Genomic DNA, 72,089 nt, shown 5'->3' with positions numbered 1-72,089 from the left:
GGGAGGGGGAGAGAGAGAGAGAGAGAGAGAGAGAGAGAGAGAGAGAGAGAGAGAGAGAGAGAGAGAGAGAGAGAGGAGAGAGATGTGCATCAAGTAGGCTATTTTGGCATACACACGACATAAAACGAGAGAGAGAGAGATGAGTAAGATAATAGGCCACTTGGTGCACATACAACATGGGGTAGCATGGGTCTGTTCCATGTAAGAAAACACAAGCGGGGAAAAGACATAAATTCGGTGATCATGTACACACAAATGTCGGATAGGGTATGACAGCACATGCAACAAGATGGAGACTCAGGGTTGCGTCGAGCACGGGGACCTCTCCTTTCCTGTCCTCTATTCCTATGCACGCTGCGTACCTTTAGTATTTTGTAGTTTATCTTATGGGTTGTCTGACCCTTTTATTCTCCTCCCTTTGATCGGTAGACGCACACTTCAATCATACAATGACGCTCTCTTCAAGTGACCCAAACATGAAATGCATACACATTCATATCGTATAGTCGTAGTATACACGCACAATCATGTCATACAGTTTTCCACGTTTCCAATGATGATCTGTAATTTTTCGCACTATCTCGCAACATTTGTCTATGGTTTCCCTGATATTGAACTTGGTGCGGTCCGTGTCCACTCCACTTTTCAGTCGGAACTTCGTCGTGACCTATAGAGGGGAAAATAAGAGGGGAGGGGAGGTGCAGTAGTAAAAATACCTTAGCGCGTGTAGACACGAAAAAGTTCTACCTACCATGTACCAGGCTAGCCGCAGGAGTGTGTGATACCACGGACTTATTATTCTCTAGGTCGATGCGAAGATGTTCTAGTTCATTCATTTCCTGAATTCGGGTTCCCTGGTCGTACATGTATTTCTCAATTGGTCGTATATTGTGGTGCAAGATATCATACCTTGCGTTCGGTATATACCTTATAGTTGATCATTGATTTGACAACTCTTTGAAAAGGACAGGCATGGTGGGTACAAATTCCGTAAAACAAAAATGTGTTAGGCAAATCGAGTTTGTATTATCGGCATGCTTTCGCTTAGGAGTAACAATCATTTGTTCAAAAAGGAAAAAACTTTCAACAACCTAGATGATTAGTCATGACACTGATTTCGTAATTCCTTTTTTTTTTTTTTTTTTAAGAAGCCCTTTATTTAAAACAATGTCAGTATGGAAATACGGGCCTACAGCCGCCATAGATCGGCCACGGTGTGAGAGGCGTCGAGCAACATGAGCAACACTAGATTAATATAAAAAATTTGGTTCCCCCCTTTCCCCCACCATCATGTGTGAAAGTATCGCATACATATATATATGTCTTTTTAACACAAATGTCACGTGGCTGGAACGCCACAAGGAGTTATAGGCCACTCCTACATCAGCGCCATCTTGGGGCGGGGTCGGGCCAGTGCACAGTCTAAGTCTTTCCATGAATTTAGCAGTTGAACCAGAATTCCTTTCGGTGGTTCGAGAACCTTCGTTAGCGTCAAGCTTTGCGTCAGCATGGCGTCACTGCAACCTTGTAGCAATGCCATGGTTCGTTCTTAGGGCGGGGGCAGCAGGCGGGTTCTTCCGCCGACGCTTTACTTTCTTACTGCACCAAGCGGAGGCAAGGCGGCTGCCGCCCGGGGAAAAAAGAGCAATGGCGGTGGTTTTGTCCTTACCGGAAGTCCGCAGGAGTCGAATGTCAAATGACTCCAACCAATTCTGCAAGGCTGAGGGGAGCGTTCTGTCAAGGGTGGGGCCCATGCCCTAGCAAACAAGCTTTTGAGTCCAGAATTGTCTCACGGTGGGCCAGGCCTGGAACCGGAGGGGTCGGCCGCCGGAGTTCAAGGGCAGCAGTAGCAGCAGCTCCTCGGTACAGTCACCGGAGAGGAGCCAGCAGCAGTAACAGTAGCAGATCGGGTGGTGCTGCCACCGGAGTGGCATCAGTTGCAGCGACAACAGCAATCCGGAGGACATCATCATCGGAGTGGGCCCCTACTTACTTGGCTGCGGGGGCCCACTCCCCGCGTCGGGTGCTAGCGGTAGTCCTGGTGAACCCTGTCCTTGGGTGGTTGCCTGGCGGCCGCGTGCAGGGGTGCCGGCTCAGCCGAACGGCGAATGAAGTGGCAGGGCGCAACTCAGCTGGCCGACGTGTGAAAGGCGTGGTTTGGGGTGCCCTCATCTGATGGCGAGCCTCCACCTGGGGAGGTGGGGGAGGTCCGTTCGCGTCGCCTCCCCCCGCCAGGGCACCCTCCGTTATTGAAGGAAGAAGTGACTGGGAAGACCCGCACAGCGTGCCAGGGTGAAATTCAGCAGGCCGATGAAAAAGATGGCTGGGTGCAGCTCAGCTGGCCGGAGAGTTAAAGGCGGTTGGGATGCCTGGCAAGCCTCCACCTGGGGAGGTGGGGGAGGTCCGTTCGCGTCGCCTCCCCCCGCCAGGGCAGCAGCCATAATTGAAGAAAGAAAGAAAACGGGAAGGTCCGCACAGCGTGGCGGGCTTCGCCTTGGTATTTGCCAGAACTTCGGCGCTTCGTATAGCCTCCGGCCTATTCGCACAATCGCTCGCCACTGATGTCAATGGATTTTTGCATGGTTTTTATAGCCCAAAGTCAACTAAGAGGGACCGCCCAAAACAGGCCAATGTTGCAATTTCGAGGAAGGAGAGGCGAGGACGGTGTCACGTGGACGTTAAGGCTTTGGGATGGAGGTTGCAGCAGACTGTTATGTAAATAGTTGCTTTTTAAAACGTGTTTTATCCTGTTCATTTTGCCGGAATGTTGTTATACTTGTAATTTATTAAAAAATGTTTGACCATACTATTTCGCTGGAGCGTTGTACGTATCAGTGATCTGGTTAGCGTATTCGGAAAAAAATGGCATTTGCTCGATTGCACGTGATCCTAATCAAGTGTGGTGACGTTGATGGTGGGTGTCAACAAACTTCCGGTTGTGTCTATTGGGGTCCCTATTTTTGTTCAGTTCCAAATGGACCGGGCACTGGGATTTCCAGTGTCCGAACCCTCTACAGAATGCACATTGATTTCCATCTAAGTCTCTCCGTCCGTTGTAGGGTGTAGATGCATGGTCTCTAGGGGGTTTTTGTCCTGGTTCTCGCTGTTTACCTATGGTATCGAGTTGTACCCAGGTATATCCGAACGGCTCAGCGTGGTCAACTTTCCGGATTTGTTTCCACACATCAGCCGGCAGACATAGCCCAAAGAACAAGTCGATATCTGCTAACGTCATTATCGTTGAGCCTAAGGCTGTACCTAATTCAGTGTAGAAGGCAGTCGGGTTCTTTCTCAAGTCGGGTAGGGTCTTTCTAAAGGTCAAAATATCTTGCCGGTCCCACGGCTGGTAGACCCAGTTATATACAACCCTTCCCTTCGCATCTTGGTGGTTGATGTCGTCGTGTGTTCCCTGACCCCGTGGGGGGACCCAGTAGGGGGCAGCTTCTTTAATGGGCATCATGGCCTCGGCCCTTCCTCCCTGGGGCTTAGTTGCCATGGGGGTTTCCGTTGTGGTTGTCTGTCCATGTTCTTTAAGGTGTCGGTAGACCTCGAGTGTACGAGTGAAGAGGTTCGTTACATCGCCCTCTCTTTCTTCCCCAATGTCTACCTTCCTATATAGGGCCGCTAGGCCTTCGGGACCTTTATCGTGGTACCTATTCTCATATGTATTCAGGGTGCGATAACAGAGCCGTACGACGAAGTGTCGTCTGCGGCTGTCGGCATACGATTTATACACGTCCGTTATATACTCCTCACTTTCTTTTCGCTCCACCAGCGTCCCTACTATCTTGTCAATTCCTGCTCGTTCATCTTTAGTTAACCGATTCATTCTGGTGGACTCTTTCTTTCCTATCTCATGGTCGTCTAGCGTTGTAGTCGACGTTAGGTTTAGTACAAGAGGTTCAGCCGGCGCGGAGGCCGTGAGGGCCGAGGCCCCTGTACTGCTTTCGTTCGTGTTCGGGGGTTGTGGGTGTTGCACTACTGATTGGGAGGGTGCATACGGAGGGGGCATGTAAATGGTCGGGGGACCTAACAGTAATTCGTCATTCGTTTGCTGCCTGGAGGACAACACAGGGTAGAGCAAAGAAGGGGACCTAACAGCGTACTGGCCTGAGGTTTCGGGCTCCTGGCTTAGCTTAGTTTCCCTTCTCTCTTTTATGTCTTCTTCTAACTTTTTAGCGGCAAGGTGAGCTGCCTTTCGTAATTCCTTTTCTGCTTTTACTTCTTCCCTCTTTTTCCGTTGCGTCGCTTCTTTACGCCACATGCCAATACTGTCAAGCATAGTAGGCGTCGTCTTATTGCTACGCAGAGCTACTTCTAGCGCTTCTATCTTGCGATCGTCGAAGGATCCCATCAGTGGCCACTGACTTTCGGGCTCCTTCTTGGTATATTTATGCCACAGCTTGCTATAAGCCACGGCGACTAGTCCATATTTAGTGAACATGTCCTTATTAGGGGTGCCTTCCAGTGGAGCCGGGTGGTTCACCTCTAATAAGCGGTCCGGGCAGAACCAACTACCAATCAGTGGGGAGAAGATAGGCATGACGGGTTTCAACGGGGACAAAAGTCAGCACTACCTATCTTTTCACTGCTTGCAAAGACTAGACAGAATATCTCTATTCCTCGTTATTTGTAAGCAGAGAATACCTCCAAAGAACCAATATCGAACAACTAGTGTTCGGACAATCAATCAATCAATCAATGGGGAGATAAAGATAGGCACGACGGGTTTCAATGGGGACAAAAGTCTGCGTTACCTACCCTTCACTATTTGCAAAGACTAGACAGAATATTCCTATTCTACGTTATTTGCAAACAGAGAATATCTCAAAAAGCACTATTCTTCAAAACAATCAATGTTCGGACAATCAATCAATGGGGAGATAAAGATAGGCACGACGGGTTTCAACGGGGACAAAAGTCTGCGTTACCTACCCTTCACTATCTGCAAAGGGAGAGAGAGAGAGAGTATTTCTACTCCTCCCCGTTTGTAGACAGCGAATATCTCAAAAGAGAACAATCAATGAGCACAATCAATGAGCAATACTAGTATTCAATCAATCAATCAATTATTTCGCACTTTTGTCGTGTTTCACGACCTTACCCGGACCGCATGGACAGTTTCTCGTCTTCCGCCTCCAGCGCCCGATCGTCCTCTATTCTCCGTATTTGCCGCGGCACTCCTGATGGTTCCCAGTCAGGACCGTAGATCACTCGAGAGAGGTCTGCTCGGAACCAGTGAAGTTCGGATGATCGGCTGCCAGACGAGGGTCTATTGGGCAGGAGCTCTCCCGATCGTTGCAGTCGTTCACTCTGTCGTCGGGACCTCTCCCACTGGATCCACGTGTCGCTGATGGGCCCCACGTTTGGGACGCCAATTGTTAAATGGTAGCGGCAGTTTCAGTCGATATCTTCCAAGTATTTTGCCCGGCGATAATCGCCTCTCATACCACTCGATAATTTACCAATAAAAGAGGCAGGCGCCGGAGACTGGAAGGCAGGAAACAAGGTTTTATTCCGTCGGAGCAGAACACATCAGATCAGACAGCAAGGTATCGTCACGAGGTGCTCTAACTGCATCTCTGAGACCTGGTCTCTTATACACTGGTTTATTGCTTTATTACACATAGTACATTCTTGTGATTCCCTTGATGTGCGGGGAAATATCCCCTGAAGCCCCGGTTCAGATCCGATCCCACACATAGATACAGTAGAAGTTCCCACCCTACCCGCAGTGGGAGATGGCTATCGCGCAGCAGGGAATTCCGCTAATTCCCGGGGGTGTGTGCAACTGGCCGGGTCTCAGGGGGTAGGGGCTTTGATTCTACTGTAATCCCTTTGATGTGGGGTGTTTCCTTTACAGTAGGGGCAATAAACTGCATCCGCAGGGCTAGGTGATGGCCTGGGACCAGTTCGGTCAATGGGGCGCAGAGGAAGGGGGTTATCAAAGGAGAGGCATGACCATGTATGGGTTTGTCGGTCGGAAGTGGTTCCGTAGCAGGGTCGCGCAGAAGGAGAGGGTTTATGGCCTGTATGAGAGAGCGGGGGTGGCCAGCGCGCGGGGGATGCTCGCAGCGCCAAGGGGACCGCGCTGGCGATTGACAATGAGTGGGGTGTCTAAAATGGCGGCCGTGCATTCGTTGCGCGTGGTGCTGGGGAGGGGCAAGATGGCGCAGATAATGTTCAGTTTGCGAGCTAAATTTCCACAACGGGTTAGGGGTCCAGTGGGCTGGGGTATGGCTAGCGCACAGGATCACAGGCAACTCCGCTCACGAGGATGGCGTCGGCCTCGTGGCGGGTTGAGAGGCACCGCCCTGGCAGGGACATTGGGCATTCCGGAAGAGGACCATGCCCAGGGCTACGTGCTTTTTATTCACACACCTACGCAGGCCTGGCGTACGCCGGGCCATCCCACTCTGCTCACGCTTAAGGGGGGGAAGTAATAGGCAACATTTCTGCGTACTCCCCCACTGGCTGGGGTGACAAGGTTGCGTCCACTGTCCACTACACTCCATACACCAACGGTGTATATCGCCATGGATATGGGTGTGTTCTGCATACTGGGGTCTGTCCAGCACATCGCCGCCACTCTTGGCATTGTGTACTTTCGCAATCATTGTTCTACTGCCTCCTTCACACATGCCTGGTTGCCACCTCTCCACACATTCGGCTATTGTGTGGCTGAGGTGCCATGCCGTTGATGGCTCATGTTCACTGCTTGCCCAGGTTAACATTGTAAGAAGTTCTATCGTGTCTGGTGGGTGGGCATGTTGTTTTAAATGTTGTATGGGATTTTGTGACGTGTGCATTGCCAGAGTTGTGAGTTGTATGGTTGTGGAGTTGAGGTGTGTGGGGTGTTCATTTAGTACTTGACAATGTGTAGTGCATTCCCATTGGTGCCATCCTTTAAGCGCTTGTTGATAATGGACTGTCGGAGGATGAGGGAATCATGCACACTGGCTGAGTATTTTGCGACAACGTTGGTGGAGATTCCAGGGTGTTCGGATGTTGCCTGGACATTGATGTGAGACATGTGCTTTCTGTTGGGGTGAATGTGAGCTGTGTCGGCAGGGGGCACAAGTAGGACATGTGTGCTGTGGATTTTATTTATTTATTTATAAAGTTTTATACAGCGCAAACAAGATCCCGTGGGATAACAGAGCGCTTTACAATAGGACATAAATGCAATAACGAGCATCAATTGGGAAGAAGAAAATAATACAATAGACAGGTGTAAGCGAACAACGAAGGGGGATAATAATATGCAGTAATGCAATATCGAACTCCAATTGGGAAAAAGAAGATAATACAATAATCAGATGTAAGCGAACAACAAAGGGGGTTTATAATATGCAGTAATGGGGCGGCGTATCAAATGAAAGTAAAATGGTAATAGAAACAAAGTCAACAATCAAGTGGGCCTAGTCCTCTTAAGGTAAGAATTTACTCATTAGGAATCTTTTGGCTTCCAATTTGAACGCTGTCGTCGAGGAGAGTCTGCGTACTACCGGTGGAAGAGAGTTCCATATCTTTGGGGCAGCTCCGGAGAAGGCACAGTGACAAGTTCTATTTTTGCTAAGGATGAGTGGTTTCAAGAGGAAAGTAATGGTGCTTCTAGATGCTCTACCCCCACAGGATAGTTCAAGATTTTGTGCCAGGTACCTGGGAGTATTGAAGTGAAGTGCTTTGTGCACCAGAACTGCAATTTTTAACTGAATTCGTGTTTCATAGGGTAGCCAATTGAGAGATTTTAGTACTTGGGATATGTGCTCATTTCTTTTGGAGCCAGTGACCAGTCTAGCCGTGGTGTTCAGTGAGGTCCTTAGGGGAGCCAAGGCGTTTTTGGGAAGGCCACAGAGGGTAGCACTGCCATAGTCTAGTCTTGGCAGGACAAGCGCTTGGACCACCTGCTTGAAATCATTTTGTGGTAGGAAAGGTTTGATATTTCTTAGAGTCCTCATCAAGTGGTTGGCTCCCTTACATACTTTGTTGACATGACTTTTCATATTCAGGTGCTTGTCCACGGTGACTCTGAGAGATTTGGCTGAGTCTATGATGATCGGAGTGCAGTTGAAAGCGGTGAGGTGAGGCAGCCAGAGATTTAGGTTGAGGAATTCCATTTTGGAGGTGTTGAGCAGGAGATAGTTCTTGGTTAACCAATTTTGCGTGGACATTAGGATAGTGTTGAGTGAGATGATGTTTTACGGGGATGAGATTTTTAAATAGAGTTGTGTATCATCAGCATACATGTGGAAGAGAATGTTTGTGGAATTTAGCGAGTTAGCAAGAAGTTCCAAGAAAAGGTTGAAGAGGATAGGAGAAAGGGCGGACCCTTGGGGGACCCCCATAATTACTGGCGAGGGCTGGGAAAAAGAGTGATTTGCCTTGACTCTTTGTGATCTGTGATGAAGGAAGGATGAGAACCATTGCAGCACCAGATCCCAAAAAAACATTCTGTTTTGCAGGATTGACAGGAGGTTGTCATGATTGACCATGTCCAATGCTGAGGAAAGGTCAAGGAGGATCAGGAGACAGGAATTGTTTTGGTCAAGCATTTTCAGAATATCATCCATAGCGTGTGTGAGGGCCGATTCGGTGCTATGCCCCTTCCGAAAACCGGATTGATGCTGGTTTAAGAGTTGGTAATTCTCTATGTGAGCACAGAGTTAGGATAGTACACATTTTTCTAGGAGTTTCGCTAGAGTGGGGATGTTGGAAATGGGGAAGAAGTGGTTGAGATCAGATTTGTCTGTGTTGTTTTTTTTGGATAGGTGATACCTGGGCTGCTTTTATGCAATCAGGGAGCATGCCCTGTAATAAGGAGGCGTTAACAATCCTTGTCCAGGTGGGGATGAGTGCATTCTTAATCTCTTTGAAGATGGCCGGAGGCAGCGGGTCACCGAAGTGGCTGGAAGGATTGATTGTCTGAAGAATTATGTGGATGTCTTTTTCACTGAATATGGTAAATGTGCCCCATGACGCATTATTCTTGGTGTTCTTGAAGGTCAAGTTGTATTTTTCAAAGTAATTGAGGGGTGAGGCGGCACTAGTGGGGGTAATAGAGTCTTCTTGGAGGCGAGGTCAGTGGAGATGAGTCTTGACTTCTCCGTGAAGAAAGCATCAAATTCTTCGCAGGAGGGTGGGTTGCCACCTGGGTCTAAGAGGTTTGGACCTGCGACTCATTGCTGTTTGACCAATTCGAAAAGTTTCTTGGGGCGGTTTGCCGCTTGGTCTAGTTGTAGTCTGAAATAGACAGCCTTAGCTCTCTTGATTTGTTTATTGTAGAGGGTCCTGGCATCTCTAAGGAGTATTAGCTGGTCCGGTGAGGGTTTGGATCGCCAGGAGCGTTCGGCTGCCCTAAGGTTGCTGCGTTCCGAATTTTGGTTTTCATTATACAATGGTTTGGAAATTTTTGAAGAGGCATTTTTGAGTTGGAGTGGTGCAATGTCATCCATGATGTTGGTGATGGTTGAATTGTAGGCATCAGTGAGTGATTGCACCTCGACCAAGTCAGCTTGGGAGGAGAGGGCAGATCTACAGTGGGCAACTAGATTGTCATGGTTTATTGATCCGAGGAGCCCTATCCACATCTTTGATTTCAGTGGTTGAGCCTTCTTCATCACCACCTCCCTGTTTATGTAAAAGAGGATGCTGTGGTGGTCAGACCAATCACACGGGGTTATCGAGTCTAAGGTGAGTCTGTTCTTTTGAGATGATGATGTCAAGAGTTGCTCCTTTAATGTGAGTTGGTTGGTCACAGTATTGGGTCAATTCTTGATCATTTAGAAATGATTTAAGGCAAGATACCGCTGGGTCATTGGGGTTAGACCAGGTCAGGTTGAAATAACCAAGGAAGATTTGTGAAACGGCTGAGTCGTCATTGCTAGAGATGTTTTCCATTAATTGCTCAATGAAAGGGAGTTTGTCTCCCGGGGGGTGGTAAAAGGTGTGTAATTTGCAAATCGGTAGGTTGTTACTTGAGATGCCAAGGCAAAGGTATTCACAGGAGGAAGGGGAAGAGGAGTTCAAGTGAGAAAGCGAGAGTGTATTTCGGTGATTACAGGCTAGGCCCCCACTCAACTTAAGAGCTCTGTCTAGCCTGATTATATCATGTGTGGGAGGAACTAAGAGGTCTAAGCTAGGAGTGGAAGTGGGATTAAGCCATGTTTCGGTGAGGATGATAATATCTAAGTCATTGGATTGCCCCCAACACGTGCGTGCATCCAGCTATGGTGTATGGTCCTTGTTTGGTCTCCAGCGGACCCAGCACATTGTGGTGGACGTATAGGTACTGGGGTACCAGGCTGATGATGGCATCCAGGACAGGTGTGAGTGACTTGGATGTGGCTGACTGTGAGACTCCTCCGACTATGGTGGGTGTTGGTTGTGGGGTACCAGTGGCCAACAGGTACAGCACAGCCAGTAGCTTGATGTGGGGTGGGATGTTGGTTGTCCGCTGTATTGGTGCTGTCGGCCTGTTGGGGGACGATGGTCGGGATGCGTAGGATGGTTGTCCTTTTGAGCCTGTAGTGGGCAATTACATTGTCAGGTGTTGGGTCTGTGAGGCTGGTGCGTTTCCTGGGGGTCCGCTGTTTTTGTCTGCGCTGCCTTTGTGGTGGTCTGGAGGGGTTCAGGGTGGGAGTTGGGATCCTGGGGGTGTTGGTGGTGGGTGTTGTGGCCCTCTTGGGTGTCTGGGCCACATGATCAGTGGCGCCATGGCATCTGTTGGTCTTCAGGTGTGGCTCTGGGCAGGGCTCCCTTTTGTGGTGCAGGCTGCTGTCCGACTTTGCACCAGGTCTGAGCAGGTGTTAGTTTCCTGCTGCTAACACGCCTTATTGCCAGTTTTGTGATCTTATCGCAGATCCGGCTGGTCATTGAGAATGTCGTGGAGAGGTGTTGTCACGGCTTTTTGCTCGGGAATGCCTACTCTGTATCTCATTAGCGATTGTTGCGGGAGTCATCTGTGGCGATGTTTTTTGAGGCTGCTATCGCAGGTAAACTGGTGCTACGGGCTGTTTACACCAGCTTGTGAATGGGGTGATACATTTATCGTGACTTTGGCTGCGATAAAGGGCCATTAACTCAGCGATAGATCCTTGAGAATATGCCCCTTAGTATTTTGGGCATTACTGTTGTATTGTTCCCATTTCCTTACTGTTTGTTTTCTTTTTCCTTTGTAACTCTACATTGGTCGGACCTGTCATTTTTGTTGAAGGTGCTTTCAAGATGCCTTTCTATGTCCACCAATTTGGGGAACAGTGCTCAAGTCTTTTGTAGGAGTGCAATGTTCTTTACATTATGTTTTGCATTTAACTAAACTAAACTTGCTAAAGTGTTAAAACTGATTACGTGAATTTGACTACATCACTTGATTTTTGTGACACCCCCATCTATAATGTTTGTGGTGGAAGTGTGTCCAAATTTTCATATTGTGCCTCATACTAGTTGTTGGAAATGGGGCCTCCAGTTGGCAGCGGCTGGTGCCGGTGTCAAATAGTGACCCTTCTACCTAAGTCAGAGTGAGGGGGCTACACCTTTTGATAACCCCTGCTCAACCCTGTGGTAACATAGCACGAGCAGACAGGCCTATCTCAGAGGCAGTGTGTGAAGTATTTATGACCATACACAATAAAGCTGGAAAGACGCTACAAAACGGACACCACAAGCAAGTATAGAAAAATAGTTATCTTTATATAAGTCAAGCACGAAACGGAGAAATGCTCAAAGCACCACAATGCACGTAATTACAGATTCATTCAGGGGCGATGGAAGCACTCATGCGTGCGGGTGGAACAAGCTTAGTTCGAGATCGGGGCCTAGGCGGCCCGGTGATGCACAATGTACCTGGTATGTAAAGGGGGCACAGCGCACAGCTTCACGGGGAAGGTGCGGGATGTCAGGCAGACTCACAGTGGCCACAGCTCCTCGGCTGCAGCGGTCCACGGTGTGCACTCACGCTAATCCTAGGACGGGGTTAGAAGGCGGCGCCCAGCGGCACACGCAGAAGATGGCAAGGTTCGTGACGTAGGGGCTAGCGTGGGTACTCAGCGGCAGTGGCCCACGATAGCGATAGCGATGGTTTCTGTAGCAAAACAAGGGTGGGCACTTAGTGGCACAGCTCCTTAGCAGTGGCGGCCCAAATTAGCGGTGGTTACGACTCTCGCAGCAAAGCCAGTGCGGGCCTACAGCGGCACAGCTCCTCGGCTGCAGCGGCCCACAATTGCGATAGCCCTGACTCTCGTAGTATCCTCTTGGTAGGACCAATGCGGGCACTTGGCGGCACAGCCCTTCAGCGGCTGCGGCCCACACTAGCGATAGCAATGGTTTTCGTAGCAAGGCCAAGACAGGCACTCAGCGGCACAGCTCCTCAGCTGCAGCGGCCCACAATGGCGATAGCAATGGTTTTCGTAGCAAGGCAGATGCGGGCACTCAGCGGCACAGCTCCTCAGCTGCAGCGGCCCACAACGGCGACAACAGTGGATTCCATAGCAAGGCAAAGGCGGGCACTCAGTGGCACAGCTCCTCTGCTGTAGCGGCCCATAATGGCGATAGCAATGGTTTTAGTAACAAGACAGATGCGGGCCCTCAGCGGCACAGCTCCTCAGCTGCAGCGGCCCACAATGGCGATAGCAATAGTTTCCGTAGCAAGTCAAATGCGGGCACTCAGCGGCACAGCTCCTCAGCTGCAGTGGCCCACAATGGCAATAGCAATAGTTTCCGTAGCAAGTCAAATGCGGGCACTCAGCGGCACAGCTCCTCAGCTGCAGCGGCCCACAAAGGCGATAGAAATAATTTCCATAGCAAGTCAAATGCGGCTTTCCCCACAGTAGAACTAGAGACCCTGGATTTCTTGACAGAGGCCTCACCTGCAAGTAGGATTCCCTTCAAGAGGAATCCGGGCTGCTGACGAATGAAGTCTAATGTCCCTGAGACTTCGGCAGGAGGCAAGTTCAAATCAGGCCCTTGGGTAGTTGCTTCAGTATATGGATGAAAGTTTCAAAGTCCTCTTCCTCTTGTTACGTGGACAGAGGTTCGTCTTGGCATCCCGAAGTTACACACCACGAAGGGGTTTCAGCTCAGATCTTTATACCCCAAAAGTCTTTGTTCTCGAGAAAGTCACAAATCACTCGACCCGGCCAGAACCAGTTTGGTGTCGACTTGGGTCACTTTATTTATGAGGCGGCATCCTCCCTTTCAGGGAGAGGGGGTCCACCATCAGACGCCCAGTGGGAGGTGGAGCCAGGCACTTCCCTGCTCAGATCAAAGGGGTCACCCCTCCCCATACTCCAACGGCAGATTCCTCCATTCGACCCAGGTCAGCCTCAGCCTGCCCTGGCCCTCTAAACCAGATGGCCAATACACATACCAAGAAAACACACAGGAAGGTTTAGACAAAAAGATGCCTGCTTTCCAAAAGCGGTAGTTGCACACTCAGAATATAAAGAAAATCACCACTACCAGATGCACGTTAAAATTTGAAGCTCAAGCATACCAAATTCGACTTTCCTAACATGTTTCTTGGCACTACTAAGACTATGCTAGTTCACACAGTTAATTTATAATAAGGAGCCTTCGCGCTGTGTCACTGAATGGCAGTGGCACAGCGCCCAGAGCGTCTAATGCCAGCAACCACGAAGGAGACAAATAGTGACAAAAAATAGAAGGGAGACATACGCCAATGGTGCCAGGTCTAACACTAGTAATTTTAAGTACATTGTAATGCTGAACATTCACTGTTGCATCTGTGTTATTTACTTATTGTTTTTGTTTTTTCCCTTTGGAAATTGGTTGTTTTTAGTCCAGAACTACTTAGCAACAAAACCAGACATGAAACCAGATTAACACCATTTATCCCATTCCTTTCTTTTAGCTGACTCATCAAATGGTTCCTTTTACCATCAGTCTCTAAAAGGCTAGATTAAATCAGGGTTCTTCGGCCTCCAGTACAGACCAAAATTGGAAACAGTTGAAGCCAATACTCTGCTTCTTGAGACTGCTTGTAAAGGTACAAGATCCTTATCACTCCAGTTGGGCCCAAACATTTTGCTGGATACATTAGAGACTGTGAGAAATTGAGTTACTGGTTGACTGGGGTATGAGCCTTGGTCAAGGAGCAACCACAATTCTTGCAGGATAAAGCACAAACAAACCCCAAATTAACGTATGCTCAACCTCCTGATAGCTTGGCGCACAGCGGTCAGGTTTAACTTAGAGGCAGTACAAAGTATTTGTGCAATACGTAAAACAGAGAAAACAGTGAACGCACCACAAAAAAAAGATCCCACATCAATATAGAAATATAGAGCAAAATATAATAAATGAAACAATACCAAAACAATAACAATCTAAACAGTAGAACTGGTGATATGCATTTTTAAAGAATTAAGTAAAAATAGTACAAAAACACAAAGCGCCAACTCGGGTTATCTGGTTGCGCTGGACCAGGTCAAAGTCAGGCCCGCTGAAGCTTACCTTCTCAAGTTTGTGCCAAGAGTCCCGTTCACATTAAAGAGTGCCACGAGGAGCATGGACAGCATTGCAAGAGGTTGTCTGCAAAGCGTGAAGAGCTAGCTGGCGTCATGGGTGGGTTTTGCTGGTACTCCGAGTTTACGTTCCCCATGAGCAGTTGATGCTGCAGTGCGAAGAGTTGGGATGATGGAACTTTGCGCTGATTTGCACTTTGAGCAGTGAGGTCCAAGTGCAAACGGGCCCGTTTGCGGTCACCAAGTGCCCAAAAGCTTAATTTCAGCAACAGTGAGCCACACCAAAGGTACAAGACCTGAGAGGCCCCACTTAGGTGTCAGGAACTCGCTATAGCTAGATCCAGGGGTTGGTGCAGGATGTTGGGGAGCCTTATATGCCCCTGAAGCTCAGATTAAGAGGCCAGCAAACTAGGCCTTAGAGTCACTCTAGTGTCCTGGGTTCAAGATGAAGTAGCAGGTCCAGTTCTCCTTCCCCAGGCAATAGAGCAGCAGGCAGCAGGGCAGCAGCTCATTTAGAGAAAAAGTCCAGCAAAGTGGCAGTACTTGTAGCAGCACAGGAGTCCTTCTTCCTAGCAGAGTATTCACAGGTCTAGTAGTGTACTAAAGAGTTGGTGTCTGAGGTCCAGTATTTGTACCCAGTGGTGCCTTTGAAGTGGGGAGAAGCTTGTAGAGGCATGCTTTTGAAGTATACAGATGCCCTGCCTTCCTGGCCCTGGCTCCAGACTGACTACAGGGGGTATGCAGCCCCTTGTGTGGAGATAGTACACAGCCTATTCAAGTATAAGTGGGGCTGGACCAAGCTCCTCCCACTCATCCTGCCAGTTATGGCCCATTCAGTCTCACCTAAGCTCCCCATTGCGTGTGGCTGTCTAGGAGGAATACACAAGGCCCAACTGACACCTAAGTCCAATCATGTGAACCAGAGACAATCTGCAGGCACTAAATGGCTAAGGCAAGAAAACGCCAACTGTATAAAAATGGCCTTTTCAAAATTGAAACTTAAAATCTGATCTGAAGTCCCAATTCAAAAGACACCAAACATAAATTGGTTAAATTCTCCCATTAGGAAATTACAACTTATTCAATGTAATAAGGTAACTTCAATGTTATCCTATGGGAGAGGTTGGCCATGCAGTAGTGAAAAAGGAATTTTTCACTACCAGGATATGTATACCTTAAAAGTGCATGTGCTACTTTTTAAATACATTGCACCCTTCCCTCTGGGCTGTCTAGGGTGAATTTTATGTATCAAAAAAGGAAGTTCTGGACCTAGCAAAGGGATTATTTTGCCACGGCAAAATGGCAGTTGACAACATATTTAAAGTGCTGCTTTGTGGGTGGCACAATCAGTGTTGCAGGACCCCAACTAACATTTAATTTGCAGGGCCTGTGCACTTGTAGTACCACTTTACTAGGGGCCCACAAGTAAATTAAATAGGCCAATTGGGTATAAGTCAATTCTACAATGTTTTAAGGACAGAGTACAAGCAAAGTGTGCAGAGTCCTTAGGGCCAACAGAAACGAATTAAGCAAATAAAGAATTGAAGGCAAAAAGTTTGAGGTGACACTGCAGAAAGGGCCAAGACCAACAGAGGACAATTTTTCTGTTGCCAAAATCAAAACTAAGCCTTAACCAAGCTATTCTGGCACCACAAACTCTACAATTTCTCCACAGTACCATGAGTGATATTTATGATATTGATGAGTGCTGGGTCACTTGAATTGCCTCATGCACAAAACATTCCAGAATCCCTGCAAAGTGACCAATGGGCTTAGTTTCCATGAAAACAGTTGACAGGACCAGCACTACATTAGGGCAATTGTTGGCTAATAGATAGGTGCCACACACAGGGGGCCACTAAAAAATATGGCCCATTGTCAGGGCACTTGATGGCAAAATGTAGTCCTTGCACTGATCCAGCGGGTTACCAGCTGGAGATACTCACAAACCGCATACTCACCTGGGCCCATAAACACAAATTCACATAAGCGAGTAAAGTACCACTGGGGTCAATTTGTTGTGATATGCTTTTAAGTTTAATTTACCTTAACATTTTCAAATCAAATCTTTTCTGAATCAAAAAGTGCTTTCCTCTGGTCAATGTACCTTTTAGTTAAAGCTAGTATAAGGTGAAATGACGTAAGTCAGTAAAATCATCTAAACAATATTATTACAATGACAGTACCTGGAGAGGAAAAAATAGAGAGAGCAGTACAATGACATACTACACAGAATTATAGTTACCTAGTGTGGTGTGGAAACCAACCCCTTGGCCAAGGAGTTGGTAGGGTCCCCTGGGACAGCTCAGGTGACAAAGGTTTCAGGACAGGTTTCAGTGACAGGATAGATGACCTCTTCCAGATCCGACGCCTGCGTCGCACCCCTCTCTGACACTATCTTCCTCCTCAATTCTTCTGCGATCTTCTCCTAGTTCTTTGTCTTATTTCTCTCCTCGATTCTTCTGCGATCTTCTTCTAATTAATTAGTTGGTTTTTTTTGGCTCTAAGTTCTGCAATTCGATTCTTCTTCAGTATTTTTTTATTTTTTTTTTTATTTAAAAGCATTTATTGAGCGCACTTATACCATGCGGTTTCATGGCGCTTTGGGTGGTGCAGTGGCCGTCGACAGTGAGAGGCTAGGCATTGTAGGCACGCAAAAATAAAAAGGTTTTGAGGTCCTTCCGAAACTGTACATAGGAAGGAGATGTACGAAGGGCAGCAGGAAGGGAATTCCAAAAGAGCGGGGCGAGAACAGCGAACTTTGCTCCGCCAAATTTCTGTTTCTTAAAGCGAGGAATGGCCAAAAGAGCCATATGGGTGGAGCGAAGTTCTCGGCTTAGAAGATAAGATTTTATGGCAGAGCATATAAACTCAGGGGCGGTTCCCGACCTAGCCTGGAAAGTGAGGCAGCCAAGTTTAAAAAGGGCGCGCTCTCTCACCGGGAGCCAGTGCAATGCTTTAAGCAATGGAGTGGCTCGATGGTGTTTGGGTAGGCCGTAGATCAAGCGGGCCGCTTGATTCTGTACAAGTTGCAAGCGATGAAAAGCATAAGCAGGAGCCCCATTGTAAATGATGTTGCCATAGTCAATTCTTGATAGTACCATGGCCAACACAATGATCTTTAGGGCAGATAGGGAGAAGAAGCGAGACACTTTCCTGATTACTCTTAGTGAAAAGAAGCAGGTAGAGACAACTGATCCAACATGTGAATGAACGGAAAGTCGTGAGTTTAGAAGAATCCCGAGCGTTTTGACTTTAGGGACAGGGAGAGGGGGAACACCAAGTGACAAGGGCCAGTGATAAGGGGCCCACGGACTGCAACCACCTCCGGTCAAGACTAACTCGGTCTTGTCCGGGTTGAGTTTGAGGTGGTTGCAGTTCATCCAATCCTGGATAAATGTCATAACTGTTCGGACGTTAAGGGCAGATGAGGAGGAATTTGAAAGATTGAAAATTAGCTGGAGGTCATCGGCGTAATTGAACACCATGACCTCCATCTGCTGTAGCGAAAAAATGAGGGGGTAGATGTATAAATTAAATAGGAGGGGGGAAAGTGATGAGCCCTGAGGAACCCCACACTCCACCTTATGGGAGACAGCGGTGAAATCGGCCAAGTGGACCGCTTGGGCCCTCACTGTCAGGAAGGACTCAATCCACGAGAAGGCCAAGCCTTCTATGCCCGCCGCCCTGACACGGTTAAGGAGGATGGAGTGGTCCACCGTGTCAAAGGCGGCGGACAGGTCTAATAAGATCAGGGCTTGAGGAGAGTTGGTTTCAATTCCTTCACGCAGCTCGTCCATTACCGAGATCACCACCTTCTCGGTGGAGTGCAAGGGGCGAAAGCCAGCTTGACAGGGGGAGAGACAGTGATTAGTTTCTACATGAGTGCTTAAAGTGGTTGTGACATGAGTTTCCAGAACTTTTGCTAAGTAAGGCAAAAGGGAAATGGGGCGATAATTGGAAGGGGAGGATGGATCAGCGTCAGGTTTTTTAATAATGGGTATTACAACCGCTGATTTATGTGGACTGGGAACAGTTCCCTTACTTAGCGAGTCATTGAAAAGGGTCAAAGGTGGAATAGGACAGGTTGAATAAATTTCCCTAAGAATATGAGCTGGGGCAAAGTCTAGGGGAGAACCCGATTTAACTCGACAGAGTAATGGGAGAAGTGTGTCAGTAGTTAGCAAGGGAATAAGATTGAGTTTGGGGGCCGTGGGCGGGGGGGAAAGGTTGACAAATGTAAGGGAAGGTGGGGGAATGTTAAGCTTGATTTTGACCACTTTGTCAATAAAAAACTCGTTGAGCGAGTCACAGAGGGACTGAGAGGGGGGAATGGTAGCCGTAGTTCTACTGGATAATGCCAGTTCGTGGACCGTGGAGAAGATTTCCTTCGAGCAGGACTCAGCTGCCATTATCCTGCGAGTATAGAAATCGGTTTTAGCTTCAAGGATGCCCTTTTTATAAGTTTTTAGAACAGACAGATAAATTGTCTTTAGCTCGGAACTGTAAGTTTTCCTCCAGGCTCGCTCGGCTCTCCTTGCAGCCAATTTCTTTACTTTTAGGTCTGAAGTGAACCATCGGTTGGCTGCATGGGCCCGCTTAACTGTAAGCCGCCTCAGAGGGGCGAACTCGTCACCCGCCCGGGTCAGCCAGTTGTTAATGACGGCCAATTGGGAGGTAGCGGCGAGATCTGCGAGGTCAGGGCTGGTTTTGGCCAAAGTAGAGCAAAGAGAGGGCATGTCCGTTTTACCCCATTTCCTGACCCAGATATTTTTGGGGAGTGGGGGTTTGGCCATCACGGTCAGTGCAAGGGAAAAGGAAATGATAAAGTGATCTGACCAGGAACACGGAAATATTGTAGGGGATGTTGATGGAATATTTAATGCCCAGATTTGATCCAACATGTGGCCGTGTATGTGCGTGGGACTTTGAGTAAGCCGTAAAAAATTCAAAGAGATCATAAGATCAGTGAATTCTTTGGATTGAACGCTCTCAGCAGGTTCGTTGGGCCAGTAATTTAGGTCCCCTAGGACTACTACTGATGAGTTGTTGATCACCAAGGTGGCCAGGAGAGCCTGAATGCTTGGGAGGAAAGACGGGGTAGGTTGGGGAGGGCGATAAATTAAAACAACAGTGAGTGGTGTTCGATGAAGAGTCGAACGAGCTACAAGGTAGTCTACATCAGGAATGGGTGGGGAAGGGAGAGTCTGAAAACTAAAATCAGTCTGGGCTATTAAGGCCACTCCACCGCCCCGTTTGCCCTCTGGTCGGTCTACTCGAATGACAGAGTATGAAGGGGGCAGTGCTGCTAACACGTTGGGTAAAGAGTCGGCCTTGAACCAGGTCTCAGTTAAAAATAAGAGGTCTGGTGCATGAGTGTCGATGTAATCAAATAGCTTGTACTGATGATTGACCGCAGACCTAGTGTTTAGGAGCGTAACTGAGGTGTTGCAAAGTGGGGCAGGAGGGGCTAATGGGGGCAAGGGAGTGGTAGAAAGTATAATAGGCGAAGGAGCTAAATGTGAAGAAATGATGGGGGGACGGTGAGGAGGGGGTGTAAATAAACCAAGCTGTCTCAGGTAAGTAATTACTGAGGGGTCGACAGCTCCAGGGGTCCAATAAGAGTAAAGTAGGGCAGGCGAATACATAATTAAACGGGCAATATCTCGTGCCCCTAGCCCCGGTCGGCCGCGGACGGGCGCAGACGGGCTTAACTCAGGCGCAACTCCGGCGCGCCTTCGTCGCGCTCGCTGCGCTCGTCCGCTGCACTGACACATACTACTCGATTAATTAGGGGCGGAGCGGTGGAGGAGGGGCAGGGCTAGGATGGAAGGCAGCCCAACCAAAGATGGCGCACGCTGCCGCTGGGAGCCCGCAAACGCGCCAACCCGACCTGGCAACCCACCTCTGAAACCCGAATGAGGTAAGAACCTGCACAACCTTTAAAACGAGTTAGTGACAGTAAAAATACAGTGCAGACATAGCATCGCCTAAGCTCATAGTCAGCGGGGGTGGAGTGCGGGAAATAATAACGAACTCGCCAAGCGTTTACCGACCAGCCCACTGCCACCGGGCTACTAGCAAACACAAAGGAGAACGAGTCCTAGCTCCTAAGTAGGGGCGGAGCGGTGGAGGAGGGGCAGGGCTAGGATGGAAGGCAGCCCAACCAAAGATGGCGCACGCTGCCGCTGGGAGCCCGCAAACGCGCCAACCCGACCTGGCAACCCACCTCTGAAACCCGAATGAGGTAAGAACCTGCACAACCTTTAAAACGAGTTAGTGACAGTAAAAATACAGTGCAGACATAGCATCGCCTAAGCTCATAGTCAGCGGGGGTGGAGTGCGGGAAATAATAACGAACTCGCCAAGCGTTTACCGACCAGCCCACTGCCACCGGGCTACTAGCAAACACAAAGGAGAACGAGTCCTAGCTCCTAAGTAGGGGCGGAGCGGTGGAGGAGGGGCAGGGCTAGGATGGAAGGCAGCCCAACCAAAGATGGCGCACGCTGCCGCTGGGAGCCCGCAAACGCGCCAACCCGACCTGGCAACCCACCTCTGAAACCCGAATGAGGTAAGAACCTGCACAACCTTTAAAACGAGTTAGTGACAGTAAAAATACAGTGCAGACATAGCATCGCCTAAGCTCATAGTCAGCGGGGGTGGAGTGCGGGAAATAATAACGAACTCGCCAAGCGTTTACCGACCAGCCCATTGCCACCGGGCTACTAGCAAACACAAAGGAGAACGAGTCCTAGCTCCTAAGTAGGGGCGGCGCGGTGGAGGAGGGGCAGGGCTAGGATGGAAGGCAGCCCAACCAAAGATGGCGCACGCTGCCGCTGGGAGCCCGCAAACGCGCCAACCCGACCTGGCAACCCACCTCTGAAACCCGAATGAGGTAAGAACCTGCACAACCTTTAAAACGAGTTAGTGACAGTAAAAATACAGTGCAGACATAGCATCGCCTAAGCTCATAGTCAGCGGGGGTGGAGTGCGGGAAATAATAACGAACTCGCCAAGCGTTTACCGACCAGCCCACTGCCACCGGGCTACTAGCCCGGGATGCAGTCCGAGATCAGATCTCGGACTGCATCCCGATCTCTCAGCATCTCAATCCCGATCTCAATCCCGATCCAGCATCTAAATCCCGATCTCTCAGCATCTCAGCAACACGAGCATAACTAACTAACTAAACTACCTCAATTATACTTTCCTAATGGTATGTACCACCCCTAAATGTTTAACTTTTTTGAAACTCCTAATTCTGACTGGACGAGCAAGGGGGGGATGATCATCACACCATGCTAAGTTTCCCTAGTTCATTATTCAGTGTTCCCGCCCCTTAATTTATTTTCCCAAGCTTTATTTCCCACCCGCATTTCGCATCTTTATCAAATAAAGAAGAATACATATAACAATTGTCTTGTTCATCCTGCAGGATGTCCTTCACTTTCCCAGGACTTGTTGAGAACGCGTCCTTGGACGTGATCCAAGCACACCCTCATGGCTTCTGTCTGGTTGCTACTGCGCCTGTATGAGGAGTCACTTGAAGTATAGACTTTAGCATTGCTCAGAGGCCCAAATACGAACTAATAGAGAGGTCAAAAATTAAAATTAAAATAAAATGATTTCACTATTTACCATCTATCTCTTCTCTAATCCCATTTACTTATAATAGGTCTCCCTGCATTAGCATTTAGTAAATAGAATGTTTTAGTTTCAGCAAGGCAGATGCTTAGCATGTGAGCCTTCAAGCGGCCATTTTAGAAGCAAGTGCGTAGGAGCAGAAAACTCCCTCCAAGCTTTAGTCCATCATCCTGCATAAATGCAGTTGACGCATGCGCAGTATAGATTTCCGCATTAGAAGCCATTTTAAGTTTCACTCGGGTTACTTGTTAGTAAGACACATACGCAACCTTCTTCTAAGCTAATTATATGGAATGTGGTGCATATTAAGCTTTACAAACATGATTAATACAGTGTTATGAGTTATTTGAGAGGATTGCTTCTGAGCAAGTCTCTTTCATACGAGTCCTTGCTCCATCAGCACTGGCCCTGATATTATTGAGCAGTCAATAATAGCAACATTCAATAAACATATATGGGTGTTTTTCACTTCCATGATATGCAAAACTTAAATTTACATGTCTTACCTTTTACTTGCACAGCACCCTGCCCTATAGGGTACCTAGGGCCTACCTCAGGGGGATGTATGTGTGATAAAGGGGAGTTTAATGCTTGGCAAAGGGTTTTTAATGCCAAGTTGAGATGACAGTAAACTGTACACACAGGCTCTGCAATTGCAGGCCTGATACATGTTGAAAATGCTACTTGTGTGGGTGGCACAATCAATGCTGCAGGCACAATCAATGCTGCATGCACACTAGTTAAATCCATCATTCGTTTGCTCACCCCACCACCCCAGTTTGGACCCAGCCATATGCAAATCAGTCTTGACCCTGTTCCTTGTGGGGACAGTCCAGCCCGAACTGCCAAGCCAGGTCCTCCCTGGACTGGAAACAAGCATCCTGGGACCGGTTTCAGGGCATCACCCTTCATCAGCCAGGCTAGCTTGGATCCAGTGGTGTAGTGAGCACGGGACCCATGTCTGGGCATACCCTTCCCACTTAGGGTGACATATGCAAAAGAAACAATTGAATGGCATGGCATGGTGAGCATAAAAACTATGGATTTAGGCCCAGATCTCTGTACTGGGGTGAATGCATGACATTTTTCTGTCCATCAATTGTTCTTTTTTCATTTGTCACCCCGAGTGGGACGGGAATGCCCAGACATGAGTCCCGTGTTCTCCATGCCACTGGAGTCAAGCTATCCTGGCTGATGAGGGCTGAAAGCCCGAACCCGGTCCTAGGATGCTTGTTTCCAGTCCAGGCCTGGCAGTTCGGGCTGGACTGTTCCCATTGGGCGCAGGGTCAGGACTGATTTGCATATGGATGGGTCCAAACTGGAATGGCATGGTGAACTGCCCACACACTTCTTGTCTTTGCTTTGTTACATTAAAATGTTTCTCCATGTATAATACAATTCTAGGACACATAGGCATGACAACTGACTTGGCGTTTAGTTGCTGGAATACATTTTTAATGTCCAGAGACTTTCCCTGTCCCTCAATACAGTGCTATATTATTATGTGCTTAAGGGAAAGGCTTTTGAATGTTAGAAATATATTTAATATATATTTAATAGTTCTTGTAATCTTGTAATCTTTACCTGCAAAATATTTTCCTGGCTCTGTGCATGCCAGGACCTTGGATCATCTCTAGCCCGCTCTCCTAGGCATTTTATTGGCTCACCTACATCTATCTACCTCTATGAATCACCTTTAATTTAATTTATGTTTTGCTGAGGTTCAACATCACTCTGACCCACTGGAAACCACCATCATATATCATATTCAAAAGAACCAAAGCAAAGAAAGAAAAAGCTGAATGAGAATGGAGTTCTGTGGCACAGTGTAGGCAGCCTCTCTGTCCATCAAGATATAGGATACTTTGCCTGAGTGGACAATGAGGTGGCATCTGCAACTGTATGGAAGGGTGAAGGGTAGAAAGGCACTTCAGGATTTATAAAGTGCAGCGAATTACCCATGAGGGTCTCAGGGCACTGTGGTTGCTAGCTGCTTTGCTGAGATAGCAATGAAAAATGAGGTAAAAGCAGTAGAAAGCACTGAAAATAATAGGGTAGAGGAAGGAGAAAGCAGCAAAAATAAGGCAAACGCAAGAGAAAGCACTCAGCAAAATGGGGAGAGAGGACTAAGAAAGCAGAAAAGAATGAGGCAAAAGCTGGAGAAGGCACTCACAAAAACAAGGGGAAAGGAAGGAGAAAGCAGTAATACAAACAAGGCAAAGCAGTTGAAATGCACTTGGAAAAAAAGGAAGGAAGCAGAGCAGTGGAGCAGCACGAGTGAGCTAGGCCTGAATTAGTAGCTCATACAGTCCTTTTTTTCTGTTTTCCATTCTAGGACTTGTAGCCTTATGGATATAATGGGTTATACAGTGCTACAAGTTCTAGAATGCGAAGCACAAAACAAGGACTGGATGAGTTACTCATGGTTGGAAATAGTACTAGTGATGCCACTATATAACTGAAAAAAAACTTCTGAACGTCTATGACCAGGCCAAATACACTAAAGCTAAAACCAACATAATGCAAAATGAGATCTGCGCCATCCGAAAAAACATTAGAGAAACCAACACCAGAATTGCTAGGTTGAATGTAGAATCAGAAACCTGGAGGATAGTATCAAGGAGCACACTAATATCTAAAGCAATTTAAATGTCACGTACAATATAATCTTTTAAATCATGGAATTAATGAAACATATGTAGACAGGAGTCTTGATAGTTCTTGAATTCAGTTATGTTGATTTTATTTTCACAATTAGAAGAATGAATACATGCATCAGCCCAGTCAACGCATTTCGTCCGTAAAAGGAATTCATCAGGGCTGTAAAAACGATTAAATACATTTCTTTTTAGTATCAACTACATAACTTCAAAATGAAAGCACAAAACTTAAATAAAGACACAAGATAGACAAGACAACTATCAGCAAGACTAGTGCGTTCTGTTCCTAATTCTTAGAGCAAAAGAGCATCCATTAATCATTACACAGTCAAAATTGCATAATCGACCCCCTGCCTATATACACTAATTTACAATAATGAAAACAGTTATTTTCACAATCATTTTATACTCATTTTATAATAGATCTATGTAGATCATGACATAAAAAAAAATACAGTGCACAAATAATCTATATAATCTTATAAATTCTGTCTAAATCGATTTGTTCTCAATGCACTAAGAGGGATGGTAACCAGTTTCCTATAAATGTCCCCTTTGAAGCTAAAAAGAAGATAGGTCAATCATGTTTGTTATCATCGAGATCTTATTTCCACGTTTCTCCAATCCCCATGAACAGATGTAATAGTCTTCTAAAAATCAGTTAGTAATCTCTACAGCATAAGTTTTAAGGATAAACTAAATTAATAAGCAATGAACCATCACTATAATACGTTGTAAGGTCTCTATATCTTCATTTTTAGCTGAATGATATTTATAGCTAAATGCAAATAATGCGCTTTAAATATGACGTGGATCAATACCAATGGAGCAGGCCTTCGATGGAGAATAGTTATATTTTGTGTTGTGAATCCCCTGTAGCGTGCTATCAATCACCCAAATTAAAGCCTCAGTTCATCAGTCTATAAAAATTTAAAATGCAAAGTGAGACCAGTCTGAAATCCCCCCAAAAATGTTTTCTAAAAAAGGGATAAACATCTAATCATACTCACTGAGATAAGAATTTCCAAGAATGGAGTGATTCTTTATTATTAAACAGATGCATTTGAATCTTATCAGAAAAAATCCTTCTTGATTAATATATAATCACTGAGATTCCCCGTAGCGTGAAGAAGGTAATGTCTATGAACAAAGAGCAACAGTAAGATATCATCATAATACTCATTGCCCAAATATACACAATGGTGTATAAAGAATCTACAATATGAGTCACCAGTATCCCCTCAGCTAATTTGCTTAAAGATAAAATTCACTGAAAGACAGTGTAAGTTCTTCCTTATCTACGCTTGGAAGATCGAGGTCTGTCAGCAATTCTTTGTTACCGCCTCTAGGATCAGTCTCTAGCTTTTGGATTCCATGGAACTCAAACTCCATTTCATCTGGGTGGTTAGCAATCATGTGTTGGACTAATGCAGACCTGTCACCTTTGTTTTTTTACAGCTCTCCTATGTTCCTGAATTCTTACTTTAAGTGCTCTAATAGTACTACTGATGTAAACTTTGCCGCAGTTACAAATTATAGCATATATTATAAATGTACTATTACAGTTAATGAATTGGTGCATGACATGTCTCTTAGGTGTATTGTATTGGAAATCCTTACATTTGACCCCAATATTGCAAACACTACACGCCCAACACATGATTGCTAACCACCCAGATGAAATGGAGAACAAAGAATTGAGGCTGAGACAGAATGAAGCCAAATCGATTAGTAGACTAAGAACTATGTCCATGGGCCTTAATTTGGAACATGAGCTACATTTCTTCTTGTAGGAGATTCTTTGCCTACTATTTCTGTGGGAAAGATATTGTGTACTATGGCACTGTTCAGTCATGTATTCTGATGTAGACTTAATGTAGACTTATGACTTTGTGTACCGAAGCCTCTTTGTAGTATAGATACAATTGATGATTAGTTTATGATCGATTGAATGGTGATTATAGCCTTTAGGGAAGCAATGATGATATGGGATTTGGCATGATAGATGAACTTTAATGCTACTGCTAATACTTATCCCATTATGCCTATGGTGTCCCGTATTTGGAACACATAGGTTGCTTGTTTTGGTGCAAATGACGAGCTTGAAATGATACTGCTAGCACAGTTTTTCAAACGCCTATGGTGCTTCTTATATAGAGCACATAACTTGGCAGTACTCCCCTAATTTGGGATTTTATTGGGTACTATGCTTCAATAGATTTGTGGCTGTTCACTTGTGCGTGTGACTGCCCGTCCACGAGTGAAAATATATATTTTTTTGTTTGATGTTGATGATAAGTATCTTTAATTCTGTTGTTATTAGAACATATATTACTTTTTGATTAGGTTGACTTAAATATACCATGCAAGGTTATCTGTATGGGACCTTGTATGATATTGATAGCTCGTTTTCAAGCTTCTTCTGGGCCTTTTACTTTCACTTGGACTGTCCATTTGAAATATAATTTGCGTTTTGCATATATTCGTAGGTATTTCAGGTCGTGGAGCTATTATGTATGTATGTATGTATGTGGGGAATTTATAGAGCGCAGGAATCGACCCCGAAGGGGTATCTCCGGGCTAACATAGAAAAGGGGTCAGAGAGGCACAGACTCCCATTGATCATGCCTTGAATAATTCTGTCTTCAGGAGTTTTATGAAGCGAGCAAGACTAGGACATTTACGTAAATCCTCTGGCAAAGAATTCCAATAATTTGGGGCCAGATAGGCAACAGTTTTGCCTCCAGATCGTATTTTCTTAAAACGAGGGATCACCAGCAACCCTTTGCCTTCCGATCTGAGACACCGGTTTGGGCAGTATACTTTGAACTTATCTGCCATATAGCTCGGGCTTGAGCCATAAACAGCTCTGTGAGCGAAGCAACAGAGCTTAAACTTTATTCTCTGGCGGATAGGAAGCCAATTGAGAAATTTCAGTAATGGCCCAGGGGAGGTGCGGGGTGGTTTATTAAGAGCTAGGCATGAGGCCACATTCTGGACGATCTGCAATCTGCTAAGAGAAGACTCGTTTTCATATGCCAATAAAGCATTACAATAGTCCAGGCGACCTAAATTAGGGTTCTACGTACAGTGAGGTGCAGCCACATGAGCACTCTGCGCAAAAGGCTCAGGGTATGATAGCAGGTCCCGGCAGTGGTCATGATTTGATCTTTCATCGATAACTGTACATCCAGCCGGACCCCTAGATTTTTTGCCACTGAGGTTGGAGAGGGGGCGGGGCCTAACACGGTCAGCCACCACTCAGGGGACCATGAACCAAACAGCAGGATTTCTGTTTTGGCCGCATTTAGCTGCAAAATGTATTCCGTCATCCAATCTGCTATGGCTGACATGCCTTTTGCAAAACGCTGATCGACTAACTCCATGTCCTTATCAAAGGATAGAAGTAATTGTGTATCGTCAGTGTAGGAGAACGGCGTAAAGCCGTACTCTCAGATGACTTTAGCAAGGGGGGCCACGTAGGTGTTAAACAAGGTCGGACTCAGACAAGAGCCCTGGGGCACCCCCTTACTAAACTTCACAGTGCGAGATCGAAAAGGGCCCAGATTAACGGTTTGCGTGTGCTGATCTAAAAAGCTGACAAGCCAATTGAGAGCCAGCTCCTGCAGACCGACCTATCTCAGTCGAAGTATCAGTTTCTGATAAGACAATGTGTCAAAGGCTGCTGTTAGATCCAACAAGACCAACATCACTCCTTTGTTATCATCCAAGGCCATTTTAATATAATCCGTTACCCCGATGAGAGTTGTCTCAGTGGAATAGTTGGATCTAAACCCAGACTGTGAAGGATCAAGGATGCCATTGGCTTCAAAATAGTCCATTAATTGCGTGTTAACATGGCTCTCCGCCATTTTGCCCATTAGCGGAAGGAGCGAAATGGGACGGTAGTTGGAGAGCACTTCTTGATAGGTAGCACTTGGGTGGCCTTCCAATCTAAAGCACACTGCCTTCACCTAACGACGTGTTCAAGATCTCAGCAAAAGGGGTGGCCATGAGAGGGGCGAGGAGAGCAAATTTGTGGGCGGGCATAATGTCCAAAGGAGATCCGGAATTCACCTTTTTTTAGCATGGCTTCCACTTGCAAGACCTCAATATCCTTAAACTGTTTCAGACCTTCACCTGAGCCTACTAGCGGTACTAATTCAGATTTAGTAGGTAGCACCTGGCAAGCGTTTTGAGGGAATTGTTTATAAATCAGGTTGATTTTATCGTCGAAGTATATGGCTATATTATCACACAGTCCCTGAGAGGGGGTGACCAGCTGTGCACATACTGTGGGCTTGGTAAAGGAGCTAAGAATTTTGTAAAGATCCTTTGATGAATTTCCTGCCTGGTTAAGTTTAGTTATAATATGGTCTTTACGTGCCCTTTTTAGATTCTTATGGTAAGTGGTGAGGACCAGTTTGAATTAAAATGTTTCTGTTTCCAACTGGGATTTACGCGAGGATTTTTCTAGGTGTTTGCATCTAGATTTTTCACTGCGTAGGTCATCAGTGTACCATTCTTCACTTTTTTTCCTAGAGTTGCTGAGTTGATGTGTCTTGGGAGCCAACCTGTCTATCACATCACTCATGGTCTCATTGAAAACCCTAAGTTTCATGGTGCCGTCCATATGTTCATTAAAAACATGGGGTACGTATATTTTACAAAAAGATTCAGCTGTGACTCTGTGCCAGCGCCTTTGAAGACCATTCGAGGGGTGTACAGCCATTAGGGGTCTAATGCTGTGGTGGATCCTGAAAGGAATCATAAAATGATCTGACCACATCAATGGGCAACCAGGATCAGCAACAATATGAGAGGATGTGGAGAGTATAATATATAGAGTATGGCCGGCTGAATGAGTGGGCCCATAATTGATCTTATTTAAGCCTAAAGTGGCCATTTCAGCTAAAAAGCTTGCAGCCTCTATATTCTCCTTTTCTTCACTATGGACATTAAAATCTCCAAGTAACAGGAAGTGCTTGGATGTAATTATGTAAGGGCAAAGTTTCTCCATAATTTTTAGGTTAACGACTTTTAGTGGCCTGTGCGGGCGATAGACAAGAGCGTCCTTTAAAGTTTCTTGGGGTGTCAGCTCGATTTTAAACACATTTCCATCGAATTATCCAGGATGGAATCAATCACTGTACTTTCAGTGCCTCTCTATGTATTTTGGCAGCCCCACCACCCACTTTCCCTACCCTGTCCAGCCTAAGGATCCGGTAGTACTCTGGGAGTGCAAGGTCAATATCAGGCAAGGAGGTGGATTTGAGCCATGTTTCTGTTATAAAGCCAAGATCTGGGGATTCCGAGCTCACCAGATCCCAGAGTTCAGTGACATGTTTAGGTAGCAAACGTACATTTGCCAGAAACCCCTTCCAGGAACAAACATGATTTGAAGAGTGGGGTCTAGCAGGACTATTAGCCGCCCCCCTCCCTCCCTGTCAAGTTTTCCCTAATTGCATTGTTGCCTTTTATGCCCGGCGTGATATCAATGCAAGTAAAAAGACAACGTGAACAGGCAAAAGGACCTTCCAGATTAGCAATCGTATGAGCATGCAGACATGATGGCAAATCATGTCTCACATGAAAAGGTTCAGAGGACGTATAGGTGTGGACGTATACATGTGATTTTGTCAGGCTCCGCTTCGGTCTATCATTTTTTAAAAATGTTTGCCCATCGAGTAATTGGCGTGAATTAGTTCTATTAAGGAATTAGGGTTTTGGAATTTATTTAGTTTAGATCAGCTTTGTTCTACATTGGAAATAACGCTTTGCCACTATTAAGTATAAATCACTCACAAGGAAACTTACGTTGGTTTGTTAGCATTTTTCAAAAAAATGACCAGAATCACAATTCTCATGATTGACGGTTGTATCAGGCGGAAATGACGTCCTGTAACTGTTTATGCGGATGTTGTACACACGGTACCTTGCCTCCGAATGGGAGCATTGTTTTTGAACATTCAAGTGATTGGAAGAATTACGCTGAGTTTCTGAATGAAACCCTTACTGGATTTTCAGCATTTATGCTAAATCTGGGCCTGATTGAGTTTGTACCTGATAGGATAAGATATTTAGGAGGGAGAGCTCACGTAACCGCCCTCACAGTAGTGGCGTGGAACTTGTCCTCTGATTGGCTGGGTGATTAGACAGACCTGAGTGAAAACCTCTATTGGTTTTCTACATGACTATTATGCTAAGTCTAGGCTTGACTAAGCTTTCATCTGTACAGGAGGAGATACTAGAGTGGAGAACACATTGAACCACCCTCCAATGGTTGAGTGAAACTCGCTCTCTGATTGGCTGCGTGATATGGTGGACCAGAGAGAAAACCACACCTGATTTTCGGCATGACGTTTGTATTGGGTTGGTTAAGTGCACCTCTGATAGGCTGATATTTCTGGCGGCAACATGAATGCTTGATGATTGGTTGTGTCACGGTTTAAAAGGAGTGTAGGTGATGGGGAATCCTCACTCACGGATAGATTGGCAAGAAGACTGAGGATATTTGCTCAGTAGGTGAGAGGATTAACTGTAGGCGAGCGCCTATAATTTTTGCTAATAACCGCCTTTTCGGCAACTTTGTACTTTCTTTGTGGGTAATTTCCTTTTTTTTTGAAGGGCAACATTTTTTCCTGGGCTTATTTAATAATGAATCAGCTATTCAGGGGTAGATAATTTGTCAATACTTGTGGTTTAAGCTAACCTTAAACACTTTGGTATTACTATTTGGACCAGACTTTTCTGGTGTGAAGTTTTTCTTGCTGACAGACCTCGATCTTCCAAGCGTAGATTAGGAAGAATTTACACTGTGAATTTTATCTTTAAGCAAATTAGCTCAGGGGGATACTGGAGACTCATATTGTAGATATTTGATACATCACTGTGTATATTCAGCTAATGAGTATTATGATGATATCTTACTGTTGCTCTTTGTTCATAGACCTTACCTTCTTTACGTAACGGGGAAACCCAGCCATTATACACTAATCAAGAAGGATTCAACTGCATCTATTTATCAATAAAGAATCACTCCATTCTTGGAAATTCTTATCTCAGTGAGTATTAGATGTTGATCCCTTTTTAGATTTTTTTTTTGCGGGGGATATTGGACTGGGCTCAATTCCCGTTTTCAATTTGAATAGACCGAAGAACCGAGGCTTTAATTTGGGTGATTGCTATCATGCTATGGGGGATTCACAACACAAAATATAACTATTCTCCATCGGAAGGCCTGCTCCATTGGTATTGATACCACGTCATATTTTAAGTGAGTTATTTGCGTTTAGCTATAAATATTATTCAGCAAAAACTAAATATATATAGACCTTACAATGTATTATAGTGATGGTTCAGTGCTTATTAATTTTGTTTATACTTAAAACTAATGCTGTGGAGAATACTAATTGATTTTTAGAAGACTATAACATCTGTTCATGGGGGATTGGAGAAACGTGGAAATAAGTTGTAGATGATAACCAACATGATTGACCTATCTTCTTTTTAGCTTCAAAGGTGACAATTATAGGAAAATGGTTACCATCCCTCTTAATGCATTGAGAACAAATCGACTTATACAGAATTTATTAGATTGTATAGATTCTTTGTGCATTGTTTTTTTCTTTTGATGTTATGATCTACATAGATCTATTATAAAATGAGTATAAAATGATTGTGAAAATAACTGTTATCATTATTGTTAATTAGTGTGTATATAGGCAGGGGGTCGCTTATGCAATTTTGACTGTGTTATGATTAACGGATGTTCTTTTGCTCTAAGAATTAGGGACAGAACGCACTAGTCTTGCTGATAGTTGTCTTGTCTATCTTGTGTCTTTATTTAAGTTTTGTGCTTTAATTTTGAAGTTATTTTGTTGATACAAAAATATGTTTATTTAATAGTTTTTACAGCCCTGATGAAGTCCTTTTATTGACGAAACGCGTTGGAAGGGCTGATACATGTATTTATTTGTCTAATTGTGAAAATAAAAGCAACATAGCTGAATTCAATAACTATCAAGACTCCTGTCTACATATGTTTTATTAATGACATGGTTTAAAAGATTATATTGTACTTGACATTTGAATTGCTTTAGACATTACTGTGCTCCTTGATACTATCTTTGCTATTAGAAGAGAAATTAGTTTTAATATCACCGATCAGTAGTGGGGTCAAGTCAAGTGTAAGCACCTTTGTGCTATATCAGATTTTGAGGACTTATTTACTGGTGCAGCCCATATAACTCACACTACTGTTCCATTACCTTTAGAAACCTGGAGGACTCCAAGACCAAAACGAAAATAAAACATTTCACCCCTCAGCAACACCACCCCTTCCCTTTCAAAAGATCTCACAGAGCTGGAAGACAGGATAGTAGTGGACATTTACACACTTTTGGAAGCAGGACCAGGCACACTCTTCTTGGAGAAATGGTTCACCCAAGCTATAGACTTAATATTCGAATAAGATTTAGAGTTTGACAGGCCTCACAGAGTTCCATCAAGAGGGATTCCTTGCCATGCCAAATTGTTTGTAAGCCACTGCACTATCAACATGTTGAACTTATCCTCTCCTTAATGAAGAAACACAGCCATATACAATGGAAAGATAAAAAGATCTTCATTTCACAAGAATACTTTAAGGCGACGGTTGAGTAAAGAAAAGGCTTTATGGCTCTTCAGCATAGGCCAAACACGGTGAATTACTAGTTCTCCTTCGTTGGCCCTGCAAAGTATTGAATTATAATACAAGGTACCTCATACATCTTCACGGACCCCATGGAACTCAAAAAGTTCCCTTACGACAAGGAAGAAGTGACCAATCAATCAATCAATCAATCAATTGGGATTCTTGTAAAGTGCAACTGCTCACCTGTTAGGGTCTCAAGATGCTGTGTGGGTAGGGTAGGAGCTGCAGTTCAGTTGAAGAGCTAGTCTTGAGGTTCTTCCTGAATTGAAGCAGAGATTGTGATTGCCTGAGATGTAGAGGCAGGGAGATCTAGTTCTTCGCAGCGAGGTAGGAGCAGAATTTCCCACCAGCCATGGTCTTGCAGATACGTGGGATGGTAGCCAAGGCCAGTTGAGTGGAGCAGAGATGTCTGTTGGGAGTGTAGAAGGAGAAGCGGTGGTTGAGGTAAACAGGTCTGGTGTTGTGGAGGGCTTTGTAGGTGTGCGTGAGGAGTTTGAAAATAATTATTTTGTTGATTGGGAGCCAGTGGAGGTCTCTCAGGTGACCTGTGATGTGGCTGCGGTGGGGGATGTTGAGGATGAGTCTGGAGGAGGCATTCTGGATGTTCTGCAGTATTTTTTTTTTTTTTGGTGGTGTTGGCATAGAGTACATTGGTGTAGTCGAGTCTGCTGCTGATGAGCACATGGGTAACTGTTTTCCTGGACTCTGTGGGGATCCACATGAAGGCCTTACGAAGCAGACAGAGCATATGGAAGCAGGTGGATGACACAGTGTTGATCTGGCAATTAATAGAGCACGAAGAGTTCAGGATGATGCCAAGGTTGCATGCATGGTCTGTGGGTGTGGGGGGTTCCGAGCACTGCGGACCACCAGGAATCATTCCATGCGGAGTGGGTGGACCCCAGGATGAGGACTTTGGTCTTGTCTGAGTTGAGCGGGAGGCAGCTGTCCCTCAACCAGGTGGAGACTGCCTTCATCCCGTTGTGGAAGTTGTTCTTGGCGGCTGTGGATTAGTCTGTGAGGGAGAGAATCAGCTGTGTGTCGTTGTCATAGGAGACGATGTTGAGTCCGTGATCTCTGGCGATGGCTGCAAGTGGCACCATGTAGATGTTGAAGAGGATGGGGCGCAGAGGGGATCTCTTGGGGACTCCGCAGATGATCTCTGTGGGTTCTGAGTGAACAGTAGAAGTATGACATTCTGTGTTCAGCCGGTGAGGAAGGAGTGGATCCATTCTAGGGCTTTGTCGCAGATGCCGCCGCCATGGAGTCTTGTGCAGGGGGTGTAATGGGAGACAGTATTGTAGGCGGCTGAGAGGTCCAGGAGAATGAGGGCTGCAGTTTTGCCTCAGTGGAGGAGGTCATGTATGTCATCTGTGGCAGCAAGGAACGCAGTCTCAATGCTGTGGTTGCTTCTGAAGCCCGACTGGGAGAGGTTCATTTTGATGAACTCGGAGAGGTGGGCGTTGCTGGCCTTCTTGATGACTTTGGCTGTGAAGGGGAGCAGAGAGATGGGTCTGTAGTTCTTGAGGTCCTTTGGATCAACACTTGCGGTGAACTTGCTGCTCTAGCCACAAGACACACTCCAAGGGGCTGTATTGTGCACCAGCAACTCTAGAGCATAACTGAGTCATGGAAGTTGTGTCTATTTACTAAGTTTATAAGTTGCTTATCTACAGTTTATGTGTTACCTGCTAATCACATACACTGATTGGGTCTCTGATGTGCACGGTCAAGGCATGACACTAATATGATTATACTGCTAGTAATACCTACTGAATACCTGGTAAACTCTCAAACAGTTATGTGTTATAACCTATGCACAAATGCTGTTTTGTAGCCTAACAAACATGTTTAAGTTATGAGACCACCATGTTTTACATTTCTGGTTAAGTATGATAAACAGTTTACTATATAATGTTAAGTTGCTCTCAGTCCGTGAGGTCTGAAATAGTATGAGTCTGAAATGTAGTAATGTGTAACTCAAAGTGCTTGTATTGAATTAGCGATCTCACTAGTTAGTAGAAGGTTTAGTTCAGAATATATGTCAGGTGTTTAATAACACACTATATGGTGTGATTAAATCACAATTATACTTTGGTTTCAATATTTCAAAATAACACTGTGTTGTTAAAATAAGCTTAATGATTGCGCTCCTCACTGTCTCGCTATTCTGTTTCACTCTTCCTCCTTTTGCCATACCTGTAGGTTACTTGGAGGAGACGAGCTCTGGGACGGGCCTAAGGGTGAGGTACTCTTATGGTTTAAGATTTGACTTTACTATCTCCATCTGTTTCTATAGTTCTTCTCTATACATAATATTTATCAGCACGCATATGAAACTATCGTCAAATACTATTGCCAAAACAGGGCCCAGGAACTTTTATATATCACTCAAGAATCAATTATGGCTCAGGTACGCTCTTCAATGTTGTTTGGATAGGGATAATAGTATCTATGCTATACCACAGTTAACATTTATCCAGGCTCCACAAACAAGCCAGACTCACAGAGGGGCATATTAACAAGGGCCTGCGATAATTATCGCTGGCCACACATAGTGGTAGAAATATTATCGCCGGCTATCGCTGAAAATTATCACCATGATAACGCTATATTAACAATACATAACGCTATGGTGATAATATTTCAGCGATAGCGGTGTTTACCATGGAACATCGCTGTTTTTCCAGCGATGTTCCATGGAAAACAGCGATAACATTGCTGATACGACCCTGTGGTCGTATCAGCATAATCCACCTACCATTATTAGTATGCCTTAGTCTGGAATTTAACAAACGTTAAATTCCAGCGTTAAGGCCGAGGTAGGGCGATTTTTTTTATCGCTGCACCTCCTTGTTAATATTGAAAAGCTGCCTTCGCGATATTGTCATGTGTTGTTTTCACAGCCACGCCTTCTTTGCATCTCATTAGCGATGCGAGGCGAGGCTGTGAAAAAACGGGCTCTACATCAAAGAAACACACACTAGCTTGTCCTTGATGATATTGCGATATAATTATCGCCGCTTATCGCCCGAAAACTGACGCTAAAGTGGCGATAATTATATCACTAGCCCTTGCTGATATGCCCCAGAATCTTTAATACATGCCCATTGGGGGGAAACTCAAACATTCGTCCTTATGTACAAAAAATATTCTGATAACACCCTCCACAAAACATTAAGATAATATCCCTGAATGCGAAAGGAATCAACCACCCAATCACAAAAAATGAAAATTCTTGACTATCCATACAAAAAGGAAGGAGATATCAACCTTCTACAAGAAACAAAGATTGATTCCTCACAGATCACCTCACTGAGAAATAACCGATTCAGCATGTTCTGCTGCCATCAACAAGAAAAATGGGGTCTTAACACTGATCACTAGGATATCAAGAATATAATTAGTTTAAAAACTCTCTGACATGCAAGGGAGATGGATTATTTCCAAACTAGCCAAAACAAGACAGAATTATTTGTGATCAAAGTATACGCTCCCACAAAAGATTATCCTCCCTTTTGGGATGAGCTTTCTACTCAACCAAGAAGAAACCAGACTCTGCTACACTCATACTGGCAGGGGACTTCAACTTACCCTTAGACCTAAAACTAGATAGGAATTCACGAGGTACTTTCCGCCCTAGTAAAGCACATCAATCTCTCAAAAAAACTCTGTATAAAATTTTATCTAATTGATACATGGAGAACACAGAATCCTACCGAAAGAGATTATGCCTATTACTCATTTCCCCATAACTCTTACTCACACATTGATTGCCTACTAATATCTGGTCATTCCCTAAGTAAGGTAGATCAGAACACTATGTTGTAGCAGGGGCACAACAGTGGGGGTGGAACGAGGTGGATTGGCTGGGGCACCAGGGATTACGCTGAGTTATGACTATGTGTCTTAAGATATTGACCTGAAATGTGAAAGGCCTTGTTTACTATGTTAAGTGGTGTAGAGTCCACACGTACCTCAAATGGCAGGTTATTCAGATTGCTCTTCTACAAGGAAACTCACCTCCTTGAGAGCGAGGCCCAGAAGGTGCAGAGGTTGGAACATATTCCAACAATGCCTGTGGTGTCACCATTGGGTTGCTCATCAGGTCACCTTTCAGAAGCACAGTTTTAAGGCGGACATCGAGGGTAGGTACCTCTTTCAATGTGACTTACTAGATGGGTGTGAAGTGTGCTGCCTGAATGTGTATGCACTCAACACAGATGATGTGGCATTTTATTTAGATCTAGAGCATGATCCCCTCCCCTACCTTAGAACTCCCCTGCTTAGGGCTGGGGAGTTTAGCTGTGTTGTGGACAGTGGTTTGATTCGTCACCCCCACCCAAGTTGGGTACAAAGCCTCATATGGTGGCTGCACTGTGGGGTTGATGGACCGAACGGGCTGTGAGAAATTTCTGGTGTACAACACACCCAGTTGTTAAGGAATACACATGCTATGTTCCGACACACGAAATGTAGAGTTGGCTAGAATGGTTCTTGACTACAGTAGGTATAGCTGCTGAAGTAGTGCTGAAGACAATACTGGGTAGGTTCCTCTCTGACCATGCACCACTGCTCCTGGAGTGGGGGATGGCTGGCACTCAACCATTGGTACCTTTGTGGCACTTCACCCGGTGGCACTTTTTGATGCCTTGTTCCATGAGGAGCTCCGGTCGGTGACAGTGGCTACTTTGTCTCTAACTAAACGACATCAACACACAGGTGTGTAGTGGGATGCGCTAAAAGCAGTAACCTGTGGAGAGTGTTTATCTAGCATCAGTGGAGCTAGACGACACATGGAGGCACAGCTGCTTGAGGAGGAGAGGCGCCTGTTGGCCCTCTAGTAAGATGCTCCCACAATGGGAACCCAAGGAGAACCATTACTGATGGGCCAAAGGGCAGTGGAGGAGACCTGGCATAGGCTGGACCGATTGGTTTGGCAAGACTATTATCAATTACTGTATTGTGAGGGTGACAAATCAGGATGCCTGCTGGTGTGGTTACTTAGGGGGGAGCACCCATCCTTTGTAATTCTTTTATTGAGACACCATGATGGCACCCTTGCGGGCTTGCAAGCTGCAGTTAATCTCCTTTTACGAGACCACCTCACATCGGTTTATGGCATTACTGGAATTAGCTGTTCTAGACTAGACTAGTTACCGTCTCGGGGGAGAGCTCGGGCAGAGGAGTTAAGTGTGGTGGTTTGGGAGAGGGCACTTTATTAGGCACCAGGGCCAGATGGGCTACCAGTGTAGTATTATCAGGCATATTTGGAACTACTCCTCCCCACCTACTAGAAAACTACTAGAAGCACTCCTGGAAGCACGTGAACGGAGGCTACTGCCACTGTCCATGCATGAAGATCAGATAGTTATGCTCCCTAAGCCAGGTAGGGACCTTCTGGACCCCAGTTCTTACTGACCCCTGCCTATGTTGGGAGTTGATGTAAAAATTCTTGCGAAGGCCCTTGCCACGATGCCTCATGCCACGGTCACTCATTTGGTACACCAAGACCAACATGAATCTGTGGCGGTTGTCCCATGTCATACACTCGGTGAGATGGATATGGTGTTAATCTCTTTAGATGTCGAAAAAGCTTTCAACACCCTCGATTGGGATCTGGAGAAAGGGGCTTGGACCGATATTTTTATCCTGAGGTAAGCTACTTTCTAATGGTCTGATTGCAAGAGTTCTGACACAGTGGCGGCAGGCATGGCTCGCGGGTAGCAGGGCGGGAGTGGGGGGGTCGTGGGTCCATGAGGGGGTCACGCAGGTAGGGAATAAATGAAAAAGAAACTTACCTTGAGGCAGGGTCCCGTGTCTCTGGTCCTGCTGCTGCTCTTGTTCCTCTGGCTCCAGGAACAGGAAGCAGGCAGCCAGGCTCCCTCCCCTAAGCCAATCACAACACAGCAATGCAAAATTGTGATTGGTCTGAGTGCCGTGTTCGGACAGTTCCAATGATATCAGAGCATTTCCCCATTGAGACGGGTATTGGACAGGGTTTTCCCCTGCCACCTCACCGCTTCGCTTTGGGGATGGAGCAGTTGGTGATCCATCTTCGTCCCAAAATGGACAAATGGGGGTTAAGGTGGGCATAGTCACAAACGTAGTTTCGTGATACTACACCAATGCCTTGGTGTATGGAACACACCCTGAGCAGTCACTGAAGATACTGTTGTACATAATTTTTTAATATGGTGTGGTGTTGGGCCTTCAAGATAATAAACAGTAGTCAGTACTGTTTCCGTTGGCCATTCTGATGAAGGTGCAACCGGCGAAGCTCTCTGTGACAGAGCTCCAGTGGGAGATGGATCACTTTAGGTATCTGGGGATCCAGATATCAAACACTCCAATGGCCCGCTATAGCCTTAATATGGGTAGAGTCCTTAGAGGACTGGAGGACTCGATTGGTTTCTGGGTACGTCTGCCGTTGTTGGTGATGAGCAGAGTCACGCTCAGGAGAATGATTCTCCTACCCCGCTCTCTGTATGCATTACAAAATGCTATATTTACAGTCCCCAAATCTACCTTCACCAAACTCAATAAACTCCTGGTGTCCCTAGTGTTGGTGGGTAAGCGCAGCAGAGCTAGACTGGATTTGCTGAAACTAGACACTGGCCTGGGGACCTGGGACTACCGGACCCACAATATATGATTTTGCGAGCCTTCTGCAATATGCCGCCCTGTGGTGTTCTGATGACTCAAATGTGGAAAAAGATCTGCTGGGCGTGTGGGGTGCTGAGGCAGAGCTACCGCACTGCCTTATGCTGGGAGCAGTTGTCCCGAACAACCATCCTTTTTTTGTTCAGCAAGTGGCTGTTGCATGGGACCAGGTGGTGGCACAGGTTTTGTGTTTGGCCTCTTATGCTAAACTCCTGCCCCTTCCTTAGCTGAAGCCACTACTTGACATTCAATCAGTGATGGATTTGACACAGTGGGTTGCAGATGGTTGAAATACCGTTGGTGACTTATTCTGCATATAGTGGAACCTTGGGAGGTTGTAATCTTCACCGGGTCAGTTTCTACAATACGCCAAAATGTCTTGCACGGATTGTGGGATCTGCATTACTTTTCCAGCTGAACCTGTGGAGTCTCAGACTTTCTGGATAGTACTGGACTCAGGGTCAACCTGGGGCCTGATCTTGTGTTTTTACTGTGCCATTAAGAAGGATTGCCATACAGACTTGTTGGCGGTGCAGGAGAGGGCATTGTTGAGGCAGCTCATGGAGGGTGCATGGAAGAAGGCATTTGCCCAGGGGAAAGAGGTGGCAAGCAAAGCAAGATTTAAACTCACACAGTTTTATTATTTGCACCAGGCCTACCTGACCACACTATGGTTGCACAGGATCAATAGGGATTGCTCAGAGGAGTGCCTGCGATGTGGGTATACCCCGGTGTCCTTCCTTCACGTGGCATGGGAATGTGCTGCATTATGAGGATACTGGGAGGATGTTCTGAAGGTGCTGTGTGGAGTCACGCGGATATCAGTGGAGGCCTTTGTTGACCACTGCTTACTTGGAATGCTTCCAATGCCGAAATGTGGGACCAAAATGCGCCATAGATTCGCACTCCTGAGTCTGGTGCTTGCCAAGTGGAGGGTGGCTATACATTGGACACAGCCTGCATCCCCAATCAGTGGTAGGTGGCTATCTGATATGCAGTAATGGGGTGTGGCAGAGTAGAAGCATCTGCAAGCTGTGCGTACAGATGAGAATGCTGATCGCGATCTGGAGATGTGGGAGTATATGTTGAATGGTTTATCGGAAGTGGATTTGCCAGCGTCTACTCTCCTGTACTCGGATGCCAGGAATAGGTGGCACATCAGGTGACGGATTCATCTACTGTGTCAGACGCTGGACCTGGGTGAGTCCCCATCTCCCACTGGGAGATGATAATACTATATGGGGGATATTGTATCTGTTCGCCCCCTCTCCTCCACAAACTGGTTGATAAACCCCTTTCAGGTCCTCCTCATCCTTTCTCACTCTCTCTCCACTGTGTTGCAATGGGTTGCATGGGAGTGTCTATCGCATTATGAAAGCCGCTTATTTTGCTGCTATTTTTCTTTTTTTAGTATATAGTTTGGTTTATGATTTTTGCATCTTTTTGCAAATCTCTTGCAGTATTGTTCATGTCACAAGTCTGAATCCTTGATCATTCCACTATTGTGTTGGATGATGTGCAGGTCATGTTGCTGCCCTGCATGGCTCCATTGTGCTCTTGCCATCTCCAGATGTCTTATTTTTTAACTACCTGCTGATAAAAACATGTTTTTTTTTAAAGAAAGGTAGATCAGACAACACTCGTACCTAGAGTGATTTCAGACCACTCCTGTATAAGTTTGTCTCTCACCGACCCGAAACAAACTCACTGGAAATGTATTCTCTCAAAACAACATAAAGCTTTTTGATGAATTGATCAAAGACGCCCTTATTGACAATAAAGAAAATGACTCCTCATATCTCGTGAGATGGGAGGCACTAAACACAACAGTGAGAGCGGGGATTCTTAAAATAAGATCAAATATGAATAAAGAAGCTAATAGCAAACTCCTGAATCTGCAAAAGGAAATCATAGAACTAGAAAGACACCATATTAATGGCAGAAATAATCGTATCCTAAATAAGACTGTGAATACAAAGTATGACTATAACAAAATCACTAGAGAGTGTATATTTGTTAGCAAGCAAAAAAGTATTAGGTTATGTGAATCCAACAAGGCCGGCAAATCGTTGGTGTCGTATCTAAAAGTTAAGATGCAAAATTAGGCTATTAATGCAATTAAAGATGAGACAGGCACAATACACACTAATCCCAGTAAGATTTCAGATGTATTCAAAGACTTCTACCAAAAGCTACATGAAAATAACAACACATTAGACCATACAAAATGTAAACGATACTTAGAAGAAGGTAGCTTACCTACACTAACAGAACAAGAAAACAATTTTGATGAATGGTCCAATAACCTCTGAAGGAATAGCAGAAGCCATTAAACAGCTTAAGAATGGCAAAGCTCTGGGCTCGAATGACCTTAACACAAATTTCTTCAAGAAATTCTCTTAATCTCTAACCCCACCCCTTTTAAGGCTCTAGACCTATTTCGCAATATCAGGTGAAGTCATGGGCTCTCCAGCAAAAGCTATTATAACAGTAATTCCGAAAGAAGGTAAGGATCCCCTGCAAAACAATATACCAATTTCAATAATCAATCTGGATTGTAAATTATATGCTATGATTTTATCCAATAGACTACAAAGATATATTACTAAATTCATTCACTCCTACCAAGTGAGTTTCTTGGAAAACAGACTATCCAGCGATAACACAAGAACTTTATGCCATGTCCTAGAGAAAGCAAAATCATTCCAAAATCTGAGATCAGAGCCTCTACCCTTTTGGTAAAACAGGGAACCAGACAAGGTTGCCCATTATTGCCCCTTCTTTTTCTATTAGCTATAGAATCTTTCTTATACCATGTGAGAGAGGAACAAGTGATACTTGGCATTACATACGGTAAAACCACAACCAAAATCGCAGCCTACGCGGAGGACATCTTAGTTGTCTACGAAAAAGCCCCCTCCACCAGAGCCGCCTTAATGTCATCAATCTAAGAATTCTCTGAGCTCTCTGGATACACCCTCAATAAGGATAAGTCTGATGTAAAACAATGACACACTTAAGAACTCTGGGCCTGCATGGCAACCTGGCTATATTAAATACCTAGGACTAGAATTCACTAATGATCTCATAACAACCCTACGGGTCAACAAATACTCTCTACTTAAAAAAATGTACACACTTGTTGAGGGATGGTCACCTAAATTCCTTTCATGGTGGGGAGGTGCGGATACATAAAAAATTATCACACCCCTAATTAACTACCTTATCAGTATGCTACCTATGACCCTATATGAAGATTTCTTAAAGATCAACAACACTTTTAACACATTTTTCGGGCAAGTGGAGAAGCCTAGAATCGCGCATAAAAAGCTTAGACTGTCCACGGACAGTTCAGAAACTCCAGAAACTAATAAACAGCATATTTCTTCAAACAAGGCACCAATTGGTTTTCCGACAATTCAGGATATCAGCCAGTTTGGGTAGCGGTGGAAGAATCACTCTTAAAAGATGTACCCCTTAATGCACTCCTGACAATGCACGCCCACCAACTTACCCACTCCAAATACGTTATTCTGAATACCAAAAAACCCCTCTTAAGAATAGACTACCTCACAAAGATCAAAATGCATAACTCCAACATGGCATCCATATGGCTTAATCCCAAATTCATATTAGACACCAACCGATATATTGGTCTGACTGGTCAAGAAAAGGAATCAACCTAATCAAGGACCCCTCTGAGAGCAATCTATCACAGCCCTTCTCCACTCTACAAGCACGATGTGGTCTAGATAACATAGACTTCTGCAAATTCTTGAGACTGAGAATACAAAGCTCAAATCACCAGCAACAAACTGATAACCCCTTAGTACCCAGACTTATGGGCCACATACTCAAACCCAGACACACTGTGTCCAAAATATATATAAAATACTTATTGACACACAACAAACAACGACAGGTGGCTATGCCCTTTGTGAATGCACATCTATTCAAACTGTTTTCCAGATGATAGCAGGGTTAACAAATAGTGCGCTGTGGTGCTCTTAAGGTATTAGCCCTCCAGCCACTTGGAGGGTGTACACTCTAGAGAGAAAACTCTCTAGGGAGATAACTATTTACATCCACAGATCCCGAGGCACACAATGAATAGTCCATGCAGTATGTAGGTTAGTAACCATGAGAGTAATCAAAGGTAGTCCAATTAACATTTTCTTTCCTTTATTTTCCAGTCTTTTTCTTATCAAATTGATGAGACACACTGGCAGCCGACATGTGTTTTGTCCCATGGACTAGTTCAAGGCTTGATAGATGGAAAATGAAAACGAGCCGTAAATATCAGACAACCACAGTTAATATAGCCTTATAGCCCGCCGTAGCGGGCTATACCGGCTGTTAATGGCCCGCTGCAGCGTTAAAGGCCCGAGCCGAAGGCGAGGGACTTTAACAACAGCAGCGGGACATTAACAGCGGTATAGCCCTGCTACGAAGGGCTATAAGGCTATTAGAACATTCTGCCACTTGAGGGCAGAATGTTCTACCAAAACAAAGCCCTTCAGGGAGCGCGAGGGGATTGAAATCCCCTCAGGCTCCCTGAAGTCTTTGTTCACAGCCAGAGCTGTGAACAAAGACAATCATTGGAATGTTGGAGCTCCGGGCTTATACCAGCCAGTATTAGCCCGGAGCGCTCCATTGTCTTCAATGGAGCTGCCAACGTTCCAATGTTCTAATAGCAGGTATTGCACTCCATATCATGTTACAGGTGGAAAATCTTATCTGCTATTGAACTGAGTCACCATAATGCTCCTTAATATTCCACCCAGTTCGACAGCAGATAAGATTTTCTACCAGTAACATGGTATGGAGTGCAGTACGCGCTAGGAATTGTGGTCATCTGATCTTTCCGGCTTGTTTTCACTTTCCATCTGTCAGGCCTCAACACGTGTCGGCTGCCAGTGTGTCTCACTGATTTGATAGGAAAAAGACCGGAAAATAAAAGAAAGTAAATTTGAGTTGGACTACCTTTGTTACTCTCATGGTTACTAACCTATACACTGCATGGACTACTCATTGTGGGCCTCGGTATCTGTGGATGTAAATATAAAATACTTCTACCGATCTGCCGAAAGGCCCACACTTGTAATGAACAAAGGCAGGAAGCAGGGCCGAATAGCAACAACATAAAATTTGACTGGAAACGTATACATAAGTCCCCCTTCACAAACAAGATTTCATCTTCACTATCCTAAGCCAAATACGTGATTATTAATAGAACCTATTGGACCCCAGTTAAACTCCGCAAACTTAACCTCACTCATGCTGGAACTGTGGCTTACCAAAGCTGTAAGTGCAGTCTCACCTTCTGTATAGCACTACTACTTAAAGCCAACACCTATCTAGAGCAAGGATACTACGGCTGCCCAATGACAGGAATGTCTATGCAATCTGTGTTGTAGTTCTTTTTTTTTTTAATAATTCTTTTTATTGAACTCAAGTTATGACATATGAGAAATTCAAATCACACATACATTGGCAATACAGTCACCGTTCAGGTGGTAATTAAGGCATTACTACTACAGACCACATATACAGTCTCGCTTAGACGTGCTTAGATTTTGTTTACAACCTAGTCCCTCATTCTTAGAGGTGCACATAGCCCTCCCCTGTGGGTGTTCCAGTGTTCCAAGACTTGCGTCCATTTATTGGGGCACCCCCTGGCCTCGTAAATAGACCTTTCCGTGACCATACAGCAGTCCATATACTTACTCCACTCCGCTATACTCGGTGAGGTCTGAACCTTCCACAATCTCGCAATGTTTCTTTATGCCATCATCAGCTCCAAGGTGACCCATTTTCGCTCTTTGGGGCCCAAATTGGTAGAGCCCCAGACATTCAGGATGGCCAATTTGATGTTTCTTGTATTTCTTGTATTTATTGAAGATGATAAGGGATAAATTGCAAATTCGAGATGAAATTCACCGCGAGTCGTGGAACTGAGCAGCGCACGGGATTGCCACACTACGAATTCTCAGGAGATTATTTACCCTGTTTCAAGCCAAACTTGGTTCTGCACCCCCGTGTGCGCTACAACCAAGCTCCATACTTTGAGCACATTGGACAGTTTGAAAAGTCCTCTTATACTGATTTCATCTCGAATTTGCAATTTATCCCTTACCAGCCCGGACGGAATTACAACCGGCGGAGTGATCGAATTTGACAAGTTTATACACCCTAGAGCCCTGAAGAAGTCTTACGTTTTGACCCTGACGAAACACGTGTTGGCTGGGCATATCGATCTTCAATAAATACAAGAACACGAATCACCTGGAGTGTTCTGCGATCATTGCACTTGTTGGATTTACTATAATTAGCACTGTATTAGATGTATTGTGATGCTTAATGTGGCAGTACTAGTTCTGCATCTCTTCTTTATGTGTGCACAGGCCTATACATTATAAACTTAAGGGCCTTTGTGTCTATTGGAAGGGTTCAGGGTTTTTTCCCTTCGCCTGTGGCACCATAGAATTTTTCAATATCCAAATACATTGCGGAGACAAGGAGGCGCCATCGTATACCGCACAAACATAAACCCATTTTCTGCAGTAACCTTTTGTAGATAAGTGATATGGCCTGCTCTGGTAGCACGCCATCCAAAACTCTATCCTTGAGGGGGGAGGACTCAGGGAGTGTACTGCCTCTAGGGAGAACCACAAGTAAGGCATGCCTGATTTGGAGATATGTAAAATGTTCAGAAAGCGCAAGCTCACATTCCTGCTGCAACTGAGGAAAAGGGATAACCTCACCTGACTTCCATAGATCACCCACCTTAGAAATGTCTATAAGGTCCCAACGGTCAAACCCCTTCGAGCGACGCAGCTTGCCCAGTTGTTCACTGTGCCAGAGCGGTGTAGCCTGTATGATTCTAACCCTCCCATCCCAAACTTTTGGTAGCAGCTTTCCACACTTTCACCGCATGTTTGGTGGGACCGGTCAAGGCTGGCTTCAGCGACCGAGTGCACAAAGCCCCTTCAAAATTTACTCCTGGTAGGAGCCATCTGTCAATCTGGAAGGCTGGGTCGCCCTGCTGCCTGTATGTACATTGGTTAATTGCCACAAGATGTGATGCCCAATAGTATTTCCTAATGTCCAGTAGTCCGATGCCATCAAACCATCCCAGCGTGAACTTATAGGTTGCTATGCGAGGTGGCTTATCCCCCCACAACAGGTCCCGTATACTACAATCAATTTCTTTGAAGTACGATGATTGAACATGGTGTGGGGTGTTTTGCAGGGCGTACAGGAATCTGGGAAGGGACATCATATTGAATCGGGCCGCATGCCCCAAAAGGGACAACGGGAGCGATTTCCAATGCAGGACATCAGACTTGAAACGCACTAGGGGCGGCAGGAGATTGCACTCATAGAATCTGGATGGGTCCTTAGAGACCCAGATCCCCAGGTATTTGAAGCCGTCGAGAGCTTCCACAAGCTGAAATCCGTGAGGGAGTGGGGGCATCGCTCCACAGAGAACATAAAGCACTTATTAGGTCCAGTTGATATTGCAGCCAGCGAATCTGCCAAACACCCGAAATATGTTCAGGACCCTATTCAGTGATGCAGCCGGTGATGCTGGTAAAGCAAGATATCGTCCGCATATAACTATATGCGGTCTTCCCAGCCGGTGGTCCACTTAAGGCCCCGGACAATGGGGTCTTTACGGACCCACATTGCCAGCGGCTCGAGGGTCAGGTCAAAGAGAAGCGGGGACAAGGGGCATCCCTGCCTGGTGCCTCTGCTGAGAACAAAAGTGGAGGACTTCTTGTTATTCACCACCACTTGGGCCAGACGTTGTTGGGAAAGGAACCAAAACAAGCCGATAAATCCTGGGCCCAAGCCCAGTTTCTGGAAGACTGCGAACATATAGGGCCACTCGATGGTGTCAAATGCTGCAGCCGCGTCGAGAGAAACAACAACAGCATCCTCTCTTATTTTGTCAGCACGGCACAACACGCCATGGAGCCTGCGCAAATTGAGGGAGGTATTTCTAGCAGGCATAAACACCGACTGGTCTGGATGGACCATACGAGTGATGACCCCGACCAGACGAGAGGCGAGGACCTTTGCCAGAATCTTTGCTTCGCAATTGAGCAACGAGATTGGCCTGTAGGAGGAGCCCTTGTTGCTTGGTTTGCCCTCCTTGTGGATAACGACTATGTTAGCCAACCTCTGATCTGAGTGCAGTACCCCTCCTTTCTTACTTTCATGAAACATTTTGGTGAGATAGGGTGCTATTTTTCCCGCAGTAAGTTTAAAGAATTCAATGGGCAAGCCATTGGGACACGATGCTTTCCCGCCACATAGGTTGTGGATAGCTTTTTCCACCTCCATGACTGTGATTTCCAGGTCCAGGTCAGTACGCTCCTCCGCAGTGAGTAAAGGCAAGGAGATATCCCACAGAAAAGAGGAAGCTTCCTCCTCCGTGTGTGGTGTTTGGGACGTATAGATTGTCTGATAATATCGGCCGAATGCATCAGCTATATCCTGAGGTTCAGTGAGGTGTGAACCAGAGTCTGTCTTTATCTCCACCACTACCTGATGAGCCTGGTTCCTGCGGTCGAGCCAAGCCAACGGTTTGCCAGCTTTATCACCAACATCGTAAATTCTGCTGTGTTGTAGTTCTGTTGTGTGACACCTGAAATGGCAGTTCTGCCACCTGAAGAATAAACCTCTATATAACATAATGGGGCATATGTAGGTACCTAAATACCGGTCGGTAACGGACGAAAATCGGTAAATATCCCGTTACCGACCGGTATTTAGGCAATTGAGATGTAGGTGGCTGGATTTCAGGATTCGGTAATTTACCGAATCGGAATTTTAAGAAATCGGTAAAATACTGATTCGGTAAATTACCGAATCCTGAAATCCTATGTAGGGGGCACTCAAGTGAGTGCATTTTTGGTTTCTGGATTCGTTATTTACCACCGACTACAAGTTGATGGTAAATAACGAATACCTTTTAAAAAGCAATTTTGTGCTTTTTGAAAAGTGCCATGTGGCAGACATACATGCCATTAGGGCTTGTATGTGCGCCACATGTGCACACATGCGGAATTCAGGGGTGCAACAGGGTGTCAATGTGACACCCTGCCACCCATGAATATGCTCACCCTATTACCGATTCGGTATTTACCGAATCGGTAATAGTGAATGGCTTCCCGTTCATTCTTATGGGCCTCCAGGCCCATAGGAATGAATTGGAAGGGATGCATTATTACCGATTCGGTAAATACCGAATCAGTAATACCGAATATTACCGATTCGGTAATAATTACCGAATGTTTACCTACATTCTATTTACCGATTCATAAATACCGAATCGGTAAAATTCGGTATTTATGAATCGGTAAATAAAAATTATCTACATATGGCCCAATATGTTTTTTGGTAAAGTGCACATTTAACAGAGAGGCTCACAGCAGGTGTTTGTTGTTACCTTTCTTTATGATGCTCATTTTATCAACCTCAGGAGGATGAAAGACTAAATGGATCTACTGGGATGCAAAACATTTTCGATTGTTTAAAAGCAAATGTAATATCTGTTGAACCATAGAAATAGCTTGCTTTTCAAAGCCTCAGTCTGTACACTCTTTGTAAGTGTACTGTATTACAATTTCAGGAATTGAACACATTGACATTTATCTTATTGCTGTTGCTGGATGGATGTGGGTTATCTGGAAGTTGTTTTTTTGACTGTGATGGGTAGTGGAATGCACACCTTGTGACGCTGCGACCGTCCTGCTGCTCTTATGACACAGAGTGAGAGAAAACTGTACTTGTTTTCCTGACCATACCTAATCAAATCATCAGATACTCGTATTCTCCGTGTGGCCAAAAAAATAATTTTTTCATTCATCAGTATGATTCTGCATCATTAGGTTGGTAAGAGCTAGGACTTAACTTTTTTCCTGAATTTGATGTTATCTTGGATGCTGTTGTGTCCTGCGTTTATGTATATGAAGTTTCTAGTGGCCCTCAACAGACTCCTTACAAGTATTACATAATCTGCTGGATGTGGCTAGGTGTGGTTAACAAAGCTGATGACGCAGTTGGTTCAGTTAATGGTTGCATGCTGACAAATCAAGACATGCAACCCCAAACTTTATTACATGCTCCTGAGCTGGGGAGAATGCTATAATTGGCACAAGATAGGGAATACGTGCACTCAATGATACAAGACTGCTGCCCCTGAGAGTTTGCCATGGTCCAGCAAACTGTTTGTGCATGCCACATGCACCACAAGAAGTGGTTTACATTTGGCATATGTGGAGTCAAATCTCAACTCCAGCTTTTGGGAGACCTTTGAATAATGTAAAGGTCCTACAGAGGAGCACAGTCAGTGAACCTGTCAAACATCTTCTGGTGAGACCGAAAGGAGAAATACTGTGCCAAAGCATATAGCATAGATACAAAGCAGACACGCTAAAGACAGTGACAACCAGGTACCAAGAAGGGCTAAAGGCAGTGACAGCCAGGTTTAATCCATAAATTTGAGAGCGGTGAAGAACACATGCAAAAAGCAAAATCATTACACACCATAAAGAAGGAAACCTGTGCCCGTCGACCTCATTTCGGGCACGACGACCCAAACACCAGTGAGCAGGCTGATGCCTGCAGAGGTACCACCGGCCAAGTGACATTGAAGATCAAATGCTGCCTGAGCAGCACATACTCTTGACGTCAGTAGGAAATAGCACAAAATGCAATGCTGCTGATTTTTTTAAGACAACACCTCCATTCAATACTGCGAACAAGCTGAATAGAGTCGCTAAATGGACTGCCTGGATTGAAAAGTTTGATGGCTTCATAGACGCTATAGAAGAAGCAGATGACAAAAAGAGCATCAAATACTTAAAGAACCTTGCAGGTGATGGAGTAAAAGAGGTGATAAAGAAATTATCATAAACTGGTGAAATATCATATTCTCAGATCAAGAAGATGTTGGAGGCCAAGTACAATCCAATGACGAATGTAGACTATGAAAGGTACATTTTCAACCAGGTAAGACAGCAGCCTGGTGAAGCATTGGATGAGTTTGTTGAGAGACTTGATATGCTTCTAAAGCACTACAAATATATTAAATTCAATGATGAAGAAGCCATGTGTACCATGTGTTATCGATGGTTGCTGCCCGACTAATTCTGGCTACGCATGCTGACACAAAAGCTCAATTTGGAGAAAGTGCTCATCGCTGCAAGAGAGAAACTTGCCGATCGACAAGCTGCCGATAATGAAAGCTGGAACAACCCAAAACGAATCAGCATTGAGCATGAAAAGTAAGCAGAAACACAAGACAGAGGCCCACCAAGTGATGTCTCAGAAGAAAAAGAAATTGTGTTTCTGCTGTAGATTCTCTTTTCTGCATGAAGGTATCGAACAAATATGCCAAGGAAAGGATAATCATTTCATAATGGTTTGTAAAGTGAAAGAGAAACTAAATGTTCCACAAAGAGACAAGAAGATGGATGCCGGAAAGTTCCAGAAGCATTCTAGCCACTCCCACAAGGCCAAATGGCAACATTGAGTAAGGCAAGTGGAAACTAAATGAAGTTGATCGTTATCAAAATTATTTTTCAACCATTCACTGACATCCTAATCAAGTGATGATGAGAAAAATGGATGTGCGATGGTGATGTCAGTCACAGATCGACATGTGCATGTAGGATTGGTTGCTTGCAAGAAAAAACACACTCTGAAAAGAAATACCAAATGAAGCATCAAAGTTCCTCTGCACAATGTCCTAAAATCATAGTCAAGGTGAATGGGTGCCCTACAACTTTCATTATAGACAGTGGTGCCTTGATAAACATCATGTTAGTAGAAAAGTACAAAGAACTGTCTCCGGTACCATGTCTCACACTGCCAAAAACCACGGTGTATTCCTGTGCAGCTTCTACACCTTTGTGGCAACCATACAGCACAAGAAAACGACAGTGCAAGTGCCAATTCATATACTCCCAGGTACTTAATTGACGGCATGCTTATTAAGTTTCAACACTGCTGCTGACATGGGACTGATTTCTATCAACTACATCTTAAATGCCCATTCTGAAATAGTGAGTCAGTTATTGGTCATGGACTTGAGAAACTTAAGACAATGATGGTACAACTTTACATTAATGAAGATATTCACCCCATTGCTCAGCGACATTGTTGAATTGCTTTTCACTTACAGGAAGCCGTTGAGAAAGAACTAGAAACAATGCAATAAAATGGCCAATTTCTTCCAGTCCAAGGTTCAAACAATATATGATGAACTGTCTGTGAGTTTCCTTGCCCCCACCACCTCTTTTTTACAATCAATGGAGGACTTTTCCTCATCTACTAGGGAGGCCCAGTTGCCCAATTTTTCACCTCCATCTGTGGACAAAGTCAATGATCTGCTATTAGCCACACAGTCAGGCTCCCCGAAAGATCCATGTCCCCCGACATAATACATCTGACTTCAGGTAAGATCAGTGCTCTACTAACCCCACTTCTGAAAAATGTCATTAGGACAGCAATCTTCCCTGCTCCCTGGAAGACAGCCTGTATTAGACCCATTTTAAAGAAACCCTCCCTAGACTCATCTGAGAGGAAGAACTATCGTCCGATTTTTCTGTCTATCCATGGAGGCCAAAATCCTTGAGAAATCCATTAATCAAGATTTAACTGGCTAACTTGAAGCCAATGACCACCTAGATTCTACTCCACAGAGTCAACATTAATCATGGCCACTGGAGAAATCTGCATGTTGATCATGGTGGGGGTATACCTGTCTCGGTCCTTCTTGACCTATCAGCCGCGTTTGATACTGTGCATCATAGGGTACTAACGCAACGGCTGAAGGCAATAGGAATAAAAGAGGCCACTCTAACTCTTCTTAAATCATTCTTGACTGCAAGAGAACAGAGCATGCGCTGGGACAATTTTAAATCTGAAAGGTCCCCCCAACCCCATGGTGTCCCCCAAGCCTCAGCTCTATCGCCAACTCTATTCAACATTTATGTTACGCCTCTGGCCCAATTGATTTAGGGCTCACAGTTTTTCGTTGGTATCTTATGCCGATGATACTCAGATTGTCATTTCCATTTCCACAAGTGTAGGTACGGTGGTGGGGAGATTCCACAGGTGTCTTGAGCACATTATGGAATGGATGTATAACAATTACCTGAAATGGAACACAGATAAAACTGAGGTCATGGAGTTTGGAAATGGACCTCCAATCTGGAGTCAATCTTGGTGGCCGATAGTGGCAGGGTCTGTCCCGTTCCGGTCTCAAAAGTGAGGAACTTGGGGTTTCTGTGTGATGCCCAGGTACATTTCTCAGGACAGATCAATCTTGTGACCTCATCCTGCTTCATTTTACAAACAATTTGCATAAAATCCTGCCTTTCATTCCACCGGACCTTAGAAAAACAGTAGTATGCGCTTTAATTCTCTCTCGAATTGACTATTGTATTGCACTCTATTTAGGTGTTGACAAATTTCAATTGCTAAAACTCCAATCACTGCAAAATGCTGCAGCAAGAATTCTGCCTAATCTTCCTAAATACCACCATAGTTCTAGCAGCATCGGGAAGCTCCACTGGCTTCCAGGTAGGCAGCGCATCCGGTTTAAGGTGCTCTGCCTGGTGCATAAAGCACTCAATATTGGAGGGTCATTGGAGCCTACAGAAACTTTTCAGTGGTACGCCCCCATCTGAATCTTAGATCGGCCTGTAAAGCCTGGGTCCACGTTCCTAAAATCAACAACGCTTGATGGGGAAGTAGATGCCTCACTTATCGAGCTTCAAAGCTCTGGAATGAGCTACCGGCCCACATTAGGCTTCAACCAACCAGACCATTGTTCAGGAAAATGGTCAAAACCTGGTTAATTCCTACTTAGGAATGGTCCGGTACTTCCTGGGTGCTGTTTGCGTTTCTCTGCAAACATTAGCACCAGGACACCTCAGAATTCATGCACTCTATAAATTCTTTACTTACTTACTTACTTACTATTAAAGCATGACATCATCGAGCGCTCTACTGGTCCCACACCACGGGTTAACCCATTGTGGTGGTGCCAATAAAAGGACAGTGGAGGTTCAGTGAGAATTTGTATTGATATGTGATAGGCCAAAAAAGCAATAGGAAGAGAAAGACATCCAGGTCTACACATTGTGGACATGATCGCACAGCTGAATGGCACCAAAGTCTGATCCCGCCTTGATGTGAACAAAGGTTACCAGCAACTTGAACTGGAAGAAAACTGTAGTTACATTACAATTTTTTCAACTTATATTGGTTTGTTCAGATATAAAAGACTCAATTTTGGTGTGTCATCAGCTGCAGAAGTCTTTCAAGATGTCATTTGTCTAGTAATTCAGTCTGTCACACATGCTTTTAACTACAGTTATAATATACTGGTGTTTGGGGCTACACGAAAGGAACATGACAAAGCACTCACATAAGTCTGTGTGCTCATGCAGGTCTCTCACTAAAGGCTGAGAATTTTACAAAAACACACTTAAATTCTTTGGGCATATTTTCTCTGAAAAGGGGATGACTCCTACATCAGAAATGGTACAAGCATTGTCAGCTACTTGCCCTCCAGAAGATGTGACCATGCTGCTATCCTTCCTGGGCATGGACAGCTACTATTTCAGGTATATTCGTGACTTTGCCACTGTGAGTGCCCCTCTGAGAGAACTAACAAAGTGATATGATCTGTTTGAAATGTCATCTGAATGAGACTAAAGGTTCAAGAAAATAAAACACGCAATTGAAAATGGTACAAAAATGGCTTACTTTGATCCGACATTGCATATAGAAATTGTGGTGGATGCAAGCCGGTGGGGTTGCCCAACATAATGGACATCCCTAAGCTCAGAGACACATTGTGGCCTATGTTAGCTGGAGCCTAACTTAGACTGAATGTGCTTATTCTCAACCGGAGAAAGAAAGCGTAGCTGTAGTATGGGTGGGGGAACACTTCCATGTGTTTCTGTATGGAAAGCATTTCACCCTTGTCACAGATCATCTAGCGCTGCTCACCATTTTTGGAAATCTGAAAGCCAAGATACCTCCTCACATTGAGAGGAAGAGGTTGCGTCTGCAGGAGTATGATTATTGTGCACAAACCAGGGAAAGATCAAAACCCTGCAGACTACTTTTCATGAGTGCCCTTACAGCGTAATAGCTCAACGTCCAAAGTGGCTGAGGCCTTATCAATTTCATAGCAAAATCAAGTGCACTTGCAGCTCTTTGTATTGAACAAATTCCAGCAGCTTCTAATACTGACAAAGACATGCTTAGCTCCAGGAAATCATTACAATACAATCATGGAGGAAGCATACTTGGCCTCTTACAGCCTATAGCAGTTGAATACCAGGAACTCAAAAATGTTAATGAAGATCTTTCTGTTACACATGATGGTGTCATACACCGAGGGGCAAGAATAGTTTTCTTTGAAAGCCTGAGGCAGCAAGTTATTGAAGTGGCACACAAGGGACATTGTGGCATTGCTGCAAAAAAAAAAGAGCCGTCAGGGATCAAGTGTGATTTCAGCGTCTTGATGAATGAGTTGAAAGTCAGCTTAAAGCTTTTCATCTCAACGGACATCATCTCATGGTAGATGTCGATGAGTACTCACATTTTCCTCTAGTGGAAGACTTATCAGCAACCACACATGGCAGAGTCATTGAAAGGCTGGATGACATTTTCACAACATGGGGTGTTAACTCCTTTCACAAATTTGACAGTGGTCTACCCTTCAATAGCAGAGTTTAAAGACTTTCTTAATCATTTGAACATCAAACATGAGAAAGGTATACCTCTCTGGCCATAGTTAAATGGTGTTGTTGAACGATTTATGAGAATTTTGAATAGGATGGTTCTACATGCTGCACTGGAAGGCATCAACCTCAAAGCTGCTCTGCGCCCAGCCCTTCATACCTACCGTTCCACTCCTCATTCCATGACAGGATAAATTCCTGCCACCTTGCTGTTTTGTAGATCTCTTGGACTGAAGATACCTTAATGGACCACCAGCCGGTCAATATACCCTGACCAGATTCGTGTCACTGACACTTCTCGCAAATGCAAAACAAAGGCCTGCTCCGACAAGTGGCGATAAGCTTGAGATACAGTTTTGGAGAAAGGAGACAGGGATCTTGTTAAACAAAAGCGGACATGCAAGACAGACACTCAGTTGGATGTTGAACTGCTAAGAGTTGTGGTGAGCAAAGGACATATGGTAACTGCCCAATGGCCTGGAAAATCCATAATCAGGGACTGATCACACTTTAAGCCTTTGTCTCGATGTTCGTCAGCTTCAGACCTCGCGAGTGAGGCAAGTTCACCTGAGTGCCCGAGTTAAGCATCCCAATCTTCTCCAGAAGTGCCAGATGAAGGTGCCTCTCCTCCAACTAGTGTAACTAGATCTGGAAGACAGGTGCAAGCACCCTGACGACTCATCAAGGAGTTGTAATGTGTATATATTTGTTGGTACTCTTTATTTAACAAAGGGGGATATGTCATGTCCTGTGTTTACACGTATGAGAACTCCAGTGGTCCTCGGCAGACTCCTCACAAGTATTACTTGATATGATGGGTGTGGTTAATAATGTTTGTGACACAGTGCGTTCAGTTAACGGTTGCATGTTGACAAATAAAAACGTGCAACCAAGAGCTCTGAGTGTGGCATGGTCTTTTACATGCTCCCGGACTGAGGAGGACGCTACAGATGCTTCTTGTTCTTTCAGGGAGGGAGTCCATCATTTTGCTGCTTCTAAGGAGAAGGCACTTTCACTGATGCTTCTTGTAGGAGGGAGTTTATCAGCCAAGGTGTCACTCTAGAATGGTGGGATCTGTTCTATCAATATCTTTGTCACTTAGCTAGGATGAACAACAGAGCTTTACCTTAAATGTTCTGTGAATGATGCAGAGTGTACTGAAGGCAGAGAACATGTCTATAAAGGAGTTAGTGATGTGCTTGGAACACTAGTGTGCTGCACCCCCCTGGGCAAAGATGTAGGAGCGGCTGTGCTAATGCATTTTGAATCTTTAACAGTTTTCTGAGAAGGAAGCATGGAGCAGCTAGGGAAAGACTATTTGCATAATCTTCTTGATATAGGAGAAGGGTGATGGTGGCATGTAGTTCATCCAGATATTCTAGATGAAGACACATGGGTCCAAGAGTTTTCATGGTGGAGAACGTGCTTTAAGATTTCTTCCTTCATGTGATATTTATAATGGGGTTGGGTTCCTTCGACAAGATGGATGTAGGTTAGCTTTTCCTTTACTCTCCACAGATTATCATCTATCTATTTGCATACATTATTCCTCCTTTTTGTGCAGAAGTAAAAATTGAGTGCAAAACTCAGAGACCACTTAACTCAAATGTCACTTGTATCGTGATATTTTTACCCCAGTTAATACACTGGACTGCAAGGTACTCCTGTGTGCTCCTGCTTAGTAATATTAGGATTCCTTTTGAAATGGTGGCTGCTTTGCTTGTATTAACTCTCCTCAGCTCTGAATTTTTAACTGGAGCCACTGTTTATGGAGCAGTTTAAATAGTCTGTCATGTGTTGGTCCTAGGGCACATCTAGGCCGAAAAAGCTATTTCCACTCCTGATGTATCAGCAAAATGCTCATCTACAGATGCTTTTAGATAGAGGCAAACCATGCAGGCCCGTAGCCAGAAGTATATGTTTAGGGGGGAATGGCCCTCCGCTATGACCAAACATTAAAGCTGTGCTATATGTGCATTCTTTCCCAAATACTGTCCACAGCACTAAATATCAACCCCAGAATATCATGGTACAAGAATATCAATGACAGAATATTGAGAAGTATGCATATATAGGGAAGTATAGATTTACTATTCCTAACTCTACATACCTTGAAGATATATGTATCGTGTAGGTACATATATGTGGCGGTTGTTATAGAAAAAACGATATTACCTATCAGCATTTTAGTTTTATTGTGCTGTCCTCGATATTCTGCGTCTTTGATATTCAGGTGCACACCCTGTGATTCTGTGCAAAGGAATACGTGGCTTTTTTTTCAAAACTTACATATTAAAGCACGCTCAATCAACTTTTCACAATCCAACTTCAAAGTTGCAAGTCAACCTCTTCTCCCTGGACCATGTATGTCAACTGAAACTTTTCTCTTGGCTGTGTATGGCCATTAGCAGCACTTGCCATCTTTCTGTGACCACTGTGCTTTTCGCTGTTCCTCCCTCCCAGAAGCCTACCATCCTGGGGGCTTCCTGGAACTGGAAAAGTCCCCTACTATCATGGAACAAAGAAGTTAGTGGAATGTGGCCATAATATCCCAGCAGCTCATTGTCAGTTCTTGTTAGACAGGACATCAGGTGGCATGGATATTGTGGCATTGATTTGGTGGGTTTTAACTGCTTTAGGGCAGACAACGACCCATTGATGTTCACAACACTACCTTCACAGTGCAGTGGACTTCAGCTGGTCATCCACAGTACTGGAAAAGAAAATGTTTCTGGTAAAAACATCAGAAGCATTTTCTTTTCCAAAACCAAAGTCAGGATGCAAGGGAAATGCTTCCCATAAGTTCTGAGTTTGATCTATTGTATTGCTGTGTTGGGTTGAACAGTTACACAGCAAAACCAAAGTGAAAGCAGTCCACAAATGCGCTACCACACAGCATTCCTACTCATTTCCCAATAACAATTGTACCCCACTTGTTGAAAGGAGAGGCCCTCAAAGGCCCCTATCACAGGGAAACCTCAAGATTCTGCCTTGCATATTGACCAATTTTGGTGACGTGGGTAGCTGTGGTATTTAGGCCAGGGCCAGTTTGGCATCCAGGAAAACCTGCCAGGCCCAGACATTTCTAAAAACAAGGTGCCTAGGGTAGTAGGTAGCTTTTTTTACACGGAATGCCTTGCAAACTCCAAACTTTGGCTAAATCACAGAAATTCCTATCACCCAGCATTTCCACACTTTTCCCATTAAAAAGTCCACTCCAAATGTTCACCAAATATTGTGCATTTTGTATATTACTTTTATACTACCTCAAAATAGAAATATATGGGCTATGACCATAAATTAGATAAAGGTAAAGCAGATTTTAAAGAAGTCAATACATTTCAAAAACAGCTTCATACTACATAGATCTGAATTTCAATATGCAAAACTCAAAAAATGTTAGTCAATGTTCTGCAGAAATGTGTAGAGGGGTCAATTATCATACACATGCTTTCAGCCTCAACTGTTCTGATTATGGTTTCCACAATATTTGGTTCAAAGTGATGAATTGTCAGTGTGTTGAGCCTGGCAGGTTAATCTAGATATACATTTTGTTAAAGGTAGCCTGTTATAACAGCCCTTTGTGACATGGCAGGCTGTATTGGGTCATTTCAGATTCACACTACCGCAAGTTAGGGTATTTGCCACCCTTTGCAGCAGGCACGTTAACCTAAAAAACTATCTGGCTCCAGCAAACAAAATAAAGATCTCTAAAGTAGATACATTATCTTGCCAGGCTATATTTCTAAACAGGCCAGTGTGTGCTGATGCAATGTCAGTCAAATGTAAGTCGTACCTGACTTGTGATAACTCTGCCTCAGCACAAAAGGATAATCAAAGCACCATTGTGAAGCAAAAATGACCCCCTGGTATGTGATCAAGGTTCCAAGAGTAGAGGACAAATCAGCAATGAAATAAAGAACCCCTTCGCAACCAATAGATTTTCATGAAATTATATAATAAAGGTCATGTATAAACATGAAATTTGTAAGATTTATTATATTTTTTATTTATTGATTGGTTGGTAATAAAAGCACCATGCCATAGTGGAATCAGGAGTTTCCTGATTGGACTTTGCTCCTGAATGACTGGTAGCTTTAGATACAGACAACCACCTATGAATCAGGAATAGAAAATATTGTGAATGGTATTGGCTTATGAACAACATGAATCAATGTCCTGTACAGTTGTGCAATCTCTTCACGCAGCAAATTCTTGTTTGATATACCATATATGAAAGGTGAGAAGGGAGTTCAGAAAATGCCCACTGAATTCTTGGCCTCTCAGCTGTGACAGTGAACTAGTGTTGGTACTACCTTTCACATCAGCTCCTTACACACAACACTGTGGCATCCCACAGGGGTCCATCATATCCCCACTATTATGCAACATCTACCAAATCCACTTACCAAACTTGAATAAATCATTCAATCATCATTCAATTAGGGAGAGGATGTAGCCTTATGGCTAAAGCGGTCGACCTCGAAACTGGGGAACCGGGTTTGAGTCTCGGCAACGACGCTCAACATCCTGGGCCTCATTTATGAGGTTTTGCCGTGGGGCAGCACCGCAGGCCTTCCTGCTGCGCTTCCCTACGGCAAAAGAAAAGGGCAGGATTGCGCCGTATCTATAAGATACGGCGCATTCTTGTTCTTTTCCCCTGCGTCAGCACACAATTGGCTGCCCTGCGCCAACGCAGGCACTTTTGCACCATGGTGCATGGGTGCCTGCGTTGCGGGGATGCAGCACACATAGAAAAAGGAAAAACGAGGTGAAATAAAGATATTTATCCTCGTTGTGCCTCCCTCATGCCTCCCCTGGGGAGGCGTAAGCTTTTGGCACTGCCTCAGGTTTACGATTTCTCGGAAATCTGGGGCTGTGTCAAAAGGGCATGGATGTTGCTGGGAACGCCCCCAGGAACACCCATTGCACGCCCCTTTAACGCAGAACACTGCCTTAAAGGGACTGATATTTATCAGGCAGCATTAAGCCAAAAAAAGTGTCTTAGTGCTGTCTAATAAATATCACACAGGTTTCTGCTCCGAGGAACGCCACAAAAAGTGACGTTCCAGAGGCGCAAGAAGTCTCATAAATGAGGCCCCCTGTGTTTCTGGGCAAATCACTTGATCTCCCCGTGCCTAACAAAAACTATTGTGTCCATGTGTAACGAAACTGGTGCTCATGTAAAGCGCCCTGATACCTGATATCCTCGGGTCTAGTTTGCGCTATAAAAAAACTCCCCCCAAAAAAACCTTAGGTGTTACAACCATGAATATGACGCCCAAATTTAAAGATTGATGGTCGGGAAGACCTCTGCAACTTGATGACTGACTTTGGCCATATACACATGGCTGATGAATAACCATCTAAAGCAAAATACCACATAGAAAGAGCTTATGCCTTGTGGACAGAAATATTAGCCTATCGCTGTATGACCTAAGGAACGTAAAGCCACTCCAACAATGTCAAGAGAAGTAAGAAACATAGTGGTAACCATTGATTCAGTACTATATTTGATACCACATGTTTAAAATGTAAAACAGAATGCCTTCTACATAATGAAAAAACTATGTTGCATCCTCCCATACCTTGGATACCAATAGAAACTGCAAGCCATTTTGGTTCTGATTGGTTATCCATGATTGGCATATTTGATTCGCTAGTAGGTCCCTAGTAAAGTGAATCAAATGCTATTGCAGTGGCTGAAGTGCAGTTTTAAACTGCCACGTCGACTAGAAAGTGTACCCACTTGCCAGTCCCTAACCTTCCCTTTTCATACAAGTAAGGTACCCCTAAGGTAGGCTGAAAGTACCCCCATGGGCAGGGTGCAGTGTATGTGATAGTAGGACATGTGCTGGTGTATTTTGCATGTCCTGATAGTGGAATACTGCCAATTTCGTTTGTCACTATTGCAAGGCCTGTCTCTCCCATATGTAATTATTGTAGCTGCCCTGTAACATATTAAAAGTGTAATTTTCTATTAGAAAGAGATGGAGATTTGTAGTTTGGTCACACCGAGCTCAGAATTAAAAAATACATCTTTTAGTGAAGTTGGTTTTTAAATTGTGTGTTTAACCATCCTGTGCTTCTGCTTGCCTGTGGAATAAACCTCTCGTTTAGACTGACAGGGGCCTGTTTGTGCATTCACTCTAGACAGTTAAACAAAGGGAGCCAAGGTGTGTCCTACATATCCTGATGAGCCATCACATCACCATGCTGATGGGTCTTCCTGAGTTAGAGTGATGCAAGGAGTTGTCACTGACACCTGAATAAGGCAGTGCCTGCTCTCTCACAATGCTGTCTCCCCCCTGGAGTGTGTCTGGAGCCAAGGCTGGGCAAGGCAAGAACGTGTAAACAACAGACACTTTCATTTGAAATATGCCTACTTCAAAAGCCAAAAGGGGTATATGTATTGGACCTAAAACCCCAGATTTTTAGAACACATCTGAACTAAGAGGACCCTGCCAAGAAGAACAGCTGAAGAGCTGTCAGGAGGAGTACTGACCCTTTGCTGTGTGTTGGCTTGCTGGTTTGAAGTAGAGTTTGCCTCCTGTTAAGAAGTCTCCCTGACACAAAGACTTCACCTGCAGCATCCTTGAACTTCACTGCTGAGAGTTTTTTAACCTGCCTGTTAGAACTGGGGGTCTCCAGTTGGCTGAGGTAGGTACCTTAGGCCAAATAGGGACCCTTGCTTCTAAGTCAGGGAAAGGAAAGACTCTTTCTCAGATAGCCCCTGCTCACCCCCTCGGTAGCTTGGCACGAGCAGCCAGGCTTATCTCCAAGGCAAATGTGTAAAGTATTTGCAACCACGCTCTCAGTAACCCAATGGTAACACCACAAATGGACTCCACACGGGTTTCATAAAAAACAAATAGATGTTTATATAAAAAGATATACAATGAGACCACACGATAAATATCCAACATATGCGTATTTGTAATATTTCACCAGGCCGGTTATTAGGCCAGCCACCCCTTGTAGGTTCTTGCAGTATTAATTAGAAATTTTAGATGATCCAATGCAGTCCTAATGCAGTGCTATGCAGTTCGTAATGTAAGAATCAGGCACTTCGTAATGTAAAAATAATGCAGTTTATTATGCAACAATCAGGCAGTTCGTAATGCCAAAATAATGCAATTCGTAATGCAACAATCAGGCAGTTCGTAATGCAAAAATAATGCAATGCGTAATGCAACAATCAGGCAGTTCATAATGCAAAAAGAATGCAATGCGTAATGCAACAATCCGGCAGTTCGTAATGCCAAAATAATGTTCTCCGGCACCGATCGCGGGGCTCGGGACGTTCTCTATGCCAATCCTGTGAACTCGCTGTTAGCTACTGCCAAAATATGCCCCCAACACAGTTTACGATGGAAAACAAAGTTCAGCTCCACACTCGGGCCCTGGTACTGCCACTCCTTGGCAAGTACGGGCCGCAATACGGACATCAGCGGAGGCTTGCGCTGCCAAGGGAGGAAAGGCCGGGAGAGTTTCTCTTGTAGCCCGCACCCCGCCCCAGGCGCGACACACGCCCGCTCGCTGAGCGTTACTCCTCACGGCTGGGCCTCCGATGCGACTTTCGTTGATCTTGGGCAGTGGAACACGGGCCCCCCCCCCAATGGGCATGGTTCGAGGTCCCTACTTGGGCCGGCGGTACAGCTCCTCTGGTGATGCCGGTATGGGCCGATGGCAATGACGAAAATCTCAGGCTGCATGAAGCACACGCACACAGCGTCGCCGAGACTCACTTGAGCTTCGGGTGTACACGATCACAGGGCAATCCTCACGAAGGCCTCAGGCTGCACAAAGCACACGTACACAGCGTCGCTGAGACTCACTTGGATTCTTGGTGCCCACGATCACAGGACAATCCCCACGAAGGTCCCAGGCTGCACAAAGCACACACACACACAGTGTCACTGAGACACACCAGGAAACTTTTATGTTCCTGAGTTTCTCCATCCCAGCCTAATGGAAAGAGGCAGTTATAACTTTGATACTAAAACCTGCAAAAGACCCCCTGAAATGTGAGTCTTATAGGCCAATTTCTTTATTAAACAGTGACTACAAAATCTTTCCACAAATTTTAGCACGACATTGGGGGACATTATCCATCAGAATCAAAAGGGCTTCATGAAACATAGATAGCTGGAGGATTTAACACATGAATTAGTTACGGCAATTGATATAGCTATTATAACAAAATTACCGCTAACTATTATAATGATCAAGGCTGCCAAAGCATTTGATAGAGTAAGTTGGCCTTACTTATACAAAGTTATAGAACAAAATAATCTGGGTAACAATTTTTTAAATGCTATAAGATCAATTTATGAAGCACCAACAGCAAGGATAGTGGTAAATTGATCCCTTTCACCAAAGATCAAGATAGAGCGTGGGACCAGGCAGGGCTGTCCCCTGTCACCTTTACTATTCAATTTGTACATAGAACCACTTGCCAGGAGAATTAGATCAGAAAATTAGATTCCCCCCTTCAGATATCTTGACTGGGAAATGAAGACAGCATTATACGCCGATGACCTGATGATATATACACCGAGCCGGAGACATCATTACCCCTTATAATGGGCATAATGGAAACCTTTGGGACAATCTCTGGTTACCTAGTAAATAAGGATAAAACCGAAACTATGACCTGGAACGCCCTAATAAACTCTCCATCATAAAAGTCAGAGATTAGATATTTGGGTGTTATGATAACCAAGGAGCTGGATAAAATAGCCCTTATTAATTTTAAGAAACTTCATTTGGAAAACAAGAAATTATTGTAATCATGGATGCATTTGCCTTTGTCAATTTTGGGCAGAGTCAACTTGATCAAGATGGTGATCCTCCCTAAATTTACCTTTATTTTTAATGCCTTACCACTACATTTCAAAACGGAATGGTTACAGAAATTGCAAAGTGATTTGAGTGGTTTCGTGTGGAAAAATAAAGCTGTGAGAATAGCCTGGGAAAAATTGCATAAAAAGAAAACTGATGGGGGCATCACCTTGCCTGACTTTAAACTGTATCATTGGGCTTTCTTTTTTAAAAACACTAGACATCTCCTTATGGACAACGCACAAAATATTCCCCCACACTTACGGGTGTTAAAAACTTCCGGAGGAAGGAGATTTCTTTTTATTTAAATATGGTCACCCTAAATTATACATTTTTTTTTTAAAATATCTTTTTATTGAATTTATGAACAAGGAAATCAACACTAGGCAAATCACATATAACAAAAAATAAAGATATTTGTATATGGCCATTCATTTAGGATACAGTGCAATTGCATGAAACAACCTGTGGACTGAATATAAAAATCAGGGAGACAAGGTTTCGTCATCATGGGGGGCAGTAGGAGCAACACAGATATCTCCCCTATATGTGTTCTACTTAGCCCACACTCTGGACCATTTTTGGGGGCACCCTCTTGCCACATAAACCGTTTTCTCCCTAAACATGCACCAATCAAGATTTTGCTTCCACGCTGCTGCAGTAGGGGGAGATAGCCCACCCCACAATTGAGCAATGTCCCTTTTGGCAACAGCAGCACCGACGGTGACCCACAACCTCTCCGCCCCTGTTAAATCGGTGGCCTCCCATACATTGAGGAGGCATCTCTTAGCCTCAGGGTGGACAGATTTATGTAGGACCTCACTCATAACCGTATGTATCACCCTCCAGTATATCTGAATTTGCTCACATTCCTAAAGGACGTGCATCAAGGTGGCAACCTGCCCACACCCCCTCCAACAGTCTGCGTTATCCCCACGCCCCATACGGACCAGCTGCGGTCCAGTGATATAAACCCTGTGTAGGATTTTCAGCTGCACCAGTCGGAGATGCGCAGAGATCGCCACCTCCCTGGGGGAGGCAACCGCCTCCCTCCACTCCTCATCGTCGAGCAAGAGGCCATCTCCCTCTCACAGCTCACGCAATTTAACCAAGGGATCTGGTGCATTGTTGACAAGCTTTTTGTAGGTCAACGAGATAGCCTTCTGCGGAAGCAGCCCATCCAATAACCTATCTTCTAAGGGGAAGGAGTCAGGGAGGGGGGAATCCTTATCAATGGCAGTGGTCAGTGCATGCCTTATCTGTAGGTAACGAAAGAAATCTGAGTCTGCGAGCTCGTGCTGTTGTTGCAACTGGCCAAAACTAAGCATGCTATCCCTCACCCAAAGGTCGCCCACCCGAGAGATACCAAAAAGGTCCCACTTGTCGAAGCCCATGCAGGAGAGCAGACTACCCAGTTGATCCGAATCCCACAAGGGGGTCGCAAGCTTCAGTTTACGGTCCCACCCTAAACTTTTGCTGACTGCGTGCCATACTTGGACCGAGTGGGAGGTGGGCCCAGTGAAGTGGAGTTTCTTGGGTTGGCATAGAGGGCTCTGTTGTATGTCACGGCCAGCAGCAGCCACCTGTCCATGGCATAGCCCGGGTCTCCAGGAGTCCGGTACGTACCCTGGTTGATGGCGGCTAGATGGGCTGCCTAGTAATATTTGTTAATATCAGGGAGGCTGATGCCGCCGTCATACCAATTGAGGGTGAGTTTGTGGAGCGCTATTCTTGACCTCCCATCCCATAGCAAGTGCCTCTGTAGGTTTTCGATCTCTTTAAAATATCTTGCTGGGACCGGGATGGGATAGTTCTGCAGGGCATAAAGGAAGCGGGGCAAGGACATCATTTTAAATAGAGCAGCTCAACCGAGCAGCGAGATAGGGAGCGCCCTCCAGCTGGCAACATCACGTCGCAGGCGCTGCAGAGGTGGGAGCAGATTTCTCTCATAGCGGAACCCGGGGTCGACGGTGACAAAAATCCCCAAGTATTGGAAACCGTCGGATACCACCTTTATCGGACAATCCCCCGGCAGAGATGGAGTCCCCCCATACAGGATATACAGAAGAGATTTCTTCCAATTAATAGAGTAGCCCGAAAATCGACCGAAGGATGTGAAGATGTCTAAAACACATCTGAGGGACCTCTTGGGGGAGACCAAGTAAAGGAGGATGTCATCTGCATAGAGCGAGATGCGGTCCTCCCACTCTGCCAACCACCGCAGACCCCGTATGGCCAAGTCGCACCGGATCCATGCAGCCAGGGGCTCCAAGGACAGAGCAAAGAGCAGGGGAGACAACGGGCACCCCTGTCTAGTCCCTCGACTGAGAGCAAAGGAGTCAGAGCGTTTGTTGTTAGCCACTACCTGCGCGAGAGGAGCGGAATAGAGGAGCCTAACCCATGGACTGAGGCCCAAACCCAAATTTATAAAGTACTGCAAAGAGGTAAGGCCATTTTATCGTATCAAATGCCATGGAGGCATCTAAAGACAGGATTACGGCATCTTCTTGGACTGTGTTGGCCCGCTCTATCACCCCATGGACTCGTCTCAGGTTTAGCACAGTGTTGCAATGGGGCATAAAGCCTGACTGATCTGGGTGGACCAGGGCACCAATCACTCGCGATAGACGGGTGGCCAGAAGTTTGGCTAGGATTTTCAGTTCTGCATTGATCAGGGAGATGGGCCGATAAGACGCGCATCTGTCCCTCGGTTTGCCTTCCTTGGGGATGACCACTATTGACGCGAGCCGCTGGTCAGGTGGCAGCTACCCCACTTTTCTACTTTCCTCAAACATAGCCCGCAGGTGTGGGGCCAGCTTGTCTGGACGCAATTTGTAGAGCTCAATGGGCAATCCATTGGGCCCCATCGCTTTTCCCGGTTTGAGAGCCCTGATCGCCTGTGCAATCTCGTCGTTAGGTGTGTCACTATCCAGGTAACCCTGGTCGTTCTCGGAGAGGATCGGGTGTTTGATGTCTCTGAGGAAGTCAGCAGAGTCCACCTCGGTTAGGGACGATTGCGTCTGATATGCAGTATTGTAGTGTGAAGCGAACTCATTGGCTATGTGAACTGGGTCTATTATCGTCGTACCTGAGTCAGTCGTGAGCTGAGGCACAAGGCGGTTGGCCCTTTCCCTTTTGTCCAGCCAAGCAATGAGTTTCCCAGCTTTGTCCTCCCACTCATATATTCTACCGTCTCTCTCCCTCCCCCAGGCCTTGGCACGATCAGTAGCGATAGCTTTATACTCGTCCGTCTTCAGACGCAATAGGTGAGCTGCCTCTGGACTGTCCCCACTCCCAACGTCTGCCTCTAGCTGTAGAACGTCTCGCTCCACTGCCTCAAGCTCTTTGGAGTTCTCCTTCCTAACTCCGGCTATGCAAGAGAGGGCTGCCCCTCGAACAATGGACTTGAAAGCTTCCCAGAGCATCTGAGGGGAGTCCACTGAGCCGGGGTTCTACTCAATCGTCTTTTGCAGGTCAGTGCAAACCCGGGGGTTTCGTAAGTACCAGGGGTTAATGGGCGCAACCGTGTCAGTCCGTTGGTCCCCCAGCACCAGTCTCGCCCACACAGGGGAGTGGTCGGAAATACTGCGTGCAAGGTGATGGATCTCGTATAAGTGGGATAATTGAGAGGCCGGCAGGAGCAAATATTCGATGCGGGAAGAGCTATGGTGAGCGTCTGAGAAAAAGGTGTATTGCAAGTTCCCGGGGTGAAATGCCCTCCAAGCGTCTAAGAGGCCGAATGCCTCAATGAAGTCGGAGAGCCAACTACAAGAGGGCCCCGTCACCTGAGGGGGCTGACGGTTTAATGTACCAGAACACACAGCATTAAAGTCGCCTCCCACTAGCAGTAGGCCCTCTGGGAGGGAGAGGAGCAAAGTGCCCAGATCCATAAATGTTTGAGCTTGCAGTCCCGGCGGAACATACACCGACACCAGGGTGAGCGCCCTACCCTCCCACCGCCCAGCGACTGCGATATGCCTCCCACGGTCATCTGCGTGTATCGACTGTACTAAAAAGCGTAAGGCGCTTTTAGCAATGATGCCCACTCCTCGAGACCCACTGGTGAAGCCCGAGTGCACAAGGAGCCTGTATCCCCATCTGTTTAGGGCTTTACACGTATTACCAACTAGGTGCGATTCCTGAAGGAGGACCACATCTGGGGAATGCCATTTGATATACTGTAGTACAATGGTGCGTTTTACCTTGTCTCCCAGTCCCAGTCCATTAACGTTCCAACTGACTAGTGTGAAGCTTCTATCCCAGTGTGTTACCATAATGAGGTGTAAAAAATGGATCCATATCCCAAATAGGTGATGCCGAAGAACAACCTTAAACACCCCAAAACTCCCCCAAACCCTCGATCCAACGCCCCCCTCCCAGCCCCACTGCACCCCGGGCATAAACCAGCCCAACGGATAAAATGTGCAGAGTGCCTGTCGCCCCGAAATACTAAAAGTGGCTCAGTGTGGGGAAGCAAACACCATCCCCCCGACCCTCCACCCACCCCCTGAGCCCAGGGAGGAAAAGATCAGAAAAACAAGTCCAGAACGGGACCGCAAAAGGTAAACAATCAGAAATAAAGAGTTATTGGACCCTGCATGTACATACCCTCACAGACGTGCAGCCGGTGGGGCCCGAGGCCTGAGCAGTCACTGTGTACTGGAGTTCCAGGGTGAGGTCAGTCCGAATGGGGTGCGTGCCGGCAACTGGCACCAGAGGGTCAAGTGTCAGCGTGCTTTGTGGTCTTTGGCGTCTCGCAAGCCCTCTAGCCAATCAGCCTCCGGATGATCAAAAAACCAGGCCTTACCATTTGCTTCGACCCACAACCGAGCGGGGAAGAGCATAGCATATTTCAGGCCCCTGTCCCTGAGTGTCTTTTTTACTGCCAGGAAAGACCGTCGCTGCTTCTGCACGGCTTGCGAAAAATCCAGGAAAAAGGTGATAGTAGAGTTCTCATACTTAAGAGGTGGTGAGCTTCTGGCATGTTGCAAAATTATGTCCCGATCTCGGAAGTTCAAGAGTCGCGCTAGTATTGGACAAGGAGGCGCTACGGGTTTTGGACGCCCTCCCGGCACTCTGTGGGCCCTTTCCACCACGAAGAACTTCAAAAGGCCCTTCGGAGTGAGGTGGTTAAGCACTAGGTCCTCCACAAATAGGTCAGGAGCCTGCCCCTCTGATTTCTCCAGTACTCCAAGAATGCGGACGTTGTTGCGTCGGGATCACCCCTCGTAATCGTCCAGCTTATCTTCGGCGAATTTCCGAAAAGCGTGGAGGGTCTGGATCTCGTTTTGGAGTTGCGAAACATCGTCCACTAGGCTCTTCGCGGTTACTTCCAGTTGTTAGACCTTGTCATGCATTTTAGTGAGGTCCGCCCTGATCAGGGTCATTTCCACCGTAATAGCATCTGTGCGTTGTTCCATGGAAGGGCACACCCCTGCTATGGCCTCCATAACGTCCTTGAAGGTAAGTTCAGGGACGTCTCTCTCCGACTCACCAGTGGGTCCCCCCCGGGAGGTGGGTTCCGGGACCGCACCCTTCGTGTAGGCATACTTGTCGAGTTTGTTCTGCTGTGTCACCTTAGGGCCCCTTCCCCCCGACATCTTGGTCACCTCAACGGAACCCAGGCCGGTCAACGTCTCCCTTCTCGTCAATGCCTTCGCCAGCCCTTGCGCAGGTGGGCGCACGGATTGCACACGGGGAGTCGACCACCCCTCAACGGCGAGATTGCCACCATAACAGAGGCCAGAACTCCCCCACAAAGTCAATAGATGTCCGGCTTCACCACCTCCGATTCGCCCCAGGCTTCTGCCCCTGCAGGATGCACCGCCACACACGATGGACGCTAATGCGGTGGGGACGGATCACGAAGCCCCAAAGAGGCACAGTGTTCTCCCAGAAGGCAGGTGCCAGGTACTACAGGTCCTGGGGAGACGAGTAGGCCACCTCCTCGATCATGCAAGTCCGCCCAATCCTCGCGGACCAGGCCTCAAGCCACGGTGTGGTCCAGCAGCACTCCCCCGTGTTTTGGCAACTCCGGCGGCCTCAGAGACTACGCGAGGCCGCTGCTGCGGGAGAAGGATAGGCCGCAGATGTCGGCGGGCGACGCTCTGTCAGTACGAGCCGCGCCGGGCAAAATTGCAGGCCAGCAGGGTCTCGATCACCCCGGAAGGCAGTCCCCGTCTTCAGGACTCACATAGGTTTGGCGGATTAGTGGGTTTCGGGCCGGCAGGTCTTCGCGGCCATCCCTAAATGTATTTTTAAAATTAGATTCAAGGTGTTGCTAGCAGCTTGTACGGTGTGGGTGCAAGTTAAGCGAATTATGGGGATACCATACTATAGCTGTAAAGCTCCAATCTGGAATTCACCAGGTACTCCAGAATGTCTTTTAGATGCTCTAGCTCTTCCTTTATTAACAGCGGGTCTGGCAAATTGGGAGGAGTTATTTGAACACAACTCCCTTATACCCTGGAACACACTTGCATTAAAAACAAACTTTACCCTATCAAGATTTAAATACTTTCAATTGACAAGATGGGCCTTAAATGAATCACAGGTTGGCTTGGAGTCAGAATGGGAGGGAGAGTTTATGAAAAACCTAGCATTTAAAAAGGAGGTATCTAAGTGGTATTGGATGCTGGTGGACGCAGAGGACAGCACGTTACCTGCACCAGAGGACATATGGAGAACGGACATGCCGGAATCAGATATCCAAACCTTATGGCAAGTATCATATGCTGCACTTTGGTCTATTGTCAGACCCGCACCTTTGAGAAGAAACAATCTCTTTACTCTATATAGAGCTTATTGGTCCCCGAAGAAACTGTCAAAGATGAGAGGAAGTAAGAGAAGACAATGTCCCAAATGAATGCTAGAAAACGCTGATGATGTTCACGTGTTATGGCAATGTCCGGTAATCCAAATCTTCTGGCACGAGGTGGGTGAGTTTGCCTCTAAAACACTTGGGGCTAAAATACAGGTAAGCCTTGAACTTGTTATATTTGGAATTCTACCTAGAGGTGACAAAAACTACATAGTAAATAAATCTCAAGCACACTTGCTATTTGTACTGATAATTATGGCACGTAGAGAAATTTGCACAAAGTGGGTAGCACAGGCTGCTCCGTCACTAAGAGAATGGATCTTATACGTAAGGAATACCTGTCGGGCAGACTGTATCAAGAGATCAGTTAAAAGGATAACAATGTGGGGACCAATATGGGTGACATTATTAGAAAATAATGAATGGGGTTTTTTATTATCCGGGGAATTTAATGGCGATGTCACTTCATAAAGTCCAATGATTAAGGCATACTGAACTATGTTG

The sequence above is a fragment of the Triturus cristatus genome, chromosome 5_1 (assembly GCF_964204655.1).
Source record: "Triturus cristatus chromosome 5_1, aTriCri1.1, whole genome shotgun sequence".
NCBI classification, from domain to species: Eukaryota; Metazoa; Chordata; class Amphibia; order Caudata; family Salamandridae; genus Triturus; species Triturus cristatus.
The sequence above is the reverse complement of the archived record's forward strand: the minus strand, read 5'-3'. Positions refer to the sequence as shown.